The following is a 71,301-nucleotide window of genomic DNA, read 5'->3' as shown; positions in this document are numbered from 1 at the left end:
TGCACATGTTTGATTGTGTGTCATGTATTTGCATGTGTGTTTTCACAAAACGTTGCAGTGCATTCAGCTCTCAGGGCCACCTCGTGTTATCGTTAATATGTAATAGCCATAGGCAAATAATTTGTGTGTATGGGAGACTCATTTCATCCCCCAATAATTCAATATACTTAATTAACTCAAATGCCATCAACCCTCCCCCTCTCCAAGAAAGAAATGAGAATGGTTGAGCAAAAATTATATTTTTGCATAGTTGCACATCAGATTGAAAAAATGCTTCTTTCATCCACCATTTCAGTTATTTTGCAAAGAAGTTTAGACACGCACTGTAGATGTCTAATGTTGTTATACCGCTAACATCAAGCTATATTCTAGCTATGTTACCAGGAAAACCACAGACAGTATAAAACATGGACATAGTACCCCGTGATGTCACCCACAGGTTTGTGAAGCTGGCTCTGTCTGCCTCTGCCACCATCTTGGCGGTCTTTCTTCTGCCACCTCCCTGCTAATCTAAAAATGGGCAAAGAAGTGGATCTTCAGCAGACCTGAGGTGGACTGAATTAAGCCTGAGTGCTCAAACAAGCTGCCTGTAACGGCACTCACCAGTCAATCAATGTGGCCACTTTGTTAATTATGCATTACTCTGAGCCTCATTACAATTTGAAGGGGTGAGTTGTATAAAATTTCACCCTCAGTACAGTTGTCATGAATGGGGAAACTGTTTTTTGTACCAGGCTGTAAACATGTTTATTTCTGCTGTGAAGTTGGACATTTTAACATGATGGCTTATGGAGACTGACTCGTTCTTTAGCCAGCCTCAGGTGGACATTGAATGAATTGCAGCTTTTATGCACGTCCACATAGGCTTCTCTTCACAGCCATTTGAGGCAAACCAGCTCCTTTTATTTTTGTACCAGTTATCCAGCACCAGATTGTATTTTCAAATATGTTTTTGTAATTTTACAGATGTTCACTGGCTGAATGTTTTCAGTCCAATTAAAATCACCCCAATCTGCTCTCCTTTCTCTCCTCTACTGGACATACTAGCCTGTGGCATGTCTAAACAGTGGCTGCAGAAATCTCTGGAAATATTTATGAACTGTGTGCAGACAGTAACACATCTGTTAGACCTAGACAACAGGTAAAAACAATGTTTTGAGTTACAGCTAAGGTTTGTGTAGGGAAGACTTTGGGACTATTTGCATGCACAGCACAATGCATCTAGCAAGCCTGTAATTTAGATGTGACCACACTGATTTAGAAGAGTGAATGTGTGTCTAGGGCAAAATATCAAGTCAAGTAAGCTGCCCTCATGAGAAACTTGTAGGTTAATCTAAATTTTTAACATGTTTCCCATGACTGTGTAAATGATAAATGCAGCTAACACGCTCTTTCCTCATAATTATCAGGTTATGTTTATTTGAGCCTCTGCAGGATTACATAGAAACTCAAGAGGCAGTGTGTTATAGTATCTGATTAGGAACACACCGCTCCTGCTTGTGAACAATAAAATTGTCATGGCTTTCCCAGTAGTCATCTCCTTTTTATTCTGAAATGAATATTATCCTCTTTCAATGTGCTGGTCTGTGCAATAAACACATAATTGAGCCATTAGCTGCCACTTCATGGAGTGATCTAACCTCTCCCTCTTCCCCGTACCACACACTTATCATGCTGATTATCTACGAGTCTGTCACTGCGTCTCTTTTTCCAGATGTTTAAATCAGCACACTTTTAAGAGTAGATTTAAGACTTTCCTTTTTGATAGAGCTCATAGTTAGGGCTGGCTCAGTCATCCCTTAGTTATGCTGCTATAGGACTAAACAGCCCAGGGACTCCCCCTCCCTCCCCCACTCTCTCTCTCTCTCTCTCCCTCCCTCTCTCTCTCTCTCTCTCTCTCTCTCTCTCTCTCTCTCTCTCTCTCTAACTCTTGTGAAATCACTCTGAAAGGGTACATTTTGATTTGTGTGTACAAGTGAACTATGTAAATTAATTAAATTAGCACCTCATTATTATAAAGTGGCTTATTTGATCAGCGTTACCTGAGGCTATTTATTGTTAGCCATTAATTGTTAGCTCCTACCACCTGTAGTTCATCTGGTTTAGTCAGATCTCATTCACAATGTGTGAAATATTACCACAGAGTCATTCGATTTAAATTCCTAATAATGTCAGCCTCTTATTCTCTGTTTATTGCATTTGGAAACCACACAGGAATGTGTTTGCATATAATAAATGATTTAAAAATTATAAAGTGAACCAACAGATGGCTGAAAAATTTAAAGGAAACATTAATGAGCGTGCAACATAATGAATGAAGATGCTTCTACACAGGGCTCGTTAGGTCACTGAATGTTTTAATTAGTATGACAATGAGGTGAACGCTCTAATCAAAGAATGACATTTGTGTGACCACTGCAGAAAATTTTTAAGACAATATCCTTTAGCCACACTTGTGCCATAGCTCTAGAGATGACCAGTTCTTCTGTCTGTCACTTTGGGCCAGACCAAAATATACCTTACTCACCTGAATATTGGATGGATTATCATAAAATTTAATACACGGTATTAATGACACCCAGAAGATCAATCCTGATGACTTTGATGATCTCCTAAATTTTCCTTTACCATTTGGTCAGTCCTCTATGGTTTTGAGTGAAATGTATCAACAACTATTGAATAGATTACCATGCAATTTGACACAAACATTCGTGTTGAACGGTAATAACTCAAGTAATCTTTGAGGGGTGGCACAGTGGTGCAGTGGTTAGCATTGTCCTGGTTCCTGGTTTGAGCCTTTCTGTGTGAAGTCTGCATGGGTACTCTGGCTTCCTCCCACAGTCAGCTTTATAGGTTAATAACTCTAAAATTGCCCGTAGGTGTGAATGTGAGTGGGAATGGTTTTCTGTTTCTATGTGCCCTGTGATGAACTGGTGACTTGCCCAGGTGTACCCTGCTTCTCGCTCAATGCCAGTGACCCTGATAAGTGGTTACAGATGATGGATGCATAGATTGATGAACCCCTCTGACTTTTCATCTACTGCCATCATCAGGTCAAAAGTTGTGCTACTAAAACACTTAGCTGCATTTTGTGTTTAGTGCTAATTAACAAATGTCAGCATGTAAAAATGCCAAAACTAAGATCATCCTCATGATACCTGCTCAGAATTTTAACATTGTCACTGTGAGCATGTTTCTATGATGACATTAGCATTTAGTTCAAAGCATATTTGTAAGTAGATACAGCCTCAGCCTACAGACTTGTCACTCTTACTTTTCTGTTAATCCAGAAAGCACACACAGTATAGTGCACACCTGTGCATCATACAGATAACCTGTGTGATTTGTATTCATGAAGTAGCCCTGAGGTCTCTCAAATATTCTTCTTTTCCTTCATTTTTAAAACACTTTTTTATTATTAAGAATATCTGGTTATTTGCTGTACTCGTAGTGAGGAGGAACTCATTTTTTCATTGCATTTTATATCAGCGGATAAAATGTACGCTGAGTCATTTATAGGATTCCCAGCTTCTAAGCAGCAATTAGTCCCTCGTTGCTAGGAAGGGGGATACCCAGTAAAACTCTTTTAATAGACCTCATATTTAGAAGCAACAGAACGCTCTAATTACAGCTGCTGCACAATGGCCAAATACATGTGTGGGCATGCACACACACAAACATACGTGTCTCTTGTCATTATCATTATGCAAAGGCAATTGAAAAGAAGGCATGCCACAGTGATTAGCACACTAAGTGGGCAGAGCGAGGTATAAGTTAAAAAGGCCTGGGTGGGAGGATGGAGTTATGGTTTGTTGTATAGTCTGAGGGATTACATGGAAATACATCACTCACTGTCAGTCATGAAAGCAGCAGCACAACCTGGTTTCCATGCACCATCTGTAGTCTGAGCCATTCTCTCTCTCTCTATTTTTCATCCCTTTGTTTTATTTTTTAACCTCCTCTCTCTCTATTTTTCATCCCTTTGTTTTATTTTTTAACCTCCATCCATGGAGGAAGGGGTCTCTTTTCTTCTCCACAAATGGCCATGCATTGTTGCCATGGTTATCAGGTCACATCAGGCAAAATGTAATTTGTAGCTGGGCGAACTCACAGCATTTGTTTCTCACTTTACTGTATGTCTAAGTCAATTTTAAATTATGAATCACATTCTTGTTATTTGCTCACATTTGACTTATTGTCTGGGTCACATAGCTCCATATTTACAATGAGTCACTCTCTGGTGAGGATTATATATAAGCATTATATGATGTTGCTTACAGTCCACATACAGATCACAGTGAAATATCTTTTTGGACGTGCTGCATCACTAATACATAGGTTCAGTTATATAAGCTGTGTATTTCTCTACATACCAGGCCGCACAAGTTACACAGCTCATAAATAATACTGATACGATAATATGTGTTTTATGAAAGTTTTATGGCATTCACTGTATAAAAACAGGGTAATGTTGCTTACCTCAGCAAGTAAAGTCTCTTGTTATGCTCGTAAACATTATACATTCATCATTTCTTTATGTTGTGCAGACTAAGCAGGATTAAGTATTTGAAAGGAATTGGAGGAAGTCTCCAGGGAATTTTTAATTCCTGTCAAATTTTCTGTTGTCTCTCTGATGTGTTCAGAGAAATTTCAGGTCGATTTAGCCACTAAGCCTGAAATTTAAATACACTACTGCTGCCCGCTACCTCCTCACAAATAGACTATATCTAATTAAAGTTTTTGATGGAAAGTTACTGTAAGCAGTTAGTAGCGACAAGAAAAACAAACAAATTTATCATCAATCATCTGATTGCGTTTGTTACTCTACCCATGGCTCCCATTGCAGCTCCATAATGTATTTAGGAGATCTCTGGTTTTATACTATTTACCACAAGCTGTTAGTTAGTTTTGATGCACCGGGAAGAGAAGGTTTTCTGGTCCTTGGTGTGGGCGAATGCAGACGGGCAGCACAGCCGGTGTCATGCCAGAACCGGAGCTGGGCAGGCAGTCAATGTAACCATGTGTAACAGACGTAATGTCAGAGATGAAAAAAAAGAAGGTGACCATGATGGAGGAAGCTAAGAAGAAAAAGGGAAAGAGTGACTAACCAAGAAGACACTAGACAGGAGTAAATGTGTGGCTGACTTTTAGTCATTGGCGAGAGCTTGATGAAATACAAAACAAATACACGTGTACTGCTGTCCATATTTATGACAGTGGTATTGCACTCTCAAGCTGGGGCTCTCAAAGTTCTACATAACGTTGCTTTAAAGTAGTCACTGTGCGGTAAAATAGTCCCTATTACTGTTTTACAATTATATATGATGTTTTGGGATTATTATTACTGCTGCATTAATGTGTGTGCTGCATTTTACAGCTGCAGATGTTTAAGATTCAGCTTATTATAGCTACTTAATACACAGTTGGATAGTTTAATCTACAGCAGTACATCATATTTCACAATATCATCATAGGCTTGCACTATTTTAGAATTCACGGTGTGTTATTTTAGAGAAAATGTGTGTATGGAGACATATATTGTGAACCTATGTACATGCTGTGTGTTTCTACTGTAGAAGAAGTGGATAGTGAGAAATTATTCCTTTTAAACTCTAAAATTTGACTGACTGCATTTAGAGAAATCGGATGATTCTTTATGTGTCCTTTAAAGCCCACTTCATAAACCCCCAAATGCACACTGGTCAATCTCTTTCAGGTCATGAAATCTGCCATCTGGGAGATACAATCTTTTCACCTGCCTACAATGTCATGCTCATTAACCAGATGTTCAATGCGATGATTAGAGCCTGCAGAGAATCCATTGCTGCTAATACAGCTGCTCTAACTCAGCGTGAAAAACACTCAAGTGTGATTAAATGCTTTCATTGTACGATTAAGTGTGTAATTAAACATTTTCATTTATAATACATACAATGGTTTGACACTTTGTGACTCAAAAGTGAGTCAGGAAAAAGACAAAACATGGAGAAAACACGTCAGGTGTGGTTAACTGATTTAACCTGAGTAACCAAACAGATAAAACTTAGTGTACGTCTCTGTGACGAGAGAGAGAGGTCTGTGCAGGAAGCAGTGAAGACCAGAGCACACAGGTGACAAATACATCATGATCCACAAAAAAACAAAAAAACATAATTATTTCTATTTCTTTATTTAATACTGTGAACTATAATACATATGTTAATGTCAGAATAAATGCACAAATGCTTTCAGTCATGCAATGAGCAGAGGATTACATCAGAGTTTACCATTGTAGCTGTCTATGAATACTAATGTCTCCATGGCCTTTTTCTTTCTTCCCTGCCAGCAGTGAATCTGTGTTGTTAGAGGCAGCTTTATCTTTTCTCAACATGCAGTGAAAGAGACAATATGGATAATGCAACTGATCGAAAACAACACAGCCTTTCTTCATGCCATCAGCAGAGAGAGCGGAGAGACATAAAGAGACTCCACCATTCATAAAACAGTTAGTCAGTCAACTTTTCACTCTGCTGGTGTAGCCACATACTGCGAATAAAGATGTTTGATACAAAATATATGTTACTGTGTGCAGGTTGGAACATCTTTGGGATTAATAACAAAAACATGAATGCCGAATAAAATATTTTGAGTTTAGTTCAGTTCCGGTGCGTGACATTTTACAACAACAGGACATTAATTTGTTGTGACTCACCGATTTGACCACTGCTGTTAAAACCTTAAAAACCTTGGTCTTCCTGTGGCAACATAACCTTTACAAATTATCAAATCAATTTTATCTGTAAGCTGAGTTCTTATGTCCCCTACCTAGCCAGAGGGTATGTGGACACAGGGACATGAAGCTGGGACAACAGACGTCTTATTTAATCAGACATCATCTAATTTTAGATCAGGGTTAGAAAATAGCAGGAGTTAAAAATAACCTTTTTCTAAGAAGCAGAGAACAGGTCGAGGCTCATTTGTGCTTTATGTTTAGCTACACCATCACTTTGGCCATTTGCTGTTTAGTCTACCTATTTCAGACCTAAAATATCTCAGCAACTAATGGGTTGCAATGAAACAGACATTCATGGTCCCCAGAGGATGAATCCTACTGAATTTCTTGATTTTGTTCTCTTGTGCCACCACGTTTGTGGTTTTCAGTCAAATATCTCAAGTAATCAAGCAAGTCAGCATACTTTAGCATGTAAAAACCCAAATGGTTGACACAGTAAACATTATACTTTCTACACATCAGCATGTTGTCACTGTGACTCTTCTGTGAGCTACTTTCTGCCTCTGTGTTAAAAAAGATCTTTTTTCTCCTGTTGCTTTTGATTTGCACCTCTTCCACAGGACTCCCAAGATAGATCAAAACAACTTACAGTAACAACAATGGTAGATTTGATTTGATGAACTGAATATACTGTGTATGTCAGCTTTCTTTGTTTTTTAATGCTTTGATGCATGTACGGACAGAAGGCTGCAAGGCTGCACGTAACAATATGATGATAGAACATCTGGAGTATGAGTGAAAAAACAGCTGGAGGTTTGTTATCTGCTGTCTCATCAAAAATCAAGCTTATTCAGTGAACACATCAGGATACAACATTTCCTTAGTGAGAAAACAATTCTATGTGCTTTCATAAAAAAATAAATTAAAGCTGAATTGCCACTGACTTTTCTGATCTGAATGATTTTCCATCGTGATCCACCTCATAGACTTGATGGAAAATAGTTCTTTGAACAGAAATAGGCAATTTTGCCCCTCTATTTATTTTTGTGATCATTAAATTGCCACTTGGATGATCTGTACTCGTTATTTTTGGGTGTATTATTCTTCTGTCAGAGTGATTTTAAAATTGCCTTTCAAAATAATAATAAAAGAATATTGATTTTTTTCTTTTTCTTAAAATAATTCCATTAACCTTGCTCCGTGGACTATCTTTGACTCTCCCTTTGAATGTCTTTGAATGCATATTTAATCTCTTCAAAACAAGGTCTCTCCATCCTTTATTCATTCATGGGTGCGTTATGTTTATACTGAATTTCACCCCTATCGTCACTCTGTGGGTTTAAAAGAAGCTTTATTCTATAATGTTGGGGTCAGTGTATCTCCGCATGAAGAGCTAAAATGACTGCGATGACATGAAGACAGTTTTGCTTGTTTGCTAAATTTGTCAAACCTGCATTTTCTCACCTACACATGGTCCCATGGCGTTAGTGTGCAGCACACAAACACACACACCAGAGGGAGTGTCTGGTGTGTCAGTGTTCAGGATGAGCTGTACTGCATGTGTGAAATGTTGTTTCTGTCCTGTGAAGTGAAGGTCGGGCAGGTTGTGTCCTCCAGAGACAAAAACAGCACAACTAGAGGAGAGGAGGGGAGTGAGGCAGGGGGCAGGAAAAAGCTCTGCTGCATTACGATGTAAAAGATAACAATTCAGCTTTAACCCCATGTGCTCTTTAAAGGTAGTTTTTAATATTAAGAGTCAAATTAGCTATAGATGGTTTGTGTTTGAAGCTGTTTTGATCAATAGATTCATATTAACAATTGATCAAATGACTTAAAGGATCACTCATGGTGGAAAGAATTATCACCCAGCTTCAGCTGTTCAGCTCATTGTTTCGGCTTTATTATTTTGATTCACTCTCGCTGCTCTCGTTAGTGTCGTTTCCAGAAGCAGCAGTCTGATTTCATCTGCAAGATGTTGGAAATATTTTGATCTTGATAGTCTGGCAACATATTGTAACTGAGTGAATTGAATACATTCTGTCGAAATAATTTTAAAAAGAAGCATGAGTTAACATGCTCCTCCATGCTGCAGTGTGGAAGAGTAGGTTAAGTCTCCCTTCGGGCAATGGAGGCAATGAGACAGAGGCAGCGGTGTGCTTGATGAATCTGCCAAAGCAGCAGTGACATGGTAAATGAGGGGCGGTGATGTTTCTGAAGTGGACTGTAATTAGTGCTCGCTGCAGGAGAAGGTGAAGCCCTCGGGATTTCTTGCAAATCATTTCGAGAGGCACTGTGGGAGAATAATATACCACTGAAAAGGATCTCATGGATGCATTGTTGCCTTTATTATATGTAAAGACCTTTTAACTGTTCACCAAACAAAGGTTAGCATCACAGATGGATGCCATTTGATCCATGTGACCCCTTCAATCTCAGAAGATGATACTGGCGCTATTATCATCAAAGACAGACAAGACGTGTGTGTTAAGCTGAGCCACCTCTTCTAGCCGTTTCTGCCTTTTACTTACATTAGATTAAGTCTAATGTGCTGCTTTCAGATAATAAGGCTGACATGAAACCAAGGGCAGCGCAGTGATGAATAGAACAGATTAAGTCTAGTGTCTCCTCAAATTTATTACAAAAGCTCTAAGCTAGACCTTGAAATCGGAGGCTGTGAGGAAGTCTTGAAGAGAAATCTCATGGATAGGGTTGCATCATGTTGCTGCCTGGTGTAATGCTCCAGATACATATCTGTCCAGAGAGAGGTGCAGACAGGCAATGCATACTGATTGATACAAATACTCAATTGATACAAACACGATAGGACAGCACAGTCACAGAAACAATTACTTCACTTGTAAATTGGAGGCTAAAAGTGAATCTGTCTCCTAAAGTGTCCTGCATGTTCAGTACTTCTGAGTCACACTCGCATCCAATTGACTAAAGCGCCTCCTCTCTGTGCTGCTAAAGAGGAGCTTGTCATGCTCTTTGAGGAAAATGTCATCCTCTCAACCACAGCTCCGAATGCAGACTTCATTATCCACAGACGTCAGTGTAAAGTGAACCAGCAGTTTATTTCCAGAATTTACGTGTCCGGAAGGAGCATGATTCATTTATCATTTAGAAAAAAGAAAAAAGAAAAAGTTCATTTTTTTTCTGCTGAGAAGTTTATGGGTCGATACTGGCTTATCAGGAATGCCCTCAGGTTTTATTGACCATTTATTGTTTAGGGCGTTACGGGTCTGTACTTTTAGTCAGTGTGCAGCACAAATGAACGTGCAAAAATGTGAAATTAATTGACAGACAAGCAGTATTTACTTCCATGAAGCTTCCTAGGAAATGATTTGAAAACTATCATTTTAAAGTATGAATTAGAGGAGAGTTTAAGGCTGTAAATTAATGGATTTTGCAAAAGAAAATATGTGCATATAGATTTATGACAAATTTAAGGACCACCCTCTCCCTCTCTGTTTCTTAAACCATCACTACCCGTCCTGCATCTTGACAAACTGTCACATCACTCACCCTCGGCTTTAGCTCGATGTCAGCACGCGGGGAAAAGCCACTTAACATGTAATGACAAATGTTACGCTGCCTTTTTTTGTGTGTGTGTGATGAATAATTCAGTAAGATGAATCATTTTAAATGCAACAAATCCAAGTAAACAGAGTTTCATTATGTTGTCATTGACTTGAAATCATTTCCAAAGGTTTTATCAGAGCTGGCAAAAAAAATCATATAATTAGAATAACTTCTATTTACTTATCTTTTAAATCGCGAATAGAATAATGTAAACGTCCTCTTACAAATGTGAAGTTTATTCAGTTTTTTCAAAACAACCTTTCTTACTTAACTAATGTTAGATAGCTTTATCTAGCTGCTGTGTCACCACTGATGTAGCTCACAGTTTTGGACCCTGTACATCTAATAGATCACTCCCTCCATCCATGGCTCCTACTCACATAAGGGCCCTGTATATACTCAACCCCCTTTGTTCCCCCAGTGCTATGCCTGTCATGGTTTTGTGCTTCTTGTTTAGCATTTTCTGTTTTATTTTGTAATTCTCCCCTCTCTATGTGTCTGTAACTTTACCTCCTGCCCTTGTTCCATTTCCCAATTTTGATTGTTCCAGTCTGATTAGTTTTCGCGTGTCATCATGCATTTACTTGTGTATTTAGACCCTGTGTTCTCTGGTTTCACTGCTTTCACTGGACAGGTCATCTGTGTTTTATTGTGTCTCAGTGCTCCATGTTCCTGGTGCTCATATTCTCTCAGTTCTAGATTTTTGTAAGTTTGGGCTTCTCGTCTTTAGACTTTTCTTGGATCGATGGATGTAGTTTGTTTTTGGCTCCTCAACAGCCTTTTTTTAATTTTATGTTTATCTGCCTCTTCAGTAATTTATCAGTTTCCCTTTGTTTACTCAACCTTGACATCTAATATAACTTGATACATCTCCCTGTGCTCCTATGACATAAAGATTGTATCATTTAATAGATAAACATGATAAAGAATTTATAGCAGCTGACTCAAGAATCTGAAAGCAAATTCAAGGACTTTCCTGAATTATTTATTTAGTTCTGCTGTTGAACAAAGGTAACTTCATTTTCTTTAATGTTGCCTAAAAGTTCTTTTTTTTTTTTGCTTTCTGATTACACTTTAAACACCATCAGCAGTTATTGATGCTTGATTAGATTTCTGCATTAAATTTCTATTATGTCTATAAATCCATTGCTGCAGAGAGTTTAATCACAGTGTCCATGAAATACTTTGTAGAAAACATATGTGTATTTACTGAAAATCAGTGTGTATTGACAAAATGCCTTATGATGAATGACTGCAATATTTGATCATTATTTCTTTTTCTGGCACCAAAATGCACAGTTAGCATCATAATTTGTAGTTTTCTTATCATACTGAACTATAAATTCAGTATTTAAGGATATACATTTATTTTCTTCTTCCCTTACATCAACATTTATAATACATAAACATTTTACATGCTTCACTCTGGCACCAGATTACCAAGCTCACACCAGGTTAGCACGCTTTCCTGCATTAATTCTGCTCTATTTGTTACTTCAAGCCTCATGCTCACTTCTGGATTGAATGTCTTCTGTTAGACCTCAGCAGAAAAGATATTTCCTGTCTTGCTTCGTTATTCTGTTGAGTTATTTCTTGTTTTTATTATTTCTCTGGGGCACTTAGTGGGAAGCTCATTATCACGACAGTCAAGGCCAGCAGGTAATTAAGTTGTTACACGGTGCCACCATGTGGCCTTAACCACACGGTTTCTCTCACATGCATTCAGCAGACACCAGAGCAGCAAAAACATGTTTATGAAGTTTATTTTACATTCCTGAGAATTCATTTGTGTAATTCAGTTTGTATGCATTAAATTCACAATTCACTGGCTAAGCAAAACTCTCCTCTGTCTCCTTTGTGATATGAAGAATACTTCATATCACAAAAATAGCAGACGGATGACTGCTCTGAAGTTTTTCTCTGCAGGGCATCTTTAAGGACAAAGTCCAGTCTGAGAGAGTTGTCTCGGGCACTTTTGCAAATTGATGCAGCATGGTCACAGTACAGACAGCTGTTATTTTTGCATTTTATAACAGTGTATTGAATAACCGTCACACTATAGTTCCATAAAAACAAATAAATGGGCCTTTCAATATCATTTACTTTTTCCGTACAACAAGGAGACCATGCATGCTGACCCACAGTGGATGGTATAAAGATGTAAAGAGCAGCTTGGCTGCTGTAATAGGATCAGCACCCCTCACACTCCCACTCACATCAGCCTTCATTACCACAAGCTTTGAGCAGGATTATTGTGCCTGCAGGTGATGCTTATTTATGTTTATGTCTGTTGGTGTTTCGCTGATGCATATAATACGTGCATTCGACTCTCCAGCAGCACTCCTCCATCCTGATTTTTTTCAGTTTACATTGAATGAGGCTGGCTTTCTTTGAGCTGTGCTGTCTCTATTTCTGTGATAGGCCAGGAACAAAGTTTATTCCACTAAATATTCAATAAAATCCAAAAAAGCTTTGAAATATATTTCAGTACATATCACAGCAGAATATGATTTAACAGTGTTATTATGAAAGAAATATATATCGTTAGTGGGTGAGAAACTTTTGCAGCATTTTCTGTTCTTGTCTTGCTTTTAGCAATAATTTTATTATCTGCCTTGTCTGCCTCCCTCCATCCCTCAGTCGCTGCGAATCCTCTTAGAGGTGGATTATAGGACTAAGATGTCTACACTGAGAGGGAGAGGGAGAGAGTGACGGAGAGAGAGAGGGTGGGGGGTGACCGAAGATGAGCATGAGGCACACAGAGTGAGAGAGAAAGCGATAAAGGGAGAGAAGAAGAAGAGAAGGAGAGGAAGAAAATGGAGAAAACCCCTTGGCCTGATATGGGCCGGGAATGGGGTAGAAGGTGGTCTGTAACTGGGGTGAGTAATCCACCATCTACTACGACAAGTATGCAGTAAACATTTTTGTAACTAAAAAAAAAAACATATTTACTGCATTTTGTCATGTTATCTGTGCATGTGTTAATGTTGATGAGTGACACTTAGAAAGTCAGAAAAAACTTAAGACCTTCCTCTAAATCTCAGTTGGAATCAAAATGTCAGTTTGGCTTTAAGAGGAGGTGACGTGTGCAAGCCTGTGTGTGTTTATTGAGTTACCTGAGGACAAACAGTAATTAGGGGATCACCCTCCTCCTAATTAATCTCACTTTCCTAAGTTTATGTCCTATTAGATGTACTAAGACAAAGATGTGCGTAAGAGATAGAACGTAGCTTTGCTTGATAAAATGTGTCTTAATGGCTTTATTAATTAGACAATAGAAGCATAATACACTAATCTGTGTTTCTTGTTATAGGAAGAGCCAGCAGAGCTTCACATGGTGAAGCACACACTCCCATGTCCCACCCTCGCTCTCACTAACAAAACAGGAACAGACTAACCGGGTGGCAGCGATGTCTCTCCTATCCCTAACCAACCCTCCCGGCTGGAGCGTGTGCTCTACTCTCTGTATCCTCATTGTGTTGCTTCCAGAGGCCAAAGCAGACACTCTGAACACTACCAATCAGCGCAATGGCGGGGGATCCCAGTGTGGAGAGTACACTAACCAGGTAATCAGTGTACACATCAATGATGTTCTCTGAACAGGCGGCTGCAAAAAGACTTATTGCTGCCTTTTGTTTCTGCATTTTAGCATTTTAACTCTGCAGGGCTAAAAAAAATAATAATTTCCAGCTACATAAGTAAAATAAATCATTTAACATACAAGACAGCAGTAGTGGAAGAAGTATAAATACACTATAATATAACTATATTATCCAAAGGGTCACAAGAAATCTGAGGAATCTTGAGAAAATGATTGGTGCTGGAAAAAAAAAATTGATATGTACAATTACAATTATGTAATACTTTCATATTTGTACTTCTTCATAATTAGATCATATGTTTTTATGTAAAATATTGTATATAATATTTAAAAATGAACTTGTAATTAAAGCTGTCAAATTATTGTAGTGGAATAAAAAGTACAATATTTTCCTCTGAGATGTAACTGACTAGAAGTATAAAGTAGCACACATAGAAATGAAAATACAAAAAAAATAAAATAAAATTGGATAAGGATAGTACTCGAGTAGCCATTTTCAGACTAATTCACAAATGCCAGAACAAATGAAACATGAACTGGTTTCTGGACAAGAACTTGAGTAAATGTAAAAATAAATACCACACAAAACGCCAATGATTATAACACTCAAGTGTGCAGAGACACGAGAGGCTCAGAGTGTGTGGTTCAGCTGTGAAGTTTACAAAATGTTAAGAATGAACATTCAGGGTGATATCTTTGACTGCTGTAGCCGTATTAGTTTAATCAACTGCCAAAAACCAGAGAAATTTATGTTATTATTGTAAAGGATGTCATGATATCGATCAAGAATAATGAACTTTCTGGAATATCAATTTGCAAACAGTTTATGGATAAAATAGCAATACATGTGTTTGGCCAATCCACTTAATAAAATTCCAGAAACATCAAAGTATTAATTTATTTATATATGTCATATCACCCGACCCCTGACTGTAAATTGAGGTAAACAAGACGCTAACAATCGTAAGGAGCAATAATGTCTGTCTATTTTACTTGAATAACAGTAACAGCAACAGTAAGCACAATACCACCATGCTCCTGCTAAACCCGTATAGGAAGAACAAACGTGGCAATGTGTATTTAATTTAATTTGACTCAAAACCACAAATGGTGGCACTACAGGAAAAGTCAGAGTAAGACCAAAGTCAGTAGGACTCGTCCTGTGGGAAACATGAATGTCTGCACAAAATTGAATGGCCAGCCCTGGAGGCATTGGAATGATTAATTAGTACCTGCGATATTCATTAATTAAATGATTACATCAGCACTAATTCAGGCGCAGAATAAAGGATTTGACCTGTAAAGTGCTCTCTGTATGTCTGGTGTAAAATGATGAGTTTGTAAGGACGTGACATTGAAGAAAAAAATCACCTCTGGTGGTGGTAGATCCCATTTAGCTGCAGCTGAACTTTAAATCTGACGGATTCAATAGAATTCATTGATTTGCCAGAGAGAGAAAAAACACAGTCAGAGCTGAGCTACAGGATTGTAATTGCAGTTACATTATTTAATCCCACTTATGGTCACAGATGAAAAGATTTAATTAGACTAACAGATATGCCGACAGGTCTGGAAGTTCATGAGGTTTTATGAACTCTCCTCCATCTAACAGATGATGGAGAACGGGATGTGTCGGCTGGTGGCCACCCTGCCTCAGCTGGACGAGCAGAGATGCCCGGATATGTTTCGCTGCACAGATGAAGTTTCCTACTGGCTGCATGAAAACGAGGACAGGAAACAGCAGATTGTAACTCTGAAGGAGACCATCTCTGAGCTGCAGGAGGAGCTGAGGAACCACCGGCACCGCATCAAAGTCCTGGAGCTGCAGGTGAGATTTCCACATGGACTTAGCAGACCTGGGTCAACTATCAACAACAATCCTTTCAACTGCTTTGGGTGCCTGCTTTAGTCTAGCTGGAGCTCACTGGATGTTGTGGCAATGTGACTGCAGCTTTTTACAGACTAGATATGTAAGAGTTTGACTTTTTATTTTTCCCATTTGGAAAGTAAACTTTTCTGTTCTCCTGTGTCCGTTCAATTGAAATTGAACTTTTCAGAGCCAGACTTGTAAATTTGTACTTCTTTTTTTTATTGCCTCTGTTCAGCACCAGAGACATTCAGACTCGCCCTAAATATTTAATCAAAAAAAATATTGAATGTTGTTTGCAGTCTGGTGGAACACTCACTCTTGCACTGTGTTTTTGCACTAAACACAAGACAATGATTGTTAAAAGTTCTGCTCTGTAATGTTGTGCCTTGCTCATCAAAGCTGGCTTCCTCTCAACATGTCCTTGACCTTGGTCACTAACAGGATTAGACTCCTACTCTTCCACGTGTTGCTTCATGCGTCTCAAGCAGTGAGCCTATACAAACCAACTCTCAGCTGGGCCGGTCAGCGGCCAAAGGTTGGATGATGGAAAGAGTTCATGTGTTGTGTGTGTTGTACATGAGTACAGGGCAGAGGGAGATGGCTCCAGGGTTTGTGGTAATGGGAGTTAGTGTTATCCTCCACGTCCAGGCTCAGAATAGACCACATACTGAAGAGTCTTTAAGTTTAAGAAGAGAGGGTTCATCCTTTTTGTCCTGAGAGCACTGGAGGAGTTTTAATGTGTGCATAAAGGCAGACTAAAACAAATCAGTAGTCAGTTTTAGGCCTTGTTGTTGTAGTGTAAGGTGACAGAAAGAAATCTACAGGTCTCCCCACATCCATGAGGTTCTTTAACAAGATTTTCATATTTGGCTGTACATTTTCAATCAGATGTTTGTGAGTAAAATAACAGTACTACAGTGTAAAAAATAGCCAGTAAAACCAGTAAAAGTCCTGCATTTAAAATTGTACATGTACTTAAATTAAGGTACAAAAGTATTAGCAGGAAATTTAACATAGGAATGATGCATTAATGTGTTAGTGACTTAATTTTAAATACTTTATATACTGCTGAGTAGGTTAACCTCTGATAGTATATTATAACGTATTAGATGTATAAAATGCAACTAAAACTATCAAATAAACAGAAAATGTAAAAAGTAGAATATTTGCGTCGACTGGATGTGTATTGTATCACTTAATGGAAATATTCGAGTAGAGTACCTCAAAATTGTACTTGAATACAGTTGTTGAATAAATGAAAAGTAATTTTTAGTTACATTTAACCTCTTCATATAAGGACGTAACAAAACGTTAAAAGCTGTAAGATGCTGCCATTACTGCACTGCTGAATGCAGCTAAATGAAATGCCTTTTTTTGTCCTTTAAAAAGTTAAATATGAGATCATTTTACTTACAAACAATCATAAACGGTGATGTTATCTGCTACATCTGCTATATCTGCTTATCTGTACAGTCTGCTAAATGCTGTTTTTGTGTGATTGTGTATTTACACATATGGTGTCAGAGTGAAGAGAGGAACCACTTGAACATCTCCTTGGAGCAGCGGTTTCATGAGTTGGAGGTTCACTATGCTGAAGCCACCACCCTGCTGCACCTACAGGGCACTCTGATCCTAGACCTCCAGGTACACCCATCATAAGTAGTACTATTTCACCTTCAGTGTTTTTTAACCATGTTCTTAAAATATTTCTGAAGCAACAAAAACCTTTGTGCACTTTTCATAGTTTCACTGTATTTCTGTTTAGAACCAACTCCATAATCTGACACTCTTGATGGATAAAGTAAAAAGAAGCCCTGAATGCTTTATCAACATCGTCCGTCCCAATCCACTCATGAGTGCTCAAGAAGCTCTGCATCCAGGTACACGTTCACAAAATAAACAGTGCATGGCATGATCTACCAGCAGAGGGCGCCAAAGCATCATTGTTGATTTACTCCAACTTTATTCTGTCTCACATTTCCTTCCTTCAGATATTCAACATGTGAGGAACTGTCCCATAGACTGTGCTTCCATCTACTACAATGGAGTGAGGAGATCAGGTCTCTACACAGTGGTGCCATCACTGGCCAGTATGCCTGTGGAGGTTTACTGTGATATGGACACAGATGGTGAGTCTGTAGTTTTGGCAAACACACTCTGCTCAGGCTCCAGTTCCTCCTTTGGCCAGATGGGAACTAGTAGATAATCCATATAAAGAAAAGAGGGTCACACTCATTCAGTAAGTTTACTTAAAATAGGAGAATAAAGGGATATCAAGCACTTGATAGAGGCCTGATGAATATGGATACATGAATCAAGGATAATACACCAGATGATCTGAGTGTAGTAGCAACCCTACAGACAAAACACCTATGATAACCCATTAGACATGGCATATGCTTTCCCTTCCAGTGCGATGCCTTCTTTTTGCTTCAGGTGGTGGCTGGACTGTGATCCAGCGTCGTGTTGACGGCTCAGTGAGCTTTGACCGCAGCTGGAGGGACTACAAAGACGGCTTCGGTGACCTGCACTCAGAGTTCTGGTTGGGCAACGAACACATACACGACCTGAGCACCCAGGGAGACTACAGCCTCCGCATCCACTTGGAGGACTGGAGCAACAAGCACAAACATGCCCTCTACCAGAGTTTCAGGTTTCTGTCATGCATTAACAGTTGATAAACACATCAGTGCAAAACATGCACAACCAGCTTATCTTTTGCATAATCCCATACTGTTCTTTACTGCTCTGTATGTGTGCAGTGTGGATGATGAGGAGCATCAGTATCGTCTGCATGTGTCAGGCTTCAGTGGGACAGTGCAGGACTCTTTCAGCTGGTACCATGACAAGCAGGGCTTCAGCACCCCTGACAGTGGCAACATCTGTGCAGAGATCTCCCACGGTGGTTGGTGGTACAACCAGTGCTTCTACGCAAACCTTAACGGAGTCTACTACAGGGTAAGTGTACACATATAGCCCTTCAACTCATACTTTTAAAGTCATGTGAGTGTTTACTACTTCCTAATCCTGCAGGGAGGCCATTACACCCCAAAAGGCCAGGGGCCACTGGGCCCCGACGGGATTGTTTGGTACACCTGGAGAGACTCTGACTATTACTCCCTACGCAAAGTCAGCATGATGATCCGGCCACGCAGCTTCCGATCCCGTTTGTCACCCTAAATCACTTTCACCGTGATAACGCAGCAACAATTGTGGCAAGGGGATCACATGAGCATCTCACTGGGACACTGGTGGTGATGATTTCCAGTGATCTTTTTATTAACGGAGCTCATCCAGGAGGAAGTGGATGACGAACCAACAGATTAAGCTGGGAAATCTCTTCAGTGCATTGGACTCATTTGCTGCTACTGCACACTTTTGAAAAGACAAACTTTATACTGTAGAATCATGGACATTTTTCATTCAGTCACAGGAAGTGAGTACTTCCTTATTTTCTACGTCTGTTTTGTACCTTTTTAGTTTGATACTATAACAACTATTAGGAACTCAAAAAGAAAAAGTACACTGGTATGACGTGTTGACAGAGGAGTGAAAGGACTCACAGCCACGTGCAACTTTCAGGCAAGGAGTACTGAATGTTTCAGCTTATGGTGCGTGCTTATTGCATATATATGATTACTTTATTATCCAGTTTTATTCATTTTGAATTTGAACCAACTATGAATTTAATCCATTGTGTAAACCTTCATTAAAATAACAAGTTTTCATTTTATTACTCAAACAAGTCAGGAGATAATAACCCTTTTAAATGGTAATGTCTCACAGTCAGGCAGAGAGGATGTGCTATTTGAGGACTGTGTATACATACATACTGCATGGATTGTACAATAAACATTATATATATATATAGATATATATAGATATATATATATATATATATATATATATATATATATAATATAATATATATATAATATATATATATATATATATATATATATAATCTATACAATATCAATATATAATAGATACATATATATATATATATATATATATACATATAACATATATAATGTTTATTGTACACAATATTATATATTATTATATAATATATGATATCTATATAAATAAATGTGGCACAATGGATACTATTTTGTACTGGATAAGGCAAAAGGCCTGCAGAGTTGTGCAGGCGCATTTAGTTTAAAACTTATGACTGACAGATGGAAATAAGAGATAACTCTTATCAGAGATGCACACTATGATTTATCTGTGGCATCCACTCAGTGTCACTTACAGTCAAAATACTTCCATTACAGACATTTATCTTACTGGCATGTTTGTGTCGATATAGCAGACAAGCGTTGAGCCTACTGTATAGGCCAAAGGTTACAGAAAAAATGCTGCAGGTTTGTAATAAACTCTTTAAATTCTCATAAATGTTTTACAAGATGTCAATAGACTTAGTATGAGTTTATTTCTATTGCAACAGTTTTTTTTTTTTTTTAAAGCTAAAATGACTGCTACTAGCACCAGTGAAGCCCTATACACACTGGAACATCCATATATGCAAAAATAACATGAGAATGAACGTACCGTCTCATGTATAAGATCTCCTCATCTGGCTACTTTATGTGGCCTAAACATCCAGCTGCACCTGATCGGGGCCAGAGCTGAATGTGGGGCTGAATGTGCTCTTTCACCTCCTCCACAAACACACTCTTTGACCCTTTGCACAGGCTGCCGACTCATTCTCATTCCTATCCATCTCTACGCAAGAATCTGCTAAAACGAATAAGGGCTTTACTGTGAGCGAGTCAGAGAGTGCGTAGTGTGTTGTACACCATGCAGAGAACAAGACAAGGTTTGTTTCTCTCTCACACACACACAGACACACACACAGACACACACAAAAAGAAACAAATATAGTCTCAATGAGTACAAATCATTGTTTATTAAATCAAACAGAATTTCTGCTCCTCTTTGTTACACTATATTGCAAATACTTCTATACATAAAATAGTATTTAAGTGACAAGAAGCACCTGATAGGTCAGATAGAATATATATATTTATATATTTATATGCATATTTTTCATGTATCAAGTGATAAGGAAACAAAGAGTGAACAAGATTAGAAGCTGATTGAAAACTGGGTGGTGAAAAGCAAAAGCAAAACTGAAAACATGACTAAATCCGTGGCTCCATCCCAAACTCATCTTATAGTACAGATTCTTACATTTAATATTGCTCTTACGCCTTCATATAAAAACACCATCATCTGGTCAAAAAAAAAAAAAAGAAGAAAGGACAGAGATTCTTCAGGAGTACTGGGAGAGAGAAATCATGTTTGGCACTGCCCGCACGGAGGTATTAATTCACCAACTCTTAAAATAAAACCCCAACTTGAGTGTCACATTTTGTCTTCTCTCCTTAAATGTAAACTGCAGTGTCATGGTACGCAGGCTGGGGGGAGCAACTAAGTCAACCATTTCTATTTTCCTCAAAGGGCACAAGGCATGTGAGCAAGACAGGAAGGAGGTGGAGCTTCCTGTTGGCCTTTGAGGAAGTGCAGGATGAAAGGGGGGAGGACTAGGGACTGCCAGCAGTGGACATACACAGGACGCACAATCTGCATGTGCCAGCTCTTCCAAGACTTGATTCATAAAGGAATGCTCCACTTGAGATGTTAGGACTCTCTCAAATGTTATCGGTACTAATGCTATAATTAAAACAGGCCTAATGTTGGCTGAGAAAAAGACAGTAAAGCTCTGATTTGTTGCCAATGCTGCATTCAGAAATCAACCCCCCTGCTGTCCCCTATTGACAGAGGGGAGGATGGCTTTGGTTTTTGGTGTCAGTACAACACTGTACAGTTTTGCAACATGCGTGAATCCTTTTCTTTACCATTTTTAACATGGAAACATAAATCAAAACCTGCAGTGTATTGCTTAAAAATAAGGTAGACAAAATGTGAGCACATGCATGTTTGCAAACTCGACTCGTGCGATGTAGCAATACACGGCCACAAACTGTGACTTTGTAATATTTACTTCCTGTGTCACAAGCTGCGGACCTTGAACAGAGTAAGAGGTGTGTGTAAATAGTGTGTCTTGTTCTTCGGATCAAGAGTGAGAGAAAGAGAGAAGTGAAATTTAAATTAAAAGGGAGGGAAAAGAATGCTGCGTAAGCAAGAATATTTTGGATGTCGAGCTGGTTTAACTCTTCTTGTCTTGTAGTGCGAGACTGAAGGCCGTTGCTTTCACATAGTAGTAAACTGACCGTGTGCTTGTCTCAGTTTCTCAGCAATCTGTAGAAGAAAAACTTGCATGAATATAAAAGCAGAGTGTGGTCATGTGATGGTTTAGTGTCTTTAGTATCTAATCGCTATGCAGCTCCCCAGGTAATAGGGCAACAAAAAGAACAGACTCCAATTTACTGTGAGAGATGGTCGATAAAAATGCCTTTACCGTCTCATAAAACTTGACTTGCTCCTCCAAGTACAACTGCATGACCCTGTTGTAGTCATAGATACGGTTGCTATGGAAGTGGTTCATCTCAGCTGCGGGAGACAAAAGCGGGGAAACCACTTAAATCAGATATCACGTTACATGACAGACTCCACCACTTCCATGTTCCTGAATGGGGGTGTTACCTTGTAATGTGTAAGACATGGTGCTGACTCGTTTAGCCATGGTGACTTTGTCCTGAGGGGTAATTTTACTGGCGGCCACCAGCTTGTCGGCCTCCTTCACCTTGTCTATGGCTGCCTGCAACAACACAAACAATTGATGACACGGGTCTTCAGTTACACTGTATGAAAGTACCTTTTGCCTCATCATTTAAAAAGAAGCTAAATGAAATCTGATATCCTAACCACAAAATGTTCACTACATTTAGTCTCTTCTGGTGTCAGTTGCACCAGCTATTCATAAATCTTTTACTGAAGTTCTTAGCAACTCAAGTAGAGATTCGCTAAATTAAATTGCACTATTAATTATACGGCTCGGCTGAATACTTGATGGTCAATTTTAAAAGGTGCTCTGATCAGGATTATTGGGCCTTATTTTAGTGTTTACTCACAGACGACTTTAATAATAACCTTGCTTTTTAAAAAGGGAAAAAATAAAAGTTCACAGTCCCAAAACTCAACTAGTTAAATGAGCTGCTTTATAAAATACCAAGTTTGATTTTTTTTGAAAGAACCTTGTATCTGTGGACATGTGGTTACACCTCGCCCTGAACTCTCTTTAGTTTTCTGTGTCACACAGGTGTTTGCTCTGTAAGTACACTGACACTCTTTGACTGCAGAACAACTTTTTAAACAGTTTCCTAGCAACTTTAATAGCTGGTGATATCCCCACAGTTGTGGTCTTCACAGGTCTTGAAATAAATCTCGAGTCCTCTTTGTGCAAGAGAACAAGTAAAACTGCAGTTGATTTTGAGACGAGACCAAGACCTTCAAAAAAGTGGTCTTGATACCGAGACGCATCTTAAGTACTACAACACTGCCTAACAGGAGATAAGATTCTGTAATATATAGTACATTATGTTATCGTTATGACGTGTCATTAAAAGTTGTTTTTTTTACACTGTTGTTAAGATTATTAAGATTAATAAAAGCATTTTATTGAAGTGTCTGGTCATACATGTATGTCGATGTCCAGTAACTGCTTATGCTAAATACACGTTTAGGTTATATAAATGAGGCACACCATTAAATTAGTTTTTGAATGAAGGAATGAGGAAACTACTTCCTGGTGTACCTTATGGACTCCAATGGTGTCTGGGAAGCATCCAAGAAGACCCTTATATTCATTGTTGGTCTCCATGAGGAAGTGAAGATCCTTCTTAGGCTGTAAAGGGAGCAAGACACAGAGACCAAAACAATAAATTTAACCTCAGACTGGAACTAAGTTGAATCCAAAACAGGAAACACAGATCTCAGAACAAGTGATAAGAAATAATACAAGGAAACAATACATCACAGAGGTAACTTTTCAAAGTTTAAATTTAACACAGCAGCCTGGTTTCACCTGAGCATCCAGCAGAGTAAGACACAGAGTTACCATAGCAACACAAAGTACAGGTATAGAAGAGGCGCCAATGTTTAGCAGATTTATCCACCAATCCTCCAGTACATATGGCTATGTGCATTTAAAAATCCAACACATTTTATTCTCCTTTTATCCATGAATCTATCAAGGGGAAAACACAAATGAATGCAACAGACACACTGCACTGTTTTATACTTCTAACAAATGAATGAATGTGCAGACAATGGCTTTTATCACCACCATCACAGGCGTCGCCTACTGGTGACAACAAGTGTCTATAGCAGCACGAGCTTACCAGACGAATCCTCCCTCTGAAAGCTGCTGGGACATCCAAAAAGACCCAAGTTTGATTTCATTACACACCACACTGCTCAGGCTACACAGCCCGGTCAGAATATGAATAGTAGGTCAAAACAAGATTCAGGAAACACGAGAGATAAGCTTTGCTGTGGCCTCTTACCTTACAGATAATTCATGAGCAGGATGGTGGGTTAAAGGGGTCATTAAAACGCAACAACTAGGATGTAAACACTGACCAGGAAATGTTCAAATGTTGGGAGATACTGTGATTATTTAGAGAGAGAGTGGACGCTAAAAGACCTTTGAGAAAACAAAGGCCTTATAGTTTTGCCCTATTCGTAAAGTGTCTGTCAGGACCTTTGTCGCATTTTAAGGCAGTGACATTAGTGTGTTACAACAGGTTGTAGTAGTATCTACCTGCTCTGCCACCATCTGAGCTATCTCCTCATATGTCTTGCCGGCTGCGGTCATGGCATCAGTCAGAGTTGCCTCGCCTAATGTAGAAAAGAGGTTAAAATATGTCACGGTCATGTTTATTAGCAGTGTGACAATTTGTTTCAAAACAGATTTCCACATAATGATTGACTGCACGGTAAATAGCATCTACTACCACTATAATGACTACGTGTGATGATTACAGCAATCTTCTCAAAATAACATTTGACCTTGGTATCCACTGCTGGTGAAGACAGACGAGAGGTTCTGGAAGGCTTTGCCGATTCTCTGGTACTCTTTTGGTAAAGCTGTGGAGGGAAAGAGAGACGAACGCAGGGAGACTGTGTGAATGAATTTTTTCTGGAGTTGACAAAACACTCGACATAATGAATAAGTCTTTGATACAAACAGCAATTACAGCACAAAGTAAAAGGTGTGGCCTGTGTGTGGTAAAACATTTATTTAGCTTCAGTGGAGCGTGCTGTGTACGTACGGCCTGTACATCTCTTCCAGTGCTCGTGACCCACTGTGAGGATTTCCTTTACCCCGTCATCCATGGCTTTGGTAAATCTGCTGAACTGCTCACATTTCTGTTCCCTGTTATACAATAAACCACGAGCAGGTGAACACACAGTCAGATGATAAATGAGTCAGGTTTTTCTATTTGCAGTGGTTTACAATAACATTTGATTAAACTCACACTTCCACAGGATCCAGGTCTGAAGCTTCAGGCTCTATTGTGGAGAAGATCATCACTCCCACCGTTTCGTCCTTCTCTGCTTTTCTCTTCCCCATCTTCCAGTCCTGTATCAATGAATTTCTCATTTTAAATTAAGCAACAATAAAAAACACAGATCTACTTTTCATAAAATGGTTGATTTTTATAATAGAAGCAGGATCTTTCAGTACTTCAACACAATCTTAAAAGCACAGATCATTCGAAAGCTCAAGGCAGAAGAAGTGGAGGAGGAATATCACACCTTCTCATCCTTGTAGGTGAGGAAAGTTTGGAATACATCGCTGCCGGAAACGACCGGGTGCCTGCACATCCTGGTCATCCAGCCCTGCAACCGCTCCATCCGCATCTTAATGAATTCCTCCTCAAACCGTCCTGGAGTAGATTTTCATATCGTCATCAGCAACGTTTAATCTTTTTTGCGTCTACCATCTGTCGGGCCACAGAGTTGGGCGCTTACCTGTCACCTGCTTGTCTGGTAAAGAGGGGATGGGGATGGCTGACCCGAATTTATCTAGCAGCCTCTCATACAGCCAATCAAAGTGCTTGTATCTGTGATTGACTGGTCGGTTTGTGGTCTGCAAACCAATGGACATAACATGGGAGTTATTAAACACTGTAAGTCATATAAACTACTACAAACACATCATTATCTCACACATGCAGATTATAATGATGTGATCCTACCTACAGTTAATAACAGGATTAAATATGGTGTACTTGTAGTTATTTGGTGACGGCCAGTGTCTAAACTCCAGTTTGATTCAATCCCAAATCAAAAATATGAATAACTTAAAAAAAATACTACTGGATTAAGCTGCTGGATACTTACATTGGGTGTGATTTGGTACTCGATGTAGCTCTTGAGGCCATACATCTTTGAGCCTTTCTTGGGATCAGCCACCACGCAGTCTAGCTGAGCCTCGGGGTAAGCCCACACCGGACCCACTTCTCCCACCTGAGCACAAAACATAAAGTTAAAAATCCTGCTACTCTGCATTTAACGGATACAAACATACTGTAGGTTCAGAGGCAAAAAGAGGAAACCAGGTAAAATACACATATACATAGAATATCCATATTAATCTACCTAATGAGTAAGAAACTGTATCTACCCGTAAATGTGCTTTTAACTCATTGTGAGCCTCTTGTGTTATGATACAGCATATAGTATTTAGCTCAGTTAAGTAGTTTAAATAACTGCACAATGATACAATGATATAACAATAAACCTGACGATAGACTATAAACAGCTTGTATGGGTATTTAGAAATAACCTACATAGATTGGTAGCTTGTCTTTTCCCTTCGGCAACTGCTTGCATAGGAGGTAGAGCTCAGGACCAGACTTAGAGAATCCAGGAAACCTGCTCAAAGAGACAGAGAGAAGTTTTAAAATTGATGGGCCTGATTAATCTCACATTAATATTTGTGCCTGAGCAGTTTTAGCTCTCTATTAGCTGCCAAGTTATGATAATCACTAAAGGTTTATGACCTTTAGTAGCACTGTGGAGCTATTTTTTTATTTTTTTTTAATGTGATGCACATTATCGCTAATGCTTTCACACCGTTCACTCTGATCTGCATGCTGTGGTAACAGACCAAGATATGCAGCAACGCATCAACATGTGCAGGAAAGAAGAAGATTGCCAGTAAGTTAACAGAGATGTAAACAATGCAGGTTTCAAACTAAGAAATAAAAAAACAGCTTTACAAATGTAAGGAAGGAAATTTATTCAACATATTTGTTAGACCCTGAGGAAACACACAATGTGTTTTTGTGAGTACCACACGGCACATAATGTGGTGCTTTTTAAAAAGGAAGTGAATGTTCCAGTTGACTGAAGCAGAAAGAAGTATATAAAAACTATATACACTATATGTTGTTGTGATTATAAGCTATTAGCTTTAAAATATGGCTTGGTCCAAACAAAGACTACGCTATAGCACATGAAATTCTGGGACTGACATTGATGGAGGTCGTAAACCAAACTCCCAAAGGCTGAGCACATTTCAGCTGTTGCACAAAACAACTCAGATCAGCTTAACCTATTTGTGTGATTTTTCTTTTCAGACAGTGATGTGCTGTTTTGTACCCAATGCTTGACAAAGATTGTAGAAACACGACTGTTCGGCTGCTTCATTTTTCATTAAAACTCAGAATTCAGAGTCTTCAGTCTTACTTGTTGAGGGATATTTTCATTGAAGTTGCATGAGCTCCTCCTCTTTGCATCGCTCCACCGTCTCCAGATTCTGACTCGGTGTAACCCCCGGTTGACTTCATGTCATCCCACTCATCATCCCACTCGTCATCCTCTGCTCCTGAGGGCAGATACAGAAAGTACATGTTCTGTTCTTCAACAACCTACTGTGCAATGTGTAAATGTACATAAAGTTGTTTAACTGACACAAACAGACTTCTGTTCCATTATATCAATTAACACCAGCAATTTGATCAATTCTCTTTATAAACCAATTATTAATTATTTCCATTATCCAATCGCTGTTTGAATATTTTTGAATATGTGATGGAAAAATAACCATTCCGTAATTTAGAGTTTCCTATTTGTATTTCAAAAGTAGAACACTCTGCTAAGCTATCTGTGGTTACAAACATCAGATTAGGAAGAGATGCAAACAGATGCAGTTTCTATAGGTTGAGGGGATGTAGCATTCACTTTTAAAAAAGGTACCAGAAGCATTGCATTTCTGTAATTTAATGACATGCATTGCTAACAAATGTGTTAGCATATACAAAGCATTACCACCTTTGAAACAAAATATTGCTTGCTGTGATGTTTGGTTAAAGGTTTGCAAGGGAAGTGCAAATACAGAAAACAAATAGAAACTGGTTCTAAATGAGAACTAAAAAACAAACAAACATAATTTGCATTGTATGTAGTAGTATTCTTCTTCAGCAGCCATGCACATCTGACTGATTTGGTCAAAACTGAGTGAAGAGAATCTGATTTTCTGCTACTGGGTTTACAGTATACATTATTATTACACAGTATAAATGATTATTATGGTATAGGAACATATCATTTCAGAGAAAACAGCATGTTAAGTTTGAAAAACTACAAAACGAATGTAAAAGCTAGCCAGTGAGATTAACATAGTTAACATCTGCTAAAGCTAAATTTACCTGTTTCCTGTTACTGATTCATTTTGTCATGAAATCTAACCATGATGGATACATAAACAAAAAAAAAATAACAACAGCTAAACTAACAGACCTGCTAAAAGATAACTAGTCCAGCTTAGTAGAGGTGTAACCACCATCTGAGTCCCTGAAGGTTTAAAGGTTTTTCCTGTATCCTTAAATTTGTCTAAAAGGTATAATATGCCAAAAGGCCAAAATTGAATTTAAAATGCATCTTTAACATTTGACTAACCAACCTTAACACCACATTTTCACAACTTTTTTTCTAAATGTCTTTTGCAGGGCAGACATGCCGTGAGACAGAACTCAAACTCATTATGAAACTCTTCATGAAACACTAAGAACGACAACGAAAGTCTCATAGATGTCAGTGTTTTCACATGGTTAATTACAAGTACATTTTACTTGTATCATGTCGCACCCCCACTTCAAGTGTAAATATAGTGTTAGTGACAAGATTCAAACTGAACACCTCACACACACATGCTTTTAAAAATGTAAATCATCTCCTTAAACTCTTCATGAGTAATTATTACCAGTCCACACACAAAAACTAGAGAAAAGCTTCCACCAGGCGATGCACGGGATACCTGTGTAATCAATAAGGTATGGATACGGGTAGATGTCTTTGGGATGAGAGAAAGAAAGGAAAAGTCTGTTAATTCCTCTCCATGCAATTTATTCTCCCAGTTCTCTTTCTACAAAAACAACTGAAGAATTTAAAAAACAGGTCAAGTAATTTGTCCTTCTGAGTCATGCATGACGTGAACTTTTCCACAGATTCATGACTTGACTGTCCTGTCCACATGCTGGAGTATCTGTGTGGAGGGACTGGCCAGAGACAGACGACTGAGCAGAACAACATCTGCAAGTTAAAGTCACTCCAAAGCGGCAAGAAACATTGTGAAATAGTGTTTTCAGATAATAAACTGGATCAAAGAGATCAGGTTAAATGAAAGGACAAGAAACATTTGCCAAGACTACTTGAACTATATTTCACTCATGAAAATATGTTTTTTATAATCTATAAAAATATATAAAAGCAAAGGATTAAACATTAAGCACATTTTAAAATCCAATACTTAAATCATCTTTCAATCAATTGTGATCAAGAAACATCATAGTTCAAGATATTATTATTATTATTCGTCTAAAAACATTAAGGACATTTTCCATTTTTCGGCCACACTTTTTACCACATGTCTGGAAAACTGGACTGTGGTCAAAAGGCTCAAAGATTTATACAGAGTGTGTTCTAAACACTGAACATTGTGGGATGCAGCGATCTCCATCACAAGAATCCAAAACAAGCATCCCAACAGACAGCTGCGTCTAGCATAAATGTACAACACGATTCACAAACCACATAATCTAACAGTGTTGCAGTGTCGTGTTACAGGAGCTTAATAAATTTGATTATTTGATGCATTAAGTTCTCAGACCTCCATTAAGGCTCAGCAGTAAGTCTCTGCTTTCCAGAACAACCCCAACAACTGCAGCCATATATTCTCCACGCTCTCACAGTAAAAACAAACTATCTGTAAACAGTTAGCTCAATTGTTTAGCAAGATAATGACACCAGGAGCAAAGAATAGTGTCTGATATTCCCATACCTGCAGCCACATTAAGACATCTCCGTAATTTAGCAGCACATTTTCTGGATTATTATCAGAAATCTGAGATTCAAATAAACTTAAAATAAACTGTGTAGAGGCTACAGTCCTCGCTGCAGTTGGCCCCGGCTTGAATCCCGCATCGGACGGCCCTTTGCTACGTGTCATTCCCCCTCTCTCTGCCCCCTGCTTCCTGTCTCTCTTCAGCTATCCTATCCATTAAAGGCATAAAAGGCCCAAAAAAAATACTTAAAAAAACAAAACATTATACAGTAAATAAATATAATAACTTGGAAGCAGAGGTGTTCTGGAATAACACACATGCAGTGTAGTCATAATTTCCTCATTTAAATCATGATAAGGCTCAGAATAGCAGTAGTCTTTAGTGTAAGAACAACTTACCTGGGCCCTGGTAAGCCTGAGGGTGGCCCTGGGAGCTCCAGGGGTCAGCAGCACTCTTCCCAGTCTGGGTGCCCTCTGGATTGGACGCCCAGTTGTTGTTGGAGCCCCCTGAGGGGTCCGTGTTCCACACCGACCAGGGATCATTACCATTACTAGCCTGAAAGAGCCACACAAAGAAAATGAGAAGCACAGAAAAGACAGATCAAGTATGGAGAGAGAGAGGGGGGAGTCTGTTTAATGAGAAGCTGACAATAGTCTTAAAACAACATGCTTTTACAAACACATGATGCAGACTTGGCCTCTAACAGGGACTGCGTTAAGACAAATCAACTTTGCCTGTGAGAGTGTACTTTGTAAATACTGCTTAAGATATGCAGTCACCACGAATATAAAAAAAACAAAATACAAACACTGCATAATTAGAAAATAAGACACATGCTTGCAATGATGAATGTGCACACACACACACACACACACATCCTCAAGACCACAGACATATTTTATTTACTGTACTTACAAACTTAAAATGCAACTACTTGCCATGCTTGCAGGGCAGAAAAACTGCGTGGGCAACAATGAAAACCTGTGGGCATAGTCATGCAATCGAGTGTGTGGGCCTAATCTAACTAGTGCAGGGTCACTTAAAAGACCACATAATGCACATAAACATACAGAAAAGTAATAATACAAGAGTGTAAATTAATCAGTGCTTTCACAAAAACATTCACAAAAAGACGGACACAGCTGTGCATAAAGGAACAGCATTTTTTCTGAACCTTCACTGTACATATAGACAACATTTTATACAACAGTCAAAACAGTATTAAAAATGATTTGAATATTATTTTAGATTTTTAAGATTTTGATCATCATCTGGTGTAAAAGTTTGTGCTCTGGTCTGATGATTTGTCAGTATGATTAATCAGTTATATGCTGAGAACATCACTGACTGATCTTCAAGTTTTAAAACTTCCACTGTGGTGGTGCTGATTCATGAAATCGAAATAAAGGTGGTGTGGGAGTCGATTGGTAACTTGTAGGTGTGCATGTGTGCTCTGTTGTGAATAGAGAGGGTGAGATCATGCTGTCTGCAGGCAGTAAGAGTAGGAGGGGGAATTCGCCAAAGCAGACCAATCAGAGAGAAATGGGAGGTATCGGGGGCTTTGGGCAGAGAATGGGTGAAGGTGGAGGGCTTGGGTGTTTCATGCCACTGGCCTCATCCACCGCCACCCCCATGTGGCGGTTACCTCATCAGGGGAAGAAAGGTATGGGGAAACTGGGGTGTCGGGGGTGTCCGGCTGGGGACTTAAGCCCCCAGCATCCACCTTGAGGGGAAAAGAAGGTGACATCATCACAAAGCGCCGGCAGTGAAGGTTAACACTCAGCAGGGGGATGGGTTAAAGTGATGCTGGATACAGATGTGTTTGTGTGTCTGTGTGTGTGGGAGAGAGTGTGTCTGGGAGCTGGTGAAAGGAGAGACAAAGAGAAAGCATAACGGATGATGGCTGACACATTTCCTGCCTTGACTCAACCACTTACTGAGCCCAAATTTCTACTGATCCAGCAGTATGCTCATGTTCGCGGGACTTCCTGCCAGCTAACGCCAAAGAGGTTCACTGCACTTATTTCCTTCTTGGTTCTGTTTTACTCGAGCTAAAACTTGCGTCTGTTACAAATAAGATGACGACCGTGAATATCTCCCGCAGCAGCTGCTCTCACTTCTGCATCTGTGGGGTTCGCGTAATGCTCGTGAACGTCAGAAAAACTCAATCATTGCTCACTTCTGCTTTTAGCTTTTTTTTTCCGTCAACATCACCGTTTCATACGTGCCTAATCAGTGAGAGACAGGTGCACTGTGAATGGCACTATTGTAGGTATTTGCTTTTACTTCCCCAGCACAGGTCTGGGCGGCTGAATCTAAAAGAAGTCTGTATATTTATTTAAAAGTCAGAAAGTAGCCCAAAAAACAGGCATCTGCTATGATACCTTCACTTTTACTGCATGGGTGCATTACCTGGTTTTGTGCAGGTGCTGACGGGGGTGCATAGGCATCAAAGATGGACAGGTCTGGAGCTGGAACATGTGCTACATTCGGGGTAGGTGCTGTGGTTCCTGCTGCTGGGAACGCTGGAAACTGCTGACTGAGCTGCAAATGAAAACATAAAAGGACAGAGGCAGAAAACAGTGTGTTTAATGACTTTTAAAGGTGCATTCTTCTGCGGTAATGTGATCGCGTCTCCTTGGTATTTCCTGGCTTGGCAAACGGGTTTTTTAACTTTCTCTGTTTATCATAATTAAACAGATAAAATATGAACATACCATGAGGATACTACCAACTCCTCTGGCTATTCTAATAGTTCATCTTGTTTTTTTACCAGATGAAAGCCCTGAAATAGAAAGTAGTTGCATGGGAAACAGGCTGTTTTTGTTTTGTTTTGTTTTTTTACTACATATTACATAAGTGACTCGTTCAATTGTCATCAGTGGGATTTTATGATTTCGGAACAAAATCATAACAGTCTAGGGGCAGCTGGGGAGGTAACTTGAGGTCACACAAACACACACCCACCCACATGAGCTTGTTTGCTAAGTAAAGCAGACGGAGAATATCAACCTCTCTCTTGTACACACAGACACTACAGTGTCAGACGTTGTTTGGAGTAAGGCTAAACTACTTTTAATCAACTGTGCCTCTTTCTGAATGTCTTCGGGGTGAATCATATCCTCATGATGAAGTCAGAGTCGCTGGATCAAACTGGACACATACACACACACCCACACACAAAATACCCTAATCAGCAAAACCCTGAAGAAGGCACATCCTGTGATTTTAAAGTCGAGCAGGGTACAGGACCACAATGTGCACTCATTGCAGAAACATACCCTTGCCTATAATGACAAATCTAGCTGATAGGGGTACAGATACAGATAGTACACATAGTGCATGTTGACCTCAAAGCATGATAGCAGTAGAAGTGACTGTCTTACCTCAATGTAGTCTTCTGGCACCAGTCCAACATCTCCCCTGGAGTTCTGTGCTTCAATCCAGCCGCCGCCAATATTCTGAGTTAGACCAAAAACAACATGTTAACATAAATAACCAGGACTGCAGAGAATATGTGTCACACAAAATGCACCTAGTGAAGAAAAAAAAACATCAAAAAGAAATCTGAGAATGAGTTTAAATACGTTGCATTAATCCAATTAAACCCATAATTAAATAATCAATTTATCCTCTTGTTTCTACAGTATTTACAAATTTAAACCTGTGACTCTGGTGCCACAGTAATACTAACTAAAACAGTATGCAAGTGTAGTATATACGGTTAGTGTTTGAAACCCTGGGGGAAATCAGGATTCTCCGGAAAAATATAGCTGTGTTACTGTAACTGTGTTTCTCTTGATTTGTTATTGCAATTAAGGCAACTCGTTTTTTTTCCCGTTTACATGTTGTTCAGGAATTCAAGTTACGGACAATAACCAGGTTACCTCAGTATCTGTAAACACACTGAAAGCTCCCAGGACAAATTCCTCCACAGTCAGTTTATTTAGTGAGGAAAAAAAACACTTGTGTTGTTCTTATACAGTAGGACCTGGTTGGCGTAGGACAGATTTTGATTAGAAAACTATGCAGGTCAGCACACAGTGAGTGACCTTTGAACTGTTTGTGGCCGGCTGTAATGACATCATGTTTGCTTTCTCCTTTTACTCCCTTTTGTCCTTCCTTCCTCTCTATATTTATAGTCAGAAGAGAATCACATGAACATTTAAAGTTTCTGGAAATGTGTGAAATCATGCTAAATTTGCTGATCAGATAATTTCTCAAGACTCTGTAGGTGTCTCATTTTTGCAAGACATATCTCCTTCATGAGTATCAAAACAGAAGCTAAACAATGAACTGCTGCGGATGGTGGAGCAGATAAACGTACTTGGGCCACCTAAAAACAATCAATATCGGTTGTATGCTATATTTACAATATTTATATCACTTAACTTTGCAGACTCCTGAGGACTTTTAACAACCAAACCAGAGTTGTGATTTTTCGAGCAGAGGAAAGACGAACAGTTATAGTGAGTTTCACATTTAAATAAAGTGTCTTGAATTGAGAATATTTAATATCTTGATAGTTTAAGTTTATTTATTAGGATTCAAGTGGTTTTAAAGTTTATGACAGAGACTATTACAGTTAACTAATAATACGATTTTAGGCAACAACAAAATATTATTATTAAATATTTACATATTAGATTTCATTTTTTCTTAAATATTCTTATCAGACATATACAGAGCACCACCAACAAAACCACAGGCATTAAATCCATGTAAAGAAGCTGAAGCTAGTAAAACAAACTAAAGGCAAATAAAAACGCAGCAGTACGTGGTGGGATCGTGAACCCAGTGTCCGCTGAGGGTAGAGGGCAGACATGAAGGTAGAGGAGTGCTGGTATAGATTTACCTGATTGGTTATAGTGACTGTCTCGCCTTCTTTCACCGTCAGCTCGTTGTTTCCAGGCTCAGCAATGAAGTCATACAAAACTTGTGCCTGAACGCAAAAAACAAACAAACAAACACTGCATGTTTCACGGATACTTTTATGAAGACAGCATGCAAACATAAGACACATACTTATATTCATGTGCATACAGTCATAATAGCACACCCATTAGCCCTCAGTATTTTAACTCTTGTGGAGTAAAATTAACACACAGCGAAACAGGACAAACTAGTTCTTCTGGGGTTATTTTGCTGACTCTTAACTAACAAACAGTATCAACCAAAAACAAGGCCAGAACCATCACGTTACCTGGTTCAGTTTTATGCAGGAGCCTGAAGGTATTCTGACTCACATTTAATAACCTGCCTATCCCCCTAGGCACACACACACAGTATAAAGTATTTTAAGTATTTATTTTAATAAATTTGACTACCCAAATTCACTTGGATTGCCACTTCTTCCAAAACTATAACAAGTTCTGTGTTTAAAAACAGTATCAGATTCACAGAGCTTGACTATCATACCCATTTGTTCATTAACCAATGAGGTGGAATGCATTTGTACTTCCCTGAACAGAGATAAAGTTGGCTTTACCACATCCCAAGTTGTAAGGAAGCTGGGCAATATTTTTAAACAGGAACTGGCCTGTGCCATAGCCACAGCTCTGCTGGCTCAGTTATTATTTTTATGTAGAGAAAGCAGTTTGTTTCTGTTCATGACGAGGAGTTTGGTGACAAGATGAGATTTGCACCTATGTTAAATTTAAAGTCCCTCAATCAAAAAAAGGTGTCACTTCACAGTGTGACACTTGCAAAGTTGTTTTCACATTTAAAAAAATTACAATACGAAACTTTAAAAACCATGACGTGGAAACTTAAAAACCTCCAGTACACACACACACACTGAGAAAAAAGGTTTCGGTAAAGATGGAAACATCTTGTGTGAAGTGGTAAAACCTCTGACACAAACAATATTTGCATATTCATACATTCTCTATTTTCCATTGACTGAGAAGAAGTAGAGGTAATTTTATGAAGGTAATTAATTTATGTGTGGGAAAAACCCTGTCAGACAATGACTGGTATTATTTTTTTTGTGTGGAGGATGTGCAACTTTCATTTTTGTAGGAACCAAAATCAGCCTTTATTGTAATAGAAATAATCATAGGCTGTTAATACTAGCAGTAACTTAAAGGTTTTTATTAATAATACAGGAACTAACTGCATTAATTCATCATTAATGATTAAATAAGCCCTCTCACTCACACACACACTGCACTGAAGGAACAAAAAGCCATACAAACACCATGCACTTCATTTCCCAGAATTCCTCGGAGGTAGAAATGACCCGCACTGGAAAGGTAGTAAAATGTCACAAGACACTTTCTTAATGAGACACATTTTCCATGTACAAGCACAAACATATGTGTCACATTTAGCGCACACAGAAGTGTTGTAAGGGTGCATTAAAGTCGTCCAAAGCGGAGTATTTAAATGTTTTTCACTCTTCATGTGTCGCTTATCGAGCGAAGAAAGCGAGAAACTGTCTGTGCTCCTTCAAGTCCACACACACAACACGAAATTATTGTTAAAACAACTTGTTGTCAGGCGGGGGAAACAGCTGGAGGTAATACACACATGTTGGCGTTAAAACAACCCAGAAAAGTTTTCTGACTTACCTTTACCGCCATTGTCGAAGCATTGATCAATCATTACAAAAATAGGCCCTGCGGTTTTCAGGATTTCCAATCCTCAGCTGGACATTTCCCCCCGCTGCTTTTCAACTTAAAAACGCGAAGAAACTGCTGATACTTCCTCACCCGGTGCAACGACACACTTTAACACATCGCTTAAAAAAAGAAAAAGTCACTTAAAAGCTAAAAAAGAAACTCCTGGAAACAACAACACACGGTTTGAAGAGACTAGTTTCAGTGCGACTCTAAGTTTGAACCGCGTAGGGAGCCTGACAAGCAGAGCACGGAGGGAGTGACCTGCACCGCGGAGAGAAACCGGAAAGGTAGTGTCGGTCCGATATGGCCATGCAAGACTTATAGTTCAAATAAAAAATGACATGAAACCAAACATCCCGCTCACTTAAAGTTACATGAAAGCCACAAATAAAACTTTAATAATAATGTGAATAAAACGTGCACACAAAAAACTCTTAATCAAAAATATACACCTATAAAACAGTTCATAATAATAATAAATGAGTCAAACAGCATAAATAACAGCAGACATCCTAATGTTTCCTTTAAAAATGTTTTTGTTTGACTTTATCATGTTTTTTTTTTTTAATTATTATTATTATTTATTCATTAATAAGGTGTGTTCTGACATATAAAGGTGATGACTTCACCGGGTTTACTTTAGTTTTATGCTCAGGCCAAACAATGGTCAATGTTATTCTGATCACAAGGCTGTATTGTGGTGTGTTTACTGACAATGTTGTTAACAGCTGGCTCAACGGCTGAAGGGAGTGACCCTGAGCTCATTTGTTATGCTGAAGTCGGCCTCTGCTGGGCTCAGTGTGCTATTACATAACAAGCAAGGTCCACGATTACTGTAATATATCTCTGTGGTCAGGACCAGATGTATGCATGAATCTGCTGTTGCTGCTTCAAATAACAACAGCAGCACTAATAATGATGTCTGTCCAACTCACATATTTGACTACAAAACTAGAAAAACCTACACTTTGTGGTATAAAATTCTATGTATTCGCATACACGTGTGTGCATTAGTGTAGTGTAAGTTAAGTTTTAGTTTGACTGACATGGTGAAAGACACAAGTTGACACAGACAACACTGCAATATTATAAGTCACCAGCACGTTTAAAGTATTTGAGCACCATTGTTTTTTGACATAGCAATGTGTGATTATTGTGATCTTTTTTTTATAAAAAAAAATGTTTGAGTTAACCCTGCTGTGGTTTAAAGTGTGTGAAATGTATTAATCAAGTTTAATTGAAGTTTTGATACACATAAAGATCTTAAATGATTATTTGATGGTTATTAAACAGTTAAAAAGTTTTTTTAAAACAAAACAAAGCCCAGCAAGATTTAATGGTGTCAGGCCAAAAGATGGAAAAAGTAAAAGGCAAGCCTGCCCAGGCATTTTTAATGGTGTAAAAAGAGACTGACTGAAAAGACAAAACCAGCTTGACACCATTAAAACCTGCTGCCAAATATAATCCACCACACCATTAAAGGAACTAGTGACCAGGTACCAACAGGTCCAGTGTCAGTTGCCTGCTAAAATTTTAAACCAGTAAATTTTTGTGAATAAGAGCTGGAACTGGGTGGTAACCTGAGCAGGGACATCTGCAACTTGTGTGTGTATAAAATATGATGTTTTGAGGCTAAAAGTCATTCTATCCATGGGAGATTCTGTCATTGTTTGTTTGTGGCCTGTAGTTTTTTTAAAATATTATTTACAGAGACTTAACAATTGCCACCATGAACAAGTAAACTTCCTTTTAACAGAAACTTTGAGCAGAACCCAGCTCAATGGTGAGAAAGAGAGAGATAGTAACGTGTGTGTGAGAGAGAGTGTGAGTGTGTAATGATAACTATAACTATAAACTTGATAATTGATATAAATATAAAAAACATATATTTGTTGTGGATGTTGAGCAGGACCACAACATCTAGGCTAGCCATGATCCATGACAACATACGAGATGAGAAAGCAGAAAAACTCTGGGGGAGAAGCTAAGTTAGTAACAGGCATTAATGGGACTTGCACTTTCGGCTGAAGCTCTTAAAGCAGTTTAAGTGTCAGTTAAAGCACCAAAGGGGCTCAAAGTGTAAGACACAAAAATGACCACTGAGAAAACTTAAAGTGCAAATGCTGAAAGCAGGGGGCGTAGGACCTACGACTAACTGGGTGGCCGGGTGCAACTGTGTTACATATATTAAATTGGGCCTACGTGCAGGATCGTCTATAGTGCTAGCTCACATGATTGCACAAAGGTTCATGGGTAGCTTATCATGAACCTGAATAAAACCTTAGCTTGGTGACCATTCCTCTTTTCCACATCTACAATAAGAAATCCAGCAATCCATTTGATACAAATGAAAATACAAAATGTTCTTTTCCACTTAACTTCATTGTTAATAAGATAAAGAAAAGAGGAGAGAGCGAGAGAGAGAGAGAGAGAGAGAGAGAGAGAGAGAGAGAGAGAGAGAGAGAAACTGTGTTATTCCACTCACTCTGCTTGCCACAATGCCTCCCGGCAATGCCCTGACACTCTTAGGTTATCAAAAGGGAAAAACAAGTGCTTAGTTACTAGGAATCCTCGTCACCTATTCGAAAATATTACACATTTTACACCAAACAATCAACTTATTGCACCACTGTAAATACACACTTTAAATACCACTTCTAATCACCCAGTAAATATACCTTTAACTTACATTGCCCATTGGTTGTTTTGCGTACTTTTCTAAAAGTATGACATGGCGGTTCAGCAGAAAGTGGAAACTCAGGACACTCTTTGCATTTTAAAAATAACAATTTCATTTAGTTTTCTGCACAGAAATTTTTGAATGGCCAGGCCTTCATTGTATCCATATATTTTATATGAGTTTATATGTTTTCTTATACCCCTTACCTTTGGTAGCCTCGAATGAAGCTGTGTAAATATTTTAACATGTCATTTGATATGTGGGGAGTAACAGTTGTCAGTAGTGCCAGTTGAAAATTATATAATATAGATATACAGTCAACAGTTTATTAGAGAATATGAGCGGGACTGAAGGCGATGCTGTATTACAAAACCTCAACAATCTGAATACAACACTCAAAGAATCCCTACAGTGTTCCCATTCCTCTCAGATTGTTTTGGCTGGAATTAAGTGTTTGATATTTGAGAAGGAGACAAAGAGAAACAAAGAGGGGATAAGAGGTATTCCTTTCATTTTGGCCAGAGTCTATATATTGACAACTTTTTATACTCTGGTTGGTATACCTTTCATTCCTTCTCACAACTCATCACATCCTCATGTATCAAACACCTGAGGCCAGCTGTACTCCACCTTGTCCATTAATGGGAAAGAGCCAGTGGAACAGGTTGATATCAGTGAGGGAGTAGCTGAAAGGGGATACAGTTTACTGTAAGTAAAGTCTGTAAACCACCTGACCAGAGCTTGTTGAGAGAGACATATAGAGGGTATGAATGTGTGATTATATCAAGAATTATAGGAACTCTGGAGGTCTTTCACTCTTCTGACATCAAAGACAGCAAACTTGCAGAGAATAAGCTTCTGACTTTCAAAGTATAGAGAAATTTTGCACAAAGATCTGAATATGTTCGAGGCCAGAACTAAAGTGATTTGTTTCGCAACAAGACCAAGATGACTGAGCACTTTCTGCCTCTATCACAGGATTTCATCTAGCAGTGCAGGTGCGTCGCAGGAGGGTGGGAGGGTATTTGGCAGCTCAACAGACTGCGAGCTCAGTTTGAAGACCTTCACCTTCACAGAGACATCATGCACTCTCTGCTTCCCTTCCTCTACCTGTTCTTGGTTGGGACAAAAGGGGCAGGGGGATCAGACCACACACTACCCCTCATGGAGTACCTGGACCAGAATCATTTGGTTTGCCTGAAGTGGGGCTTTGATAACCAGCAAGGGTACATAACATTCAAACTGGCAGTCAACACAACAGGCTGGGTAGGCTTTGGCTTGAGTCCGAACGGAAACATGATTGGGGCAGATATCGTCATAGGGGGAGTTGGACCCAATGGAAGCTACTTCAAAGTAAGTACATGTGTAGCAGTTTGTTTTATATTTCCGGCGTACTTGTATAACTTTAAATATTATGGGAAAAATGTCAACAACAATGCAATAGACCAAGATCAGGCTTTCTGCTGTCTGAAAGTGTCATCTTTTTGTTTTTTAGGATTATCATGCCACAGGGGCATCCATGCCTTTGGTAGATGAGCAGCAGAGCTACGCTCTTCTCTCTCTGACTGAAAAAGACGGTCAGACCATCATGACATTTCAGAGGTCCATCCAGTCGTGTGATAACCAAGACTTCCATATCACTGTAAGACTTTCAGATATTATCCCTCAACTTCTTACAGTAGATTCTGCATGTGTGGTATTAGATGCAAAGCAATCCTGTTTATGTAAAATATGACTTTATTTAGGAAATAAGTGAAAAGTAAAAGAGCAGGAAGTTATCAATTATACAAAAATGTACTTGAGACTTCAATTTTTTTTATGGAAACCAAAAATGGACATGCTGTTATGTCAGGATCATGAATTAGTTCTTTCATTATTTATTGAAAACCAGCCTTGCTATCTCAAGATAACAAGATAATCAACCGATTGTCATGAGAAAACGAATTATAAACGGTTATTTCTTATAATGTTAATCAGAGCAGGGGTGCCATGCCAGTATGCTAAGTATATGTATAAAACTGATGTATCATCGGTTCAACATAAGGCAGTGGAGATGCCATGTGCCAGTTAATATTATTTTTCATACTGACCAAAATGAGTCAGCAGCCAGGAAAAAGTGAAAATGTTTTGATTAATTAAATCTGTCATTTTATTATTATTGTGTAGCAAGTAAGTTTACTCTATTTGTGTTCATGCTGGATGATAAATTACCGTACTCGATGGAGAGTTACGCAATTTACTCCAAAGAAAAACCTTCTTGTATTCTGACATATTAGGCAAATGATTCCACAGAGTTATTATTTCAAGAAAAGAATGTGGACATTGCAAGGATCTTTGAGCTGTTTTCACAACGTAATGTAACGTAATGTATAACATGCCTATAGACCAACATCCCATCATCATGGACTTTTAACCTGAAACACAAGCTTGTCACTTTACTCCCATTGTGGCTCATTGTGAGCTTTTGTCTTTTTTTCAGATACAAAGACAATGGCGACAACAAAGAGAGGCTCATGGGATTTTCTTTTTGACAATAAAACATGTCTCTATGTCGACTTTTGTGTCCGCACACAATAAACTGAAGTCAAAACATTGAAGTCTCTCTGTACATCTCACATTACCTGACCTGAATGTTTAACACACTTGAACACTCAATATCTCTATCATATTATTAACTAAATATTTGTTGCCATTTCTTTCATAGGCTCAACCCATTAAACTCATCTATGCATATGGGTTAACGGATGAGATCAAATACCATCAGGCCCGTAGAGGCACCAAGGAAGTCAACCTGCTGAACTATGTACCCAGGACTTCACCCAACCTCAACTCAGGGCAATATATCAGTGCCATAGTGAATAATGTAAGAATATACAGTTTTGAAATTGATAACCTAACTTCTTAGGTAGAAGATCTAACAAGAGAGCTGGAAAACAGTACAGTTTTTATCTTTTCAATATACAGTTTGGATGAATAGATGGAAAACAATAGTAAAAAAAATACATTTTGATACCTGTAGTCGTCTAAACACGAAATGTATTTTATTTACTTTTATCTCTGTTGCTTTGTTTGTTTGTTTTTTACAGATTACTGTCCCTTCCAGGCATACCTACTATCACTGCAAGGTCATGAAGTTTCCAACCTTAAAAACAAAACACCATATATACATGGTAATCATCTTTTCTTCATATTATACTGTCAGGTTTTCAATTGAATTGGCCTGATAAAAGGAGTTATAATAGAAATCATTGATACTCTATAGGTAGGTGCCATTTCATTAGTCATTCTCTAACTATAGAAAAGTAGAAACAAAATAATACAAAACTAATAATTGAGCATAAACAACGACTCTGCCTTCATTCATCATTCTTTAAACTTTCTGTACCAAACCTCTTCTTGTTTTACCTCAGATTGAACCGGTGATTGAGAACCATGACCTTGTTCATCACATGCTGCTGTACCACTGCCCATCCTATGTGACAGTAACGTACGACAAGCCGTGCTACCAGGGCGACATAGGGGATGATTGCTTTTCGGTGGTGGCTGCATGGGGAGTAGGAGGAGGGGTGAGGGAGACTCAAATGTCTTATTCAAATGATTTTTTTGTCTATCCATGTGCAAGTTGATCAGTTACAGTTTATCCCTGAACGCTCAGATATTTGAGCTTCCAGCAGATGCAGGTATTCCTATCGGAGGTGGGGACAGTGATAACTTGTACAGGCTGGAAATCCACTACAATAATCCAGCCAAGGAAAGAGGTAAATACTGTAGATCTTATATCAATAGCATCTCATGATTAAAGCCTCCCTGTATACAGCAGTACATTGTTTAGCTGCCGTGCAGGTACTCCTGAGGGAGGACTATAACACGCAATACTAACTCAGTGTTACATACTGTTTACGACATGTAGTACTGGAGGATTTGCCTTGTTTTCTTTATTCTTCTACAACTTTTTAAACATCTGTCTCATGCTGTGTAGGTATGTCAGACAGCTCAGGACTGAGACTGCACTATACATCTCAACTCCGGCAGCATGATGTGGGCATCCTGTCCACAGGTTTGCTGTCATTTTCTCTTCAGTACAAAATCCCTCCAAAAGCCCCTCAGTTCCACAGCTACGGTGTCTGTAATACTACTTTGTTTTCTGAGGTCTGTAGTAGTTCATTATGGCTTTCAAAATACAGCAGTGATTGTTACAGAGTTGTTATTTTATTGTTTATGACTGTCTTTATGACTGATCCTGTCTTTACTTTCCACCCCTAGTTGGTGAATCCTTTGCCTGACCTTCAAGTGTTCTCTGTGCTGTTGCACACTCACTTGGCTGGGAGGAAAGTCAGAGTTGGCCACTACAGGTAAGAAAGACAGATGTCAGTCAAACTAGAACAGGCAGACCCCAGGTGGTGAGGGTGGGTAGATACCCCTCATCCTTAAAATCAGAACATCCCAAGGATCTGTCCACTGCTCTACTTCATGTACACACAAGTGTGTGTAATACTTTTGACTCCAACCCCAGCGTCAAGTTTGCTGACATCACTTAAAACAATAAAAGGGCCCAGCTGAAGGAAGTATAGAACCTGACCCAAAGGTGTCAAGACAACAACATGATCCATGGTGGAGAGAGTGGACAGTTTCAGGTACCCTGTATTCCACATCACTGAGGGCCAGACCTGCGCACTGCATACTGACTGTGAGAAAGGCAAGAGACTGTTTCACCTCAGACACTTGAAATTTCTACTCCTGGGACAGGGAGTTTGACTGGCGGGTATGGAAACAGCACCAAACAAGGCCACAAGGCCCTGCTTAGAAGAATGCTTAGAACACTGATTATACTGTACATTGTACTATTGTCTTCTTGTAAATATTTCTCTTTTTTCATACTTCTCTCTCTCTCTCTCTCTCTCTGTAGAAATGGAAAGCAGATAGACTTCTTGAGCATAGATGAAAACTACAATTTTGAGCTACAGCAGTTCATCAGTTTAGGAAGCATCAAGACCATCAAACAGGTAGTTCCCTATTGCCTCCACTATCATACTGTATGTTGTGCTCAAAACTATTTAATATTAACCATGCTGTATGCCACGTTACAGGGTGATGAGATTGCAGTGGAATGCACCTACAGTACTTCCAATCGCATGACAGCCACTATGGTGGGTAAATATTATATGACTTGATGTTATTACACATGCAGAAACACAAATCATATAACTTAATAAGCATCATAAAACAAATGAGCAGTTCTAGTTAGTTCAGTTAGTACAATCCAGTAAAAATAGTGTTTCATAAACTTGAATCCTTCCTGGTCAAAATAATAATACAGTATCATTTTAAGACTCAGTTCCTTAAGTCAAGTCAACTTTATTTTGTCTGGTGTGTATTCAGTGAGAGTCAATAAAAGCAACATAAAGCTACAACATCATACACTCTGTTTTAAATCCATCCGCATGTATGAAGAGAATCTCATGTCTCTAATGCCTGTCATTTTTCACATTTTCCTCCTTCAGATGGGGTTAGCAACTACTGATGAAATGTGCCTGGCATATCTGATGTACTACCCTGCAATCAACATCTCCACATGCTTAAGCCACCCAAATACAAAGCATCCAATGATGAACACAAACTTCCAGTAAGACCTGATGCAGTCTTTCACAGAGTATTTCTGCTGAGACTGAATCTAGCACCAGTGCTGGTTTACATATGTAATATATAGTGTATATTTTCATACAGATGATTTGAAGTCTCTCTATAATTTCTGACAGGATGTTTACGGAGAACGCCACTGCAGACCAGGAAGAAATTGCTGCGTATGAGAATTTGTTAAAGACCATACCACAAATTCAAACAATCATCACTAACGATGTAAGTGACACCCTAAATAGTTTGATTGTGTCTTTTATTTTCTCCCTCTGATCTAATAAATAAATGCATATATTGATGAGAATTTCAGCTTTTAAAATACAGTGGAGCATTTGTCGGTCACTGTTCCTCAAACAGTTATTCCAACATTATTTGATCATTTATAGATGATAAAATATCAACTAGGGCTTTCCTTTCCAGCTTTAGACATTTTGTGTTTCCGCTATTAAACTTGAACAAATAATTTAGATTAAAGTTTTATCTAATGATCATGGACAAATCAAAGTTTTTATCCATCTTCCTATACAATATTTGGCATTCAAGTAACCAACAACAAAGCAAGCTGTCCAGTGTATGATATTTGCAGTATCATAAAAATAGGTATTTCTACATTGTCGATTTATATTATATATGAAATATTATTTTTTCTCTTTTACAGCACATAGTCTTGAAAAATGGAAATGGCACAATCAGGAACATGATGAAGACACCAAATGTCATTTGTCCGGGTACAAACGCAGCAAACAGACTCACTTGGATTGTGACCCCAGCTGGAGTTATACTTTTGATACTCTGGATTGCAATTATGTAACGTGGCTATATGAACACATCCAAACCAGTGCAAGGGACACACTGTTGATCTCTACTGTATCCAAATTGGTGTATTCAGCTGCACAGAACAGGGTTTATATCATTTTCTATGTTTTTGCTTTCTCTGTTCGTGTGTTTTCTCATTTTACTTTTACTTATTAATCAGAAATCATGTGTTATTTAGCTCTCGTGTTGATTATCATATTGAGATTTACATTGAAACTATTTTATAAAATGCTTAGCCACGTGTGCCTGGTCACATTTATATTTAAGGTAGATACATTTCAGTATATAGGATCACATTTATACTTTAATGATAAAATACTTTAACATATAGAATAAGATAGATAATATAGATAAAAACAAAACGTATACACAAAATTACATACACATGAAGATGATAGAGAAACATATCACAATTAATTTTATTAATACGTAGCACTAACATGTATGCACTTATCTCTGTGTATTGTGTTCATCACTTGCACTGTGAGTCTAATAGCTGATTATATAAATGTATATATATATATATTGTAAAAGAGTTATTCATCTGATGATGACTTAATAAAATATATATCCCAAATAATAAAGCTGGTATTAATGAATGGATAGTGGTAGTGTGTCGTGTTTTCCTCAGGGGGGCGCTCTGACTTCTCTGCCTGCCTGTCACTGTGCTGTCAGGGAATGAATGTGTACGGCTAGCCGGCTGGTAGCTTTGGCAATGTTGTCACTATCAGAATGATATCGCAGCGGGACAGAGGGGAACTTGCTCGGTTTTATACTGTCACAGACCCAAAAAAGCACAAAAAAGGTTACACCGTGTACAAAGTCACCGCGAGGGTAAGTGAAGAGGAGGACTGTGACAGGACAGAGCTGATGCTATGTGTTGTTAGCTACTGCTAACCAAACAAGCTAATATGATGCAAACACGAATAACGCTAAAGTAACTGTGTTTTTTTCGTTTTGTTTTTTAGCTGGCAATTATAACAACGTCTGTGAACACCACAGATGTAGCAAACAGGCTCTCTGAGACCTGCGTATTTGTTAAAATGTGCTTTTTTGGGGTTGCCTGGTTGCTAACGTGCCTTAGCAACATTAGCCAGACTAGATAGCATAGTTAGCGTCACGATGGACGAACATTTAACAGATACTGAGAAGCATATAAAGCAGAATAAAACCTGCTCGGACTCTTCACTTTAACTAGATAGTTGGTTCGTACTGTCATCATGTTTTGAGGCGAACTTTACCGGAGAAATGTCTTGAATTAAAACAATCAAATCCTGGTTAAACTTCACAAACTGCAGAGTAAGATCCAGTATTTTATTTTGAAAATATTTGAAGCGAGTATGCAGTTTTGCACAATCTGGCTTTAATGTGTAAGCATGTTCCCTATTATTAATATACAGCAACTCACAGATCAAGTGTTGGTACAGAGAAGTAAGTCCATTGTTGTTGAAATGAACATACACATCTTCATCCTCTCTTCTGTCAGACCTCCAGTCACGAGTACAGTGCAGTTAGTTTAATAAGTTAGTAAAAGAGTTTCTTCGTCTCCGCCTGCCTGCTTGTTATGAATGTTGGTGATGTCTCGTTCTTACACTCAAGACCTCCGTCACTCGCTATATAATGCACTCATTGTCGCTCTCAGAGCCGTGTCCCTGCTCATACTTGTGCCAGCCTCTCAGGAAACCAGCTCTGACATCTTATACGTTTTTAATGGGAGTCACTCACTAAAGCCTTTGACTTCTCTTCTCCCCTCTTTCCTCACAGATAATCTCAAGGAAGAACCCAGAGGATGTCCAAGAGGTAAGACAGGTTTGATGGAATATTTTGTAAAGGACTTTTCCCTGCAGGGCTGGAAAATGAGGACTGCCACCGTGTGAATAGTGTAAGCTGTTTGTTATCTTGGCAACAACAGACTTAAGTTAAAAGTGACACAGGTAAAGAGAGGCTGTGTGGCTACATGTCACCTGCCTACTTCTTCACTCAAAACAGATATTTTGAGTTTTACGCTTTACAGAAAACTATTCTTTTTTTAAACATAACATATGAACATGCAGTAAAAACACTCACACATGCTTTCTTATATCTGTCACACTCTGAGGAATGCAGTCCATCCTGGAACCAGTGCTAATGCAGCAGGCATGATGTCAATTACTGCGTGCGTGTGTCTGAGTCACAGTGAAGGCGCTTTTGCCTGGAAACACATACCTTCATTATTGAAGTGCAATGCTCCTGTTTGGGGAGTGGTGCTCGGTCCGGTTTTTCTCACAGCAGCAGGGTGGACAAGATTTTAGCTAAATGGATTTACTTCTCAACTTTCAGCCATTAAGGTTTTATTCCACTGAGTAAGGAACTATTTTATAATGATTGACTTGTGTTTTAAGAATCGGTGCACAAGATGGTGTTGCGTGGAGGAATTTAACTTGTTGTACGAGTTAGATTGTTTCATGTGTTAGCGTAGGAGCAATAGCTGGCTTTTGATTCATTGTAGTTACATTTTTTTGTTGTCTTTTATTGGAAAAACTTAAAATTAACATTTCAATTATTCATATATTTTAAAATAAAAAAGATTATTTTACAGACAAATAGGAGGCAGAGTTTCTTCTTCAAGCACTATTTTGTTAACAGGTTTGATAGGATCTATTTGGTGAAGCTTCACACATCTTCACACAAAATTATTGATTCCTCACCATGTCTTCATTCACATCTCCTCTCTCTCTTTCTGTAGATAACAGTATGGAAACGATACAGTGATTTCCGGAAGCTTCATCAAAACCTGTGGCAGCTGCACAAGAATGTCTGTAGCCAGTCTGAGCTGTTTCCTCCCTTTGCCAGGGCCAAAGTCTTCGGTAAGAAACTAACCACCTCAATACTTCTGTCAGACATTTGTCCTGATAAAGATTTATTTGTCTTGTCTATTTTTTTAATGCTTGCATACATATTAATTATAAAAGACTTATGCACGTAGCGCTGCCTTCTACAATTTTTTTCTTTTTAATTTTTGGTCCTGGTACCTTTGTTGTCCTCTCTTAAGTCACCAAAGAAAAATTTCTATACTGACTGACTTTGCTGTAGTACAAGACTATAAATCCTGAACCACAGGAGAAGTAGGAGTGACTCTGCCCCCTTGAGGCAGCTCAGTGTTATTACCCAGTCACTAAGCACTACTTTTACCTAATATGATTGCTTGTCTCGAGGAAATCTCATCCTGTGTGTGTGTGTGTGTGTGTGTGTGTGCTTTCTACCCATATATGCGTGTGCAGGTCGTTTTGATGACTCAGTAATTGAGGAAAGGAGACAGTGCTCTGAGGATCTGCTACAGTTCTCTGCTAATATTCCCGCTCTCTATAGTAGTCAGCACATCCAAGATTTCTTCAAGGTATTCAAACACACACATGCACACATAAACATTCTTCAAGAAAGAAAGACGATAGACTGCAACGTTTTTAATTCTTTTCAAGGGAGGTGAAGTCCACGACGGCTCAGAGCTCATCGGACCAGCTGAGCCCTTTTCTGACTTCCTGGCAGACAGTTTATCAGACTGCAGCTCTGATGGTAATGTTCCACACAGCAACTCTTTCCTTTAATTTACAGTGACTGTTCATTCACGCCTGCTCAGAGATGTGTGCACGTCTTTTTCAGTGCAAAGAGACATCAGTGGTGCAGATGATTTGACTATCACATCTGAGTATGGAGGTAAAGTTTGTAACGTTAGACTTATTATGGAGTGTGTATGTATTTATCTGTCTCTATTGACCCCAGCATTGTTTTCCTCCCCAGGTCCGTCCAGTGACAGCGACCTGACCTCCCTTGCTGTGGATACAGACTCTTTAGCTGGGCTGGATGATGGCATGGCCTCAGGCCGCACCTCCCCAAACCAGCCACAGGGGGGAGCCACCAACATTAGCAGCAGCTGTAGCCCTCGCTTGTCTTCCCTGCACGAACGCCGCACCCCATCTCCTGCCCCAGTCCCTGCATCCTCAGCCCCTAACCCAGAGGTCAGCTGGCCAGGCCGAACGCCGCTCTTCCCTGGCAGCCTGAAGAAAGCCAGTGGTGGCAACGCTAAGGACGTGAAGTCAGACTACTTAGACAGAGCCAGTGAACTCATCTATTTGGCTGTACAGAAAGAGAAAGAGGAGGACTTCCAGGCAGCTTTCTCCTGCTACCGCAGTGGAGTAGATCTGCTGCTTCAAGGAGTACAAGGTTAGCTTAGGAGACTTAAGTTTTCTGTTACATCAGTGGTCTCCACTTTAGTGCTGTCCAGGACTAAAAAACCCAGAGTAGTAGTAAGAGAGCAGCATGTTTTTAAAAGCAGTAGTCATCAACAAACCTTGCCGGTAAAAATAGTGTATCCTAAACATAGGTGTAACTCAGTAGCATCTTTACATTTGACCCTCCCTGTCTGGTGAACACAGAACAGTCCCCTAGAACAGGGGATGTCAGACATTTGGTGGTAAAAGAGTGGTCTCACAGTCTGGAATGGGTGGCTGTCTAAGTCTACAGTCTGTCTTTTTTACGTCCAGAGAAGTTTCTTGGACGTATGTGGTCAGGAGGACGATCAGTCCAGTTTTCACTGCTGATAGACAGAGGGTGAATACTGAACTTTGACGCTCAGCAAAAAATATGAGAGGACACTGAACTGACTGTGTATTTATGTACACCATCATTCCTAATCATCTGGCCTTCATTGCTCGCACTGGAGGGCGGGGGTGGAGGAATTGCTGATGGATGATCAGTTCTTGTCAGATAACATCTTTGTAGCCCGGTCGTTAAGAATCACTGCCATTGACCCTGACCTTGCACCTTAGTGTGAAGAGGCCAAGCCTTTTACTTTGTGGTTTATTAGCTTGTCTCTGTAATAACGTGCTGTTTTGTCAGTAAATAAAATGCTAGTACAGAAACTTTTAGTGCTATGAAAACTGCCTCGTAAAGAAAAACGGATCTCTCTGACCCCTTTTCAGGTGAGCCCAGTCCTACGCGACGAGAGGCAGTGAAGAAGAAGACTGCAGAGTATCTGATGCGTGCAGAACAGATATCCAGTCAGCATCTGAGAAGCAACATGGGTCAGGGGTCAACACAGACAGTGGTGAGTGGGCGGGAAATGTCACGCTGTCTGTGTTAGATTATGCAAATGTGATTTATATGCATGCACCTACCAGAGTCCTCCAAACTACTTGAGTTTATCAGAGTGCTTTTGGGTTCATCACAGATGAAAACATCACAGCAAGTCTCTGTCGGAAAATGTTAAACCTATCCTTTCATAACACACACATCAACAGTCCAAAATAAGCAACATTTTAATAGTAACAGTTTATCAAAGGACAACTGCAAACAATGTGAAAGGGGTCGCTTTCTAGTGAGCAGCTCCCCTCAGTGTTACCGTATTTTAGAGTCAGTTTCAGCTCATTGTTTATCTGTCTGGTAGCAACTTTACTGTTTTACCCCACTGGCCTTTTCGGGTGCAACAGACAGCTCTTAACACCTACTGTGCACTATCAGCACCACACTGCAACTGATGCAGCTAAAGAGACAGTTATCTCCCACAGGAAGTGGTACAGACCAAAAACTGAGCTAAATACTACTACTGGAGTATAATGTACGACATTTGTCATATGAACTGATATGACAGTTTTACATCTTCTGCTGTCGTTCGCACCCCCTAAGTCACCAAAAAAAGCAGTTCTTGCAGTTTTAAAGAAACAAACACATATGCATGCTTTCCTTTGCCTTGAGGTGATCACAGATTAGTTTATCTTTTCATATTTGACACTGACTGCTGCTCCGTTTCACACATTACTTGAATCAGATGTTGCAAGAGGTGACAGTACCTGATTAATGTGACCATATTTTAATGATTTTTGTTGTTGTTGTTGTTCAAGGCTTTGGGGGCACAGTGCTGCCCATCCACCAGCAGAGGAGGCCAACAGAGTCCATCTGTGGAGCTGAGAGCTTACAGGGTGCTGGGGGTCATAGATAAGGTCAGTTAACTATTGACAGTTTTTGCAACTTGCAGTCGCGTTGTGAGAATTTACTTTTAATGCTGTTTTCATTTTTAATTACAATCAATATTTTTTCTTTTTCTACAAAGTGAGCGAGTAAAAGACAAGAATCAGTGTTACAAACAAACATTTCACTTTATTTGATTTCTTGTTGAGAATAAAAGAAGAGAATCATACAAAATATTTACACTTAGGTCCGACAGACACTCGTTTATTTAATAATTGCATCAGATAGATGCGGATAGATTTCATCTTCAAATTTCCCCTCCTTGTGTCCTTTCCTTCTTCGACCACCTCGTTTATCGGAGGCAATAAAACGTAATAGATTTACTGGATGGTATGGTAAGGGCTGAGTGTGTGTATGTTTAGCGTCAGTTATGACTACCACAAGGTCAGTTTAGGTTGCTGGTCCTCTCAACCAGCTGCCGCCGAAGCAACTTCACCACTCAGCCATGAAATGACTTGGCAAGCAGCTCAGAGAGTGGCACACAACATTGAATCAATGATGCTCGTCCTCCACACACACAAAACCCCAAGGAAAATGTTGACACAATACCAACATGTGTTACTCCGTAGAGGTGTACGCAAAATCGACAATATGTCAGAAACTAATCAGACACACACATACAAAGAAAAAAAACAACAGTGGAAACTACGCTGTCTACAAATGGACTGGCTTTCCTCTCCTCTTTCGCTGCCGCCTCCTCCTCCTTCCTCCTTTCACTTTTAATGGGGACAGAGGGGACAGATGGAGAGAGCTCCTCACCCTACTGCTCCCCCCCCTGCCCCACTTCTCCACCTCCCCCTTCCCTGATGTTTGTGTCTTAATTATATTAGCGCCCTGGCTAGCACTGCCACTCTGTTTACTCACAGCTCCATTCATATCCATTTAGCCTGCACCTGTTTGGTCTCCGCCAGGGTCACATGGAGAGAATGCAACCACAAAACATACGCGCACACACACTGCACTACGCTCAAACACAGACCGGCTCACACACATATGCTCAAGCTCTCCCCTGAGACGGCGAGGGAGCAGAAGAGCAATGGAGATGTCAAAGCGAAGGAGGGAGGAAATAAAGATATCAGGAAGAGACGGACGGAGAAAGTAAAAGAAAGTGAAATGAGAGTAGGAGCTTAGAGATGAGGAATGATGGCAGTGCTAGCAGTTACTGTGTCTGCTATGAAGCATTGAAGGCTCTGTAGTAAAAAATTTTTTAAAAGAAACAATTTATCTCAAAATCTAAAAAGATTTGACAGTACAATAAAGAAATTTGCGCATCTAATATATGAACATAAATGTGAATGACAAGCCGCCTTTTTGGCAGATTTCTCATATTTCTCATTTTGTGTATATTAAGACTGCAACTAAAAGATTGTTTTCAGTATGATTAATCTGTTGGTTCATTTTTTTGTTGTGAAGTCCAAAATCTAAAAGATAATTATAATTCATTTTAAACAAGGAATAGCTGATATTAGAGAACATACAACAGGCTAATGCTTGGCTTTTTTTTATTTAGAAATTATAATGATGAGATTATCAGAAATTGATGTCATTTAATTTTCTGTCATTCAACTATTTTAGATCTATTAGGTTAATTTAACGAATCATTTCAGGCTGAATGTATTTCATAAAAACATTTTGTGCGGTTTTGTCACTGGTATTGCTTTTTCCTTTTTGTTATGGATTGCTTGTACTCGTTGTTATGTGTCTGGGACTTGGTTTGGTCAGCACAGCAGGATACAACATGTTAATGCCAATTTTTCTAGTATAATTTAGGGACCAACATTTATCTTGCAGTGACCCTCATGTGTGCCCTGACCCAGCCGTTGAAAAACACTGCTCCCGAGGACTTAACCACTACATCATCTTAGACTGTATATGTCTGTTCATACCTGGCAATTAATGGCACTCTTCCATCACAGGTTCTTTTGGTCATGGACAAGAGAACACAAGAGACGTTCATCCTGAAAGTAAGTGTAATATGTGTATGTGTGTGTGTGGGCGTTTGTGTGTGCACCCCACATCCTCGTCCTGACTGTAAGTGTAAGTGTGGAGTGTGCCAGAAGCCCCTGTGTGTGACCGGTGTAATTGATTCTAATGGGCCTGTCCCTGTCAGCTCCTCTGCTCTCAGGTGTGAGACGTGTGCCAGATGCCAACGCACAGCACAGGCACAGATGACTACACACACGTGTGCGCACACACACACATACCTACACACACTCGTGACCAGTGTGAACTTTACGTGTAGCGCTGATAGATTTGTGTGGCTCTGTTAAAGTCACGCGCTGTATGTGGCTTGATGAATCCAGTGACTTTGGGTTGCCATGGGGCATAGCTGGCACCTCTTTAATGGGAGGTTTCTCCTTTGCCACACTCCTTTCCTCATTTTTTTTTTTTCACTTATTCTACACACAAACTAAAACACTCACCTCCCTTTTCCTGCCCCCTTGCCCTCCTTATTTGGGTTAATTTTTCTTTTCTCCTCTTGTCCTCAAATGCAGATTGTTTTCATCTTTCTTCCTCCATCTTTAATTACTCACCTCCTCCTCCTCTCCCTTCTTATTGCAGGGTCTGAGGAAAAGCAGCGACTGCGGACGCACTAAGAGGACAATCATGCCTCACTCTGTGCCCCACATGGTGCAGCTGAGGAAATTCATCGTCTCTGAAGACACTGTTTTCCTTTTGCTGCACTATGCTGAAGGTAAGACACAGACATCTCATCGCTTTCATCTCCCATCTTTTGTCTTCTTTGCCTCCAACCGTCTCCTTTGCCTGATCCCTCTTCCTCTCTTCTCTGCCCTTGCTCCAGACAGATGTTTGATAGAGATGGGTGTGTGTCACAGGTCATTATTCTGAATACCAGGTGGCGCCATGCTTCATTAGCTATGCCAACACCTGGGCCTCCTTACATTCCACTAACTCCGGGATGTGTGTGTAGCTCATGTGTGTGGGTGAGTGCGCCCAATGAAATGCAGCCATATTTCCTAATGCCCTGTAACCTATTCAATCTGGAGCACTCTATTACCACCCTGCGCTAATATTAGTGGACAGTATTGGATATTGTATGGGGGTGTTCAACATGATCTAATAAAACAAATCAAATGCCAGTAAAGGCATAGTTTCACTACAGTTACACCTCAGCTCTGTGATTCAGAAAATCCACGGATGCTTCTATAGTATGCTGTTAGCAGCTGATGGATTGAATGAGGATAGACAGGCAGACGGAGGGAGGCAGTGACCTGAGTGACATTGGACAAAACAACATGTGGATGGTTTTACTTTCTAAGCCATCGAGCTGCCCCACTATCATTATCATCACTGTGAACTCCCTATCCATTCTCATCACACGCAACAGATGCTGGCTTCCAATTGCTCACACTACAGCTGTGTGTGTATCTATATGTCTGCGTGTGTGTGTGTGTGTGTGTGTGTGTGTGTGTGTGTGAGAGAGACAGAGAAACGTCAAAATGTTAATATAAGAATGGTAACCTAAAACACCCACCACCAACAACACCATTTAGCCAAATTGGCTGCCTTGGATACACACTCCTAATTGGAAACTAATAACCTTTTTTTTCCTGAACAGTCTCTATAACTTAAGGACCCCCAGGAACCAAAGTTAGAAACTAAAAGTCTGTTTTGTACTGTCATAGCATCTGAAGAACTGTGAATATTTAGTAAATTAGGCAGATAGCAGAGAGCAAATGTTTGTCATTTGTACAATGCTAAGTGGGCAGGTAGGCATGGACCCCCCAAACTGTTAAGGGCCTCCAAAGGTCCCAAGTTGCCTTTGTGGCAATTACTGGTAATATATATGACTGTAGCCCAAGTATAAACTGAAATAATGAGGGCCTAAAGGTGAGTCTTTCCAGCTGTGGAACATAACTGCATAAGTGTATTACTACAAACCATGCCTACCCCTGTGTTGATACTACTGGCACCTGGTGCTCACTTACTGTGTGAATGAATGGTGTACACAAATTGCAGCAGGAGGAGATTTGAGCTTTACCAGTCAGCAACTTTCATTGCTGCAGGAACTTTTTGGCATAGGTACTAAATTTAGACCAAGGTTTCCCCGTTGAAACACAGGTGTAGTTGCTGAGTTCCTAAAAACATTCCTGGAAATGTGCTGTAATTATCCAGGAATTGCACAGCTTTCTCTGTAATTCCTCATTTGTCTTCTTAAAACCTCTGCTTACTGCTTTATTAGATACATCCTCCATGTGTCTTTGTCTTTAATGCCCTATTTTCTTCATCTCTAGGCGGGAAGCTGTGGTCTCACATTGGAAAGTACCTTCGTAATTCCAGCCCAGAGGAGAGCTTTGACATCCCTTTCATCCAGAAGAGCCACACGACGGCTGTACACACTCCACAACATGCCGTGCCACAGCTGGATGTAGATTCAGCGAGTTCTGGTTCTGGGCCGCTTGCCGGTTCTGATTCTGTCTCAGGGCTGCAGAAGGAAGGAGAGAGCCCCACATCTCTACGGAAAAGTGTTCTCCTTCCTAAGCTTATCAAACAAACTGGGGCCCAGTCAGACTCTGGAGCCACCTCTGAGGAAGAGTGCACCAACAGTTATTTGACACTTTGCAATGAGTATGAACAAGACAAAGTAGAACCGGATGCACTAGAGGAGGAGGAAGAGAAGAGTGAACAGGAAATGTTGTCATTGGAAGTGCCCATAGCGACGACCAACACTTCTTCACGTAGCCGCTCGCTGCTTAGCAACGACAGCCTCTCTTCACCTATCAGCTCTCAGGAACTTGGTTTTTTCACAGAGTCCTCCGACAAAAGTGGCCATACCCTGGACATCGAGCAATACCAAGGTGAGGGACAGGACCACAGCGAAGTCTTCAGTCCTTTGCCCTCCCCTGCTGTGCCTCTGTCTTTGGATCAGTCCAAGCACACGCCAATGGAGTTTTTCCGTATTGACAGCAAAGACAGTGCAAGCGAGGTGACCTGCCTCGACGTAGGAGAGCTGCGCCCCGCTCACAAGCAGTTCCCCGTCTTTTCTACATGTGACCCGGGCTCAGATGTCACTGAGGATCTTCCAGAGCTGGCTCAGGAGGTCAAGAGCCACAGCTCAGAGCTTTGGGGGTTTGACTGTAGCGATAAAGGCTCCAACGAGTCAGTGCCAGTAATCTCATTTAAAGATGCAGTAGTTGAGGATGAGGGTCACCCACCAGACCTTTTGGTTAACCTGCCTGTAACGGGTGGAACTGTAGACTCTTTACAGGAGGAATTAGAGACTTCAGGCGTGTGTCTGGGTCTCGAGGCCACAGCCTCTCCTCAGAAGTTCATCCAGCCTGATGTTTTACAGCTTCATAGCCAACATGAGGAAGAAGAGGAGCAGCCACTGGAGCAGGAGCTGTCATCTTTATGTACAGCCTCCGCAACTTGTGACACCGGTGTTGTATCTTCCTCTCCATTCAACTCACTGTGGGAGGACTGCAGCTTGGCATTTGGGCAAGAGGCCTCTGACAAAATGGTGGTTCACCCTGCATGCCAAAATAATGACCTTCCCCTTGACCTTCCAGTTACTGACTCGCTTAATGAGAAACTAGAGGCCGGTACAAGAGTAAATACAGACTTGTTTCCAGAGCCCAGTGACAACAGCACAGGCTCTTTCCCTGCCACAAACGGGACTGAGGCCTGTGCCGTGGTTAAGACTTTATTAGGTCTTGATGGTGAATCATCAGGAGTTATTAGTAATACAGGTGGCAGCGAATTTGATAAAGAAGTATCGCGGCTGTTTGCGGAGCTGGATGAGCTGTCGTTGGCTGCATCCCAAGCTCACATCCCAGAGGAGTTTGTGCGGTGCTGGGCCGCAGAGATGGTGGCAGCCCTGGATTCTCTGCACCAAGAGGGCATCATCTGTCGAGACCTGAACCCCAACAACATCCTGCTCGACCACCAAGGTTAGACCACAAATATTACTACTGCCTTTTTCATGACACAGTACTGTAGACAAGAAGATCCCACAATCTTGTCATCTGTCTCATGACTCTCCCAATGCTTGAAATTTGTGCTACATTGTTACACACACAGATAGAAGTTCACGTCTTAAACTGTATCTCAGTGACGGTGTACAGAAAGTTTAGAAAAAGAGGCAAGAAGGACAGCTGAATGGATTGAGAGAATGCAAACATCCATCTAGATTACTTTTACAACAGCGTCTTGACAAAAATGATAACTGACCAAAGATCTTTCACAAGAAATCTATATTTTACATGGAGTTGAGGAGCTGAAATCCATCAAGAACATGAACCAAATGAAGAAAAAAGGGAATTCTAAATAAATCTTTTGATGGTTAGAGAAAATTGAAATGCCAACTTCCAAGAAACACGAATGCACCAAACAGATGCAGCAGGAGCAATAATTTACAGACTAGTCTGTGGTCTACAGGTATTTCAGACATAAATAGTTCAATAAATACCTAATGAAAATCCTATAGACTCTTGGTTAGATCAGCTCATGTTTCTTTTACAGCAAGTATACAATCACATCCCCGTGTGCTGTTGCACTTTGTGGATGTCATACTGTTTTACTCGTATGAAGTCAAGATCTCTGCTTAGTCTTTTTTAGAGTAGAAAGTATTTTGACTGTCTCCGTCAGTCAACTATGATTTAATCTATTTACTGCAATGAAGGCTCTTCCAGAGGGGAAAGTGTTGTTTTGCCAGGAGGTCACAGATTCCCCCTCAACTTCTTCTTTTGTCGTCCTACAATCATCTCTCTCCACCTCGTTATCAACAAGCGTCTAATTAGCTGAGTGGCTGTTTTCGTCTCCCTGGTGGTAATTATTGTTCTAAAGGGCCCATCAACGGCGTAGTGTGGTGCATCAGTCTGGCTAGCCCAGGCTAATGGCCACGGCTACCTAATGACACCATTAGTTCTAATGATAGCGTTAACGGGTACCCGCTAAACAGGAGTAATCGCAGGGGCTGTGTGCTTGAAAACCTCGCGCAGGGATGTAGAGAGGCAGAAAGGAACGGATGAAGGAAGTGCTCTAAAGGTGAGTAAACAGTTTGAAAAGTAGGGAGTCAGAGTGACACTTGAATACGCGGGGTTGACAGGCGGCACAACACGAGATGAATGTTTCACACTTTAACTTTAAGACGAACACTTTCTGTCTCTTCCTGTCTCCTTAGGTCATGTTCAGCTCACCTACTTCTGTAGCTGGAGTGACCTGGAGGAGTCCTGTGACCAAGAGGCTATTGTCAATATGTACTGTGCACCAGGTGAGACTTGCATTATACTACATGCTACATACAGTTTATTTCTCTGATTCTTGTTACGTGCTCAATCTATACTTTATTCATTAGCAATCTCATTCTGTGTCTGTGTTTGTGTTAGTTATGATGTTTTTGTGAGGTTAATTCTATGCAGGCATCCGGGGCCATAAGTAGGCCACTTTCCCATGGTCACAAAACCCTCATTCATAGCCCAGCATGAATAATCCAAGTGTACACAAACCACTCTCGACAGAAGAAACGGATGAACACTCATTCTTCCTGACCCTCTGATACAGACAGAAATCCATATGCAAGGGTGTTTTTTCCTTGCTGTGGTTCTTGTTTCTTTGTGGTTAAAGGAACCACATCTAAAGGATACATACAGTTATTATCATGGCAGTGTTAATCAAAACTCTGAGTGGTTGATAACTTGAGGTCAATTAGAAATATGTTTTGTGAAGCTTGGATCTTGTTGTAATCCTCTCATTTTCCTGTAGAGTGTGCTGTCGTGCAACAGTGAGCCAGTAGTGCGGTAACCCCATGTGTTGCCCCCAGCAGGCTTGTGGCAGCTCTGGCATGCTGTTTACAAGCTGCCTAAAACAAACTGCTGCTAGACTACAGCACCGTGTCCCTACTTAGCACTTCTGTGTGTGTGTGTGACTGTGTTTGTGTGTGGCATATGTGTGCGCCTGCATCTGAAATCTATAGGTGGACACGTTTTCCTATATGTTTCCGGATAGATTATGCATAATGTGCTTTAATTATATATTTCTTAAATATGCAGGATGGATAACTGTTAGCTGAAAACACTGGAGGCACTCTGAGACGTACACAATGACCCTCACACCCATTCACTCTCCCACGCACTTATATTATCACTCATATTCATCCTCTCTCTCGAGCCAGGAAGGTCACTTCAGATTTAAATCCTCCTTGTGACTAGAACATACAGTATGCCACCGTTGTAATAAATCTGAAAGCAACAAATGCTCTATCTAATATCCAAAGTGTGCATTTTTATTCCCTTAGCAACAGCTTGTTTAAAAGCCTACTAATGGAAATAGAAGCACATAGAGGTATATAGTGACCAGCAGTAGATGACCTAAAGACACAGGAGTAAAGCTCAGCTCAAGGAGCTTTAGGCATAATGTAGCTTTAAAATCTAAATGCTAATCCGAGACACGTCTGCCACTTAAGTCATTGTGTAATTAATGCAATCGTTTTCTTGTTAATATAAGCAGTGTGAGATTTTTACACTTGTTCAAGAGTGTGCATGGTTGGTTTGAAAGATAACGTGTAATGTGCTGAACTGTCTTGCCTATTCAAAAACTAATTTGGTATTCAAATTTAAATAATGTTAGCTCTGTGGAGCATCAGGCAGGTACACTAAAGGTTCAGAGCTTCAGACGATTATTATTTTCTTTATAAAATAATGCATTGATTTTGAAACTGGAACGTCTTCATTAGAAATTATATAGACCTCAGAAGTACACCTGCTTTCTTTACCTGACAAATGATGTAAACGATTAAATTGACTTTCAAAATTGAAGACATCAGCACTCCAGCACTGTCAAATGTCCAGACAGTGTGGTTTAAAGACAATTTCAAGTTCAGTGTTGGACACAGTGGTCGTGGATGATGAGAGGAGCAATGAAGCTTTATGCATTAGTTGCACATCATCTATAGTAGCTCCTGACAAAATAAAAAATCAGCAGAGTGCTGCTCTTTCAATCACATTTCGGGGGGGCATTTACATTAAGCAAACACAAATAAAGAATCTTTTAGATAGTCTAGTAAAAAAGAAAAAGTGTTAAATGTTGTAGGTAAGAGCCAGGAGCTGGACTGACCTCAGCCCGGGTGTGAAAGGTCTTGTTAGTTAAATGACTGTTGATCCCATGTGGCTCAGTGGGTGTAATACATATTAATAGCCAGCAGGCGGTGTGTTATTCTGTTGTTGAGCGATAGTGCCGCTTCCACATCCATTGACTGTCCGACTCGACTTTCTTATGTGTCTCTTATGTCCACCTTTTTTTTTTTTTTTTTGGTTATTGTTGTAAAAATTATGAAGTGATGGTTATCGTTTATTCTGCATCTTTGTATTTAACTGCAAACCCTACATTTGATATACATGTATGTACATGTATCTGTAGATGTATGTGCTTATGGACACACACACACACACATACACTAAGGCAAAGGTTAGTGAGTGTGTGTCTCTCCTGCCCTTGTTATGTATTGCTGTTTATCCAGACAGGGTCAGCTCTAGCAATGGCTTCATTCCTGATGACAGATTTATGACTGTTTGCCAGAAAGCTAGCAGGGGGCCTGCTGTGACCGTGTGTGTGTGTGTGTGTGTGTGTGTGTGTGTGTGTGTGTGTGTGTGTGTGTGTGTGTGGGAGAGAAGGAGGGAAACATGTTTTTAGAACACATACATTCACACCCAAATAATACGGGAGTGGACTTGGAAAATACTGTGACGGGGTATTGATGTATTTATTCTGCACTTCTGCTTGTTTACCTTCACACCATTTCATCATTATTCATAAACATCTGATGTTTTGTTCTCTATGAAGGGAAAAAAAACAACAAGCTGTTACTGTAACACAACCTAATTTGAGCAGAAATGGGAATTGTTCATTGTTCTGTTGAGAGGGAAGCAATGCCAAAACCGATTGTCTTCAATGTCTAAGAAAAGGGAAATTCAGTATTCTTCCCCTCTAAGGTAATAAGTCAGTTACTGAGGACTCATCATCATACTCACTGTTTGCTTTCACTGTTTTGTTTTTCTTCTACCTGCTCCGCCGCAGTATGATCTAATGGAAGATAAAGTTTAGTTCCTCTTTTTGACAAAGAGCTGTCATCTGATTGTTTTGAAAAGCTTTTCAAATAAGAAATTGCACCCTGAAGTACTTCTGCTTTATTATTTGAATATATATTTTTATTTTATCTCTCCGCATAATGAAGATGAATCATGGGTTTGTTTTTGAAGATACAACTTATTTGTTTTTTTATCAACAATTGGCATCATTTCAACAGAACCTCCCAAACACATAAGACACACATACACCGACACACGCACACAGTCTTGGAACATCACACACCGATCCCTCCTTACTTCCTACCTGCGTACACTATACTTCCCCTTTCAACAATGACTGTCGGTTAAGTTTTTAGGGAAGTGAGTCTAAGAGGAGAAGAGAGAAAGTTCCTTATGGCCCCCAGGAGAGAGGAGATGGAGTGTGATTAAGATGCAAAGCAGGAGGGAACTGCATTGTTGAGGGGAAAGGGAAGAAGAAGAGGCCACGAGGTGAACACACTGTATTGTGTCTGAACTTCTCGGTATCCTTTTGTTTTCTTAGAATTTCACTTTTAAAGTTTTTAAATGTGCCGTTCTAGAAAGAAGGTGAGCGTAGAGTGTGGTCAGATGTTCAAATGTACACATCACACAGTGTAAACGTGGTGTTTGAGTGACCCATGGCCTGTGGATGCAGTTAATTCTGCCTTCCCATCCTCTTTCTCTCTATCTCCCTTTCTCCCTGCCTCGCTCTGACAGAGCGGTAAGTGTAGCCAGCTCCACTGTACTCTCCCTGCAGCTCCTTAGACATTAATCCATTGTGATGACATCGACCTTGCTCTGAGACGTGTGCGTGCGTGCGTGCGTGCGTGCGTGCGTGTGTGTGTGTGTGTGTCCAGTATTTCCCTTCCAGCTCATAACTACGCAGGTATCACTAGTCCGTTCAATGACGATCTTCTCTCCTTGGCTGTCAAAACAGTGGTCCTGGGGTGCCCTGAAGAGTGGTTGCTCAGTTGGCGGTGTGTGTGTATGAGCGTTCGTGGTTGTATGTATGTGTGCATATGAAACGCGTAACTCATATCATAGCCCTCTCTAACCTTAGCTGCAAGAGAGCCGCACAGGCCTCTGGAGTACCCGGCAGCCTCCAGGAGACGAGGGGTCTTTGTCTCTTATGCTCCCTCAGCTGAGGAGTTTGGTCTCTGGGCACACACAGCCGTGACCCTGGGTCCCAGCCCTCTGGAGAGAGCAGAGCAGAGGGAAGCTAGCAGCACAAGAGGCCATCTGGTACCCAGTGGAGCCAGCACACACACACACACACACACATATACACTCCTCTCTCACACATACACTTTTGACTTTAGCAAACAATCATCACTCTTGGTTGTGTGTCTTACTTAAACACATACTTAAACATCAGACTGGTTTGTGAGTCAGAATCTGTCGAGTTACTTTAAAAGTGGACAGGCTTCCCATTAAATGTTCAACCTTGAGAAGTTTTTTACAGTCTTTACATGTGTGACGTTTAAAGTTGACTTCGTTTAAGACTCACAAGAGCAAAGACGGAGGATTTTAGAAACAGGAGAGGTGCTAAATATTATTCAGAGCCTTTAATTAGTTTTGGTCTTAAAGACAAAAATCTTACTGATGGATTGTCATCATGGTCTGTGTTAAGATGGTAACTATTTATTGATTTTATAATCCATTAATCATTTTTCAAGAAGATTTCAAGAGCACATTTTCTGCTTTTTGTTTTGTTTTATATCGTAAACTTAAACTATTAATGGGACAAATCAAGACATTTGATTATACATGAAATGGGCTTTACTAAATTGTGACTCTACTAATTTGCTACCAAATTCTGCACAATTAATTGATTATTTAAGAAAATAATGAGCAGGTTAATCCATAATGAAAATAATCTTTGTTGCGTTGTCGATTATTTACAGGAGAAACAAAAAATAGTGTGCGGTTAAAAAACGCTGAACAGAAATGTCAGTATACCATAATACTATTTGTTCTCAGTCGGTCCTGCTTTACATTTCTTGGTGTGTGTGTGTGTGTGTGCTGTGTGAGTGTGTGTGTGTTTGTGTTCGAGGTCAGGTCATGCAGATGGTGTGAAGTTGCAGCAGACGGTTTCCTCAATTTAACTGCTTTTTTATTATGCAAATCGCCCTTTTATGAGACACACTTGTTTGTGTGTGCCTGTGTGCGACTGTGTCCATGTTTTTGTGCTCATTTTGAATTGATTGTGTCAATTCAATGAAACATTAAGTAATCCAAGATGTCAGTCTGAAACTGTGCTTAATGTTGAAGGCTTGAAAGCGAGATACCTTAAATGTTATCGTGTAAGGGGGTTTTACGCATTTAGCTTCTGAGCTTAAGATCAGTGAATGATTTTAATTATACACATCATTATTTTATCTATCACTAGTTGATCATTCTTCCCTGTCATCTCCCCAACATGTCCATTTTTCTGCTTCTTAATTTATTTATTTATTAAGTGTCTTCTCTTTTTGATGCTCTTGTTTCAGAGGTGGGAGGTATCAGTGAGGAGACGGCAGCATGTGATTGGTGGAGTTTGGGCGCCATCCTGTTTGAGCTCCTGACAGGCATGGTGAGTCAAAAAGTACAAAAAAAAAATGTTATCTTTGTTGCTAAGGTGTTGTGGGATGTCTGTAGGTGTCTTGGCTTTCAACTCTCTCACACTCTTTATGGTCGTGCCAGATTGTGTGTGTGTGTGTGATCGTGCGCGCGTGTCTGTATGTGTTTGAGTAGGTGGCATTTGTTGTTTGTTTTGTGTACATGTGTGTGTGAGAGGTGCGTCTTGGCTGCGTCTCTTACTCTGGTTCTCAGGGAGTGCCAGGGGTGTCGGTGTGACTTTCTCCCCCAGCCTGAGCTCCATCTGCTGGGCCAGGGGGTCAGCTCTCCCCGGGCCTCTTTGCTGGCTCCTGGAGCAGCACTGGGCTTTGAGCACGCCGATCCGAGGTCGGCGTGGAAGGTGAAGACCAGGGCAGCTCTCAAGGTGCTGGAACTCGGCTGGTCCAGGATCAGGGCTGTCTGAGGGACAGACTTTTAAGACAAGCTTGAGAGGAAGTGAAGAGCCTTTTTGTTTGGAAGACAACACTCAGCTGCTTTACATATATACACATGCACACTCACACAGTAGCATGTATATGACAAGCAGTGCAGGTGCACAACGTACCTTCAGTTTGAATAATTTCTAACTGATCGCCAGTGGGCAAATTTTCATATCAGCTATCATTGACTCCCATCAATGACCCAAACATGAGTCTGGGTGTTAGGTTAGTGCTATTATGTTTAACAATACACACCCACTTACCTGGGGAAAAAAAAAGTCAGTCACACAGATGTCTCCTTTGATGATTATGTCTGGGTACAGTCCTGGCAAGGATACACACACACAGGCGCACATAGTGCCTCTTGATCCTTGCAGGATAAGATCTTGCCTGGAGCAGTCTTGACTGCAGCTAGGAACCAAGCCAGAACTCCTGCAGCATGTGTCAGGAGAGAGAGAGCGAGAGAGACAGAGAGAGACAGAGAGGGAGAGGCAACTGACTTAACTGATGGAGAAAAAAAACACACACACACAGGGTCTCCCAACGCAAACACTTTCTTTTGCTGCAAAATGTTCTGTCCTAGCATTTCCAATTTGTAGGTGTAGATGCACCGAAAGATGTGCTGTTGTAACATACAGTGATTACCGTCATTATTGTCAATTATTTTAACAATAGGGCTACGTTCTGTGGTTAGAAAAGCACTTGCAGGTCTTGCGCTCCCTTTCTCTCACTTCTGAGATTATTTATTTATTTATTTATTTCTGTGAGTGCAACAACTTCCTCATAATTGACAGTTTGACCTGGCCTAAAAACAAATAAAACTGCTTTATATTTACTATACTGCTTAACTGCCCCTTCCAGTAACGTCGCTCTGTATAAACGATGCATGATGTATAAACATGTCATTCTTTCTGTGACACACAAAGCTGTTCCAAGAAAGAGCAACAGTAGTTGAGTCACTACCGTGTTGTAGTTGGTGTGATCATTGTTGTTTCAGGTGCTCTGGCTCTCTGGTCTCCTCCTATTTGTCCTGTCCTGATGCTCTCACATTGACCTAGGCTCTGCGGGTGTCAGTATATCTGTCCCCTTCAGCTCTCAGATTTTCTTTTGTTTTCAGTGATGGTTATCTATTCTTTCCACCCCTCCTTCCCTCCGTACAGTCTCTGCTGCGGTGCCATCCAGCAGGAATTGGTCGCCACACCGCTCTCAACATCCCAGAGTCTGTTTCAGAGGAGGCCAGATCTCTGCTGGAACAGGTGGGAATGTAGAGCGCTGCTGGTGCTTTGTGTGTTGTTTGTGTGTCATGAACAGAATTTTATTCATTTTCCACACCTCCATCTATTCATGTTCATGTTTTTTTTTCATGTGACTTTTGTAAAGAATAAAAAAGCAATGATTAATTCAGAAGAATGCTTTTAAAATGGGAATTGGTGAGTAAGGGAATCTTGCCTGGTACATGATAATACTAAAGGTCCAGTGTTTAGGATTTAGCTGCATCTGATGGTGTAATTGCTGATTGCAACCCCGTCACCTCACCCTCTCCTTCCTAGCATGAAGCAGAAACTACCCTGGCTGCACAACTTGTGAAAAATGCTTGAGGCAGTGTTTAATTCATCCATTCAATGTAGAAACATGACTCTGTGCTGTGAATTGTGGCATCTGTAGATATAAAAGGCTTGTTCTAAGGTAACAGAAACATAATTATTCTCATTTTCAGATGGTTATACACTAATGAAAACATAATTATGGATGTTATATTCCATTTCTGCATTATTCTTTAGATAGTGTCCTCTAAATCTTACACACTGGACCTTTTAAAAGTAATAAATTAATGTTATTACTCTCACTCATTGATAAACACTAATAATTTAACCTAGACAGAGCTTATAAAAATCTGCATATATTTAAAGTACCTGTTTTTTGGCAGGTTCTATAACAGCAGTAGAGGTTTGTTTGAATTAAATATTGAGTTGGCATCACCTGCTACAGTGGCTCAACAGACGGAGAACTGTACATTCACTGGCAGAACATGCAAGAACATCCCAGTACAGAAAACACTATCAGACATCAGCAGACATTACAGCAGACCTCGCCTCCAAAGATATTCTGAAAATAAAACCAGATAAATATAAACCAAATAAAACTTTAACTACTTTAAATGATTAGGAAAGTATGTATGTATTTTTCTGACAGATTATAACAGAGCTTGCTCCATGCTAATATCTTAAGGATAATTGAAAATCCTCAGCGCTGGTAATCTTTAAATGTATATTAATATGGTTAGCATGGATTTGGATCTGGCATTAATTCAGCATAGTTGTGCTGTGAAAGAGTGGACATGGAGACATTATGGTCTCACTTATTACTGCGTAAAAAAAGGTATTTTGACTACACGACGATTGTATTTCAGTGACCCAGCTTGTTAGTCTCTGCGCCTGTTCATGTTATATCGTACCTGATAATGTATGGCCATACTTAAGCTCACAGGCTATGTAATTAATAATTTTTTTTCCTCTTTAGGTTTGTAATTTCATCTGGTTGCTTGTTGAATTAAAAATGTGTCTTGGTCTCTTGTCTCGTGCAGTTGCTCCAGTACAACCCGATGGAGAGACTGGGAGCGGGTGTGGGAGGCGTGGATGATATCAAATCCCACCCTTTCTTTGCCAGAGTGGACTGGCCCAAATAGATGCTGTGCATTGTGGGACTGCGGAAACCGGAGATGCATGCTGGGAAACTGGCTGTTCTGAATGAACTCTTTTTTTCAGAGTGGACACACAAATAGATACACAGTAAATACAAATAATGCACATCTACCGTTTCACGTATAGCCATTCAGTCCCCATGCCACGAAACTTGCCACGAAGCAGTATTACCTTTCTCGTAAATTGCTCATTTCATTTTGTCACATCCATGCAGGGAACACTTAACAACAGTGTGTGGTGCAATAATTTATACAGCCATGCTGGTACTGAGTGATGATCCACTATGATATTGTTGCTTTTACACTCCCCACACAGTAGCTGTAAGCCAAAATGACATGACTGAGAGTGACAGGTGACATTTTTCACTGCATTCATTAAGTACTGTATGTTTCCCATTCAAACTGACACAGACTTAAGTCACCTTTTCTGAAGACCCATGTGCAATGCACTCAGTTTGTTGCCACCTAATAACACTTCTATCATTCCTCACAGAGCCCGTTGAGATTAGCTGTGAGTGAGACAGGTTGAGCTTTTTTTTTTTATTTGACGCAGGGCTTGTGTTGCTCTGATCTAGAAACAGATACGATATCTCATTTCCTACCACGCTGTCAGTTGTTTTGTTTTTTTGCCAAACCCCCTTTACTGCCAACTAGCCCACGTACAGTAACAGAGATGGACTCTATGCAAGGTGAATGAACAAAATATTTTGTAGCTGGAGGTTTTGTTGTTCAGCAGATTTTAGTTATATTAAGACTGAATTATTAAATAGATGAGAGCTGGGGAAAAAAGGGCCAGTTTAGCAGAGAGTGTAATCGTCCTGTGTGTTTCATTCAAGAAAGAAATAATAAAGCAGGATGAGCCACACATTTGAAACCAGCCCTTTTACAGATTATTGTTGTTTTTATGAGGAAACTGCACTGACAACACTGCATGTGAGAATATGATTTATGTAATATATTTAGTACAATGAAAAATCTATCAAACAATAAATAATGTGTCTTGTAAATATAACTTTTAAAGGATGTTGTGCTGAGTGAGAGGCACACCCAGGTCGCAAAGCATTAACTTTTCTGTTACGTCCAAGCTGTCAATCACTTACTGCCTCATCAATCAAATCAGTTTTATTTGATTGTGTTTGTTTTGCTAACTCGCCACACCGATCTTAATGCTGGTTTTATAATATGAATACTGACTGAATCGTGTGGTTACATTACATGCCATATATCACTTCTTGTATAATCGGATGAGACATTTGAGAATTATTGGAGCATATATCAGACGCATCTTAGTAACATTACACAGATAATCACTGTTGTACTCCACTGCACTGCAGATTAATACACGTTAACTGACAGTTACTGTAAATTACCAGGTCCATACTCGACATATTAACCCTTTCTATCAGACATAATCATCATCGCGGTGAGAGCAGCTTGTTTTTCTGTGTTTTTTATTGAGTACTCACTCCTGTCTGTGCTGTATGTCTGTCCTGGTTCTCAGTGCACTCTGGATAACAATAAACATACCTGGATCAGTGCATGTATTGACGCTTCTTTTATAGATTCACTCTGAATACGTGCAAGGAGCTGCAAGCGTGTGTTTTGTTCTGAGGCTACAGACCCTTTTATCGGCAGGACTGATGATACTCCTAGAAAGCAACTGTCACTCCCGCTGAATGTCACAGTGACAGTAATATGAGCCAGCACACAGGCATGCAAACACACATAGCATGATAAATCCCAAGCACTCATTCATACACATGGACCCTTCAGGGGTACAGTTATGGTATTTCCAGCTTCCAGTCTTCATCATTCGAAACGTGACAAAAGCAGTTTTTCTGCTTGTGTGTCAACTTTTTGACAGTTTAGTTTTACATTAACCAGCCGTTAGTAACCGTTTGACAGACATAAATCCAAAAATGGGCAAAAACGTTGAGTGTGGGTGGAGCTGAGGCGGGCTGAGTGAAGCCTGGGTGCTCAAACTAGCCACCTGTAACATCAGCCATCTGTCAACCAAAGCGTCCACGCTGTTAATAATGCATAACTTTAAGCTTTAATATAATTTGAACAGCACAGTTGTCATGAACAGAAAAACTGGCTATACCAAAACCATGCTGTAAACATGTTTATTTATGCTGTGAAGTTGGACATTTTAAACATGGGGGCTTATGGAGACTGACTCTTTTCAAAGAACTGCAGGTTGCCACTTGGCACAGACAAGAGAGTGGTACCAATCTTCTAGTCTAACACTCATCAAGAAAGCAATAAAGTGTGTTTCTTATGAAAAAGTGAAGCTTTCAGCTGAAGATGTGAGTAGATTTTAAAGACGACGATGACGGTTGTTTTGGACGGACTTTTTAAACGTTTAGAAATCAAACTTATTCACTTTGTGGATCAAAATGATCACATAGCATTTTTTCCGTCCTCATAATCTCGTTTAAAAACTGATTTAATAACCTTCTTAAATCAGAATATTTTCACATTTGGATGAAAATTCACACGTGGCCTTGACTGAACTGAAGGTGAGCTCATTCCTGATATGTCTCTGTCACCTGAAATGACACACAGGTCGGGGAGTTGTTAGCAGTGTCTGGGTGTATTCCCTTCTGTCAGCCTCACCGCCACAGGGTCAAGAGTCTGGGCTGATTAGTGCTCGTCATAAGACCTGTCTCTCATTACACGTACACTCAGGGCGAGAGGTTCACTTCAGCTCAGAGAAGAAACCTGTCAATCTTACTCAGTGTAGATGTGAGATGTCCCTTCAATGTGTATACGATAGCAACAGAATCCCTGCAAGGGTATTTTATGCTACTGTACATGAAGTTCTTCCACTAATGGTTCAGATTTGTCTGGTAAGTATATTCCCTCTATTTTTACATTATGGCATTTCCATTTTCTGATACTTTATACATAATTCAGAAGGAACTATTGTATTTTTACTCCACTATATTCATCAGCTGTAGTTCACAGATTAAAACTCATCAAATAAATAAGATTAAACCAGGATCCTTTTCGACTTGTGACCCTTAAAACAAAATCAGTTGGCGTGTCTTGTGACTTTTCAAATGTCAAGCCGTTAGCAGATGCACAAAAATACACATTTAACTGTAACCAAGCAGCAGACGCCAGTGCTGAGAAATAAAGCTAATGCGGAAGTGCTAAAAACCATAATTCTGTGAGCCACTTGAGACAGGCTGCAGAAGTGAGTCAGTCTCCATAAGTATTAAAATGCCTGACTTCACAGCACAAATAAACATGTCTAAAGCCTGGAACAAAAACACGTTAGGCACACGGCGTCCATTCTTTCTCCTGTCAGAGGTTCTAACCTAAAGTTCATCAGTAATCTCACTCCCTGCCATAAAGTGAATAAGCATATATCCCAGTGGGTTGAAATATTCCTTTAAAACTAGCCCCATCTTAACCAGCTCTACCAGTAAAATGCTGCATTGATGCATCTAATATTGTAATGTATAATAATATATCACTCACCAGTGTACTCAAACAAGAATGAGTACTTTTGATAGTTTTTTCTAAATCATTCTGTACTTTTAGTTAAGTAGTATTTGAATGAAGGACTTTAACTTGTATTAAGAAACATTTTGTTATTGTACTTTTAGTGAATTAAATGAGGAGTAATTCTTCCAACAATGTTTATTTGGCTGCGCACACACAAAGATCCAAGGTGTATGTGTTTCATAGATATAAAGTGTGTG

General features: G+C 39.8%; 4 protein-coding genes across 9 annotated transcripts; 3 read left to right on the top strand and 1 right to left on the bottom strand.

Annotated features, from left to right (window-relative positions):
- The first annotated feature begins 12,922 nt into the window (after positions 1-12,922).
- LOC113746912 (angiopoietin-related protein 1) lies at positions 12,923-19,572 on the top strand. Its single transcript, XM_027284415.1, has 9 exons — positions 12,923-13,173; positions 13,608-13,860; positions 15,508-15,723; positions 17,290-17,409; positions 17,531-17,645; positions 17,757-17,894; positions 18,202-18,418; positions 18,528-18,723; positions 18,799-19,572. Exons 2-9 carry the CDS (start codon positions 13,705-13,707, stop codon positions 18,943-18,945), a joined length of 1,305 nt encoding a protein of 434 aa, XP_027140216.1. The 5' UTR covers positions 12,923-13,173; positions 13,608-13,704; the 3' UTR covers positions 18,946-19,572.
- A 1,088-nt stretch (positions 19,573-20,660) lies between these two features.
- Positions 20,661-36,946, bottom strand: snx9b (sorting nexin 9b). Of its 4 annotated transcripts, none has more exons than XM_027284151.1 (19): positions 36,605-36,946; positions 34,888-34,974; positions 33,419-33,493; positions 32,445-32,576; positions 31,678-31,755; positions 30,431-30,587; positions 27,436-27,574; positions 26,535-26,622; positions 26,086-26,211; positions 25,714-25,831; positions 25,498-25,628; positions 25,218-25,321; positions 25,011-25,114; positions 24,748-24,825; positions 24,500-24,576; positions 23,492-23,581; positions 22,381-22,495; positions 22,196-22,287; positions 20,661-22,035 (listed from the first exon to the last, which is right to left on the bottom strand). In XM_027284151.1, exons 1-19 carry the CDS (start codon positions 36,614-36,616, stop codon positions 21,988-21,990), a joined length of 1,851 nt encoding a protein of 616 aa, XP_027139952.1. In that variant the 5' UTR covers positions 36,617-36,946; the 3' UTR covers positions 20,661-21,987. The 4 variants fall into 4 exon arrangements, with proteins under 4 accessions (XP_027139952.1, XP_027139953.1, XP_027139954.1 ...); XM_027284152.1 differs by having other exon boundaries at positions 26,535-26,619; XM_027284153.1 differs by lacking the exon at positions 31,678-31,755 and having other exon boundaries at positions 36,605-36,945.
- On the top strand, positions 31,762-46,261 carry moxd1l (monooxygenase, DBH-like 1, like). Its single transcript, XM_027284156.1, has 14 exons — positions 31,762-32,041; positions 40,314-40,688; positions 40,831-40,977; positions 42,040-42,198; positions 42,422-42,505; positions 42,746-42,901; positions 42,991-43,093; positions 43,315-43,484; positions 43,599-43,687; positions 44,242-44,338; positions 44,423-44,482; positions 44,837-44,958; positions 45,092-45,191; positions 45,628-46,261. Exons 2-14 carry the CDS (start codon positions 40,419-40,421, stop codon positions 45,778-45,780), a joined length of 1,710 nt encoding a protein of 569 aa, XP_027139957.1. The 5' UTR covers positions 31,762-32,041; positions 40,314-40,418; the 3' UTR covers positions 45,781-46,261.
- Positions 46,262-46,405: 144 nt separating this feature from the next.
- rps6kc1 (ribosomal protein S6 kinase polypeptide 1) lies at positions 46,406-69,128 on the top strand. 3 transcript variants are annotated; one of them, XM_019278546.2, is made up of 16 exons: positions 46,408-46,619; positions 47,550-47,585; positions 48,511-48,631; positions 49,046-49,161; positions 49,244-49,337; positions 49,425-49,478; positions 49,563-49,985; positions 50,744-50,868; positions 51,662-51,760; positions 53,705-53,752; positions 54,351-54,483; positions 56,045-57,700; positions 58,933-59,022; positions 64,342-64,424; positions 66,048-66,143; positions 67,472-69,128. In XM_019278546.2, exons 1-16 carry the CDS (start codon positions 46,518-46,520, stop codon positions 67,571-67,573), a joined length of 3,378 nt encoding a protein of 1,125 aa, XP_019134091.2. In that variant the 5' UTR covers positions 46,408-46,517; the 3' UTR covers positions 67,574-69,128. The 3 variants fall into 3 exon arrangements, with proteins under 3 accessions (XP_027140000.1, XP_027140001.1, XP_019134091.2); XM_027284199.1 differs by lacking the exons at positions 64,342-64,424; positions 66,048-66,143; positions 67,472-69,128 and adding an exon at positions 62,913-63,223 and having other exon boundaries at positions 46,406-46,619; XM_027284200.1 differs by lacking the exons at positions 64,342-64,424; positions 66,048-66,143; positions 67,472-69,128 and adding an exon at positions 59,801-59,988 and having other exon boundaries at positions 46,407-46,619.
- The last annotated feature ends 2,173 nt before the right edge of the window (positions 69,129-71,301 follow it).

The sequence above is a fragment of the Larimichthys crocea genome, chromosome XI (assembly GCF_000972845.2).
Source record: "Larimichthys crocea isolate SSNF chromosome XI, L_crocea_2.0, whole genome shotgun sequence".
NCBI lineage: Eukaryota > Metazoa > Chordata > Actinopteri > Sciaenidae > Larimichthys > Larimichthys crocea.
The sequence above is the reverse complement of the archived record's forward strand: the minus strand, read 5'-3'. Positions and strand labels throughout refer to the sequence as shown.

What these genes read in the sequence shown, in the direction of transcription:
- LOC113746912 (XM_027284415.1), top strand. Translation starts at nt 13,705, where the DNA reads ATGTCTCTCCTATCCCTAACCAACCCTCCCGGCTGGAGCGTGTGCTCT. An exon ending in CTCTGATCCTAGACCTCCAG is followed by an intron (nt 17,410 to 17,530) that starts GTACACCCATCA and finishes ATTTCTGTTTAG; the next exon opens with AACCAACTCCATAATCTGAC. An exon ending in GCCCTCTACCAGAGTTTCAG is followed by an intron (nt 18,419 to 18,527) that starts GTTTCTGTCATG and finishes GTATGTGTGCAG; the next exon opens with TGTGGATGATGAGGAGCATC.
- snx9b (XM_027284151.1), bottom strand. An exon ending in TCAGGCTTACCAGGGCCCAG is followed by an intron (nt 27,575 to 30,430) that starts GTAAGTTGTTCT and finishes ATCTGCCCTCAG; the next exon opens with GAGCAGAGGATGACGAGTGG. An exon ending in TCACCTACAAGGATGAGAAG is followed by an intron (nt 25,322 to 25,497) that starts GTGTGATATTCC and finishes TCATTGATACAG; the next exon opens with GACTGGAAGATGGGGAAGAG.
- moxd1l (XM_027284156.1), top strand. Translation starts at nt 40,419, where the DNA reads ATGCACTCTCTGCTTCCCTTCCTCTACCTGTTCTTGGTTGGGACAAAA. An exon ending in CCAATGGAAGCTACTTCAAA is followed by an intron (nt 40,689 to 40,830) that starts GTAAGTACATGT and finishes TTTGTTTTTTAG; the next exon opens with GATTATCATGCCACAGGGGC. An exon ending in ATGATGAACACAAACTTCCA is followed by an intron (nt 44,959 to 45,091) that starts GTAAGACCTGAT and finishes AATTTCTGACAG; the next exon opens with GATGTTTACGGAGAACGCCA.
- rps6kc1 (XM_027284199.1), top strand. Translation starts at nt 46,518, where the DNA reads ATGATATCGCAGCGGGACAGAGGGGAACTTGCTCGGTTTTATACTGTC. An exon ending in AGGGGTCAACACAGACAGTG is followed by an intron (nt 50,869 to 51,661) that starts GTGAGTGGGCGG and finishes TTGTTGTTCAAG; the next exon opens with GCTTTGGGGGCACAGTGCTG. An exon ending in CATCCTGCTCGACCACCAAG is followed by an intron (nt 57,701 to 58,932) that starts GTTAGACCACAA and finishes CTGTCTCCTTAG; the next exon opens with GTCATGTTCAGCTCACCTAC.